This window comes from Silene latifolia, chromosome 10, assembly GCF_048544455.1.
Source record: "Silene latifolia isolate original U9 population chromosome 10, ASM4854445v1, whole genome shotgun sequence".
Taxonomy (NCBI): Eukaryota; Viridiplantae; Streptophyta; class Magnoliopsida; order Caryophyllales; family Caryophyllaceae; genus Silene; species Silene latifolia.
This window is the reverse complement of record NC_133535.1, coordinates 143,461,106-143,531,524: the sequence shown is the minus strand read 5'-3', so window position 1 is coordinate 143,531,524 and position 70,419 is coordinate 143,461,106. Positions and strand designations below refer to the sequence as shown.

Here is a 70,419-nt window from a genome sequence, read left to right as displayed (position 1 = left end):
GGGTCTGTCGGTGCTTATCTAGGCGAAAGCTACTGAGGAATTCCCATGTGAGACGAGGATAAGTTTCCTCGTGCAAATCATATAAGCCTTTCATTCCGACACCTTTAAACAATTCGAAAGTTTTCGTATCTAAACCCATATTCCTCATAGCCGGTCTACAAATGAATTTAGTCGGGGTTAAGGGGCGATTTTTGAACAAGATGAATTTACCTTTTTGCGTTTGGGTGACAAATTCCACATCCGGAAAATCGGGATCCGGGTTTGTGTCATTTGCCGCTGCCTCGACTAGACGTTGTTGTGCTTGTGCCATTTCCGCGCTTGTCCTCTTGTTTGCCATAGTTGTTAAAGGGTTGAAGGATTAAAAAGGAAGGAGGAGTAAAGTATTAATGGAGGAAGGAGGTATAAAGGTTGATGAATGGAGGATGAAGGGTGATTAATGGTGATTTGAAGTGATATGGTGGTAATGGAGAGGAGGAATGAGGAAGAAGAGTGAAGAAAAATTAGAAAAGAATGAGAAAAGAATGGGGTAGACGGGCTGTTTATGCGTGCAATTCAGTGTCCCTGCCGGTTGCCGGTCTGCCGGCAGGGAATACACCCAAAATCTTCAAAAAAATCGAATTGTCTCAGTTTAATTTCAACTCGCTGCCGGTGGAGGGCACCGGCTGCCGGTCCACCGGCAGAGAATACCCCTATTTCTTTTTTAGGCTTTCAGCAAATCCCCTACCGGTGGGCCGGTTGCCGGCCTGCCGGCAGGGAGATTTCCTCCTTTTCAATTCTTCACTTTTATACTAAATACGAGCTCCTCTACCGGTGGGCCGGCTGCCGGCCTGCCGGTAGGGATTCCTCCTCATATAGTTTCCTTCCTTTTTTTCTGCAAAACATATGTTCCTCTACCGGTGGGCCGGATGCCGGCCTGCCGGCAGAGGATACTCCTCCTTCAGAATTTCGCCTTTATCATTAAGTGTGGATCTCTCTGCCGGCCTGCCGGCAGGGACTTCTCCTCAGCATAATTCCTTCAATTTGTCACCAAAAAATTTCAACTCGCTACCGGTGGAGGGCACCGGCTGCCGGTCCACCGGCACAGAATCATACATTTTCATTTGTCATCTTGTATTCCTCAATTGACTCAACAATCAATTCCCGACTCCTCACTTGCCCATTTTGTCGAGTTGTCAACTTTCAAACCGACGGCTCATGTCGGGATTTTGGGCAAGGCTAAGGGTCCCGCATTGCAATCCAAATTTTGCCAAGGATGTTAAACCCAAACTATCTCAAGTCCTAACTATATGCATGCTATTTACAAGTGGTGGTTATTGAGGAACTCCACCCAACCAATGATTGTTCAATTTTGAGATTACTCATCCCCCAAGGATGGGGGGTCTTCTAAATCAACTTCATTGCGGGTCTCAATGGGTAGACCTTCATAGAAATACTTAACTCGATGACCATTCACTTTGAAAATTTCTCCCTTATCAATCTTCAACTCAAAGGAACCGTAAGGAAACACGGTGACTACCTCAAATGGTCCCGACCATCGAGACCTCAACTTTCCGGGAAATAGTTGAAAACGGGAATTAAAAAAGTAGCACCTTGTCACCACCCACAACGATTTCCTTTCTTGTAATTTTCGAGTCATGCCATTTTTTGGTCCTTTCCTTGTAAAGTCTTGCACTCTCATAAGCATCCATCCTCAACTCATCAAGTTCATTGAGTTGAAGAAACCTCTTGTTTCCCGCGACATCTAAGTCATAGTTGAGCTCTTTGAGGGCCCATCTTGCTTTGTGTTCCAACTCGAGAGGTAGGTGACAAGATTTACCATAGACCAACCGGTAAGGAGTAGTGCCGATTGGGGTCTTGTATGCGGTTCTTAGAGCCCATAACACATCATTGAGCTTAGCACTCGAATCCTTCCTAGACTTGTTCACAACCCGCTCCAATATAGCTTTGATTTGTTTATTGGAGACTTCCACTTGCCCGTTGGTTTGGGGGTGGTAAGCAAGAGCTACCTTATGCTGGACACCGTACTTCTTGAGGAGTGCATAGATGGTGCGGTTGATGAAATGTGACCCACCATCACTTATAACGTCCCGGGGTACTCCAAAACAGGGGAAAATATAGTCTTTGAAAAGTTTGGAGACGACTTTTGAGTCATTTGTAGGGGCGGCGATTGCTTCGATCCACTTGGACATATAGTCCACCGCAACTAATATATATTGGTTGCCGAATGAAGATGGGAATGGTCCCATGAAATCCACACCCCACATATCGAAAATCTCAACTTCCAAAATGTTGTTCAATGGCATTTCATCTCTCCTTCCAATATTACCTCTTCTTTGACAAGAATCACAAGAGTGTACCATGGCATATGCATCTTTGAATAAGGAGGGCCAATAGAAGCCACAATGAAGAACCCAAGCTTGGGTCCTAGATGTGGACAAGTGCCCCCCATAAGTGGTGGCATGGCAAGCTTGGAGAATTGCACGACCTTCTTCTTGAGAGACACATCTCCGGTAAATCCCATCATTGCACCTTCTATAGAGGTAAGGGTCCTCCCACACATATCTCTTTGATTCATATCTCAACTTCTTCCTAGCTTGGTTATCAAATTCTTCGGGGATAAAGCTAGAACTCAAGAAATTGGTTATATCCGCATACCAAGGGGTGGAATGGGTAATAGCAAGGATAGAATCATCGGGCAACCATTCATCAATGGGGACCCCATCGTCTTTATCCCCTCGGGACTCTTTAGTTAACCTCGATAGATGATCCGCAACAAGGTTTTCGGATCCCGGCTTGTCCTTGATCTCTAGATCGAATTCTTGAAGGAGTAGTACCCATCTCAAAAGTCGGGGTTTACCATCCTTCTTCACCATCAATTGTCTCAAGGCGGTGTGGTCGGAGTAAACCACCACCTTGGACCCAACAAGGTATTGTCGAAACTTTTCCACGGCATGAACAATTGCTAGCATTTCCTTCTCGGTTGTAGAATACCCGCATTGTGTTTGGTCAAGGGTCTTGCTTGTATAATATATCACATGATGCTTCCTATCCACCATTTGCCCAAGTACCGCACCAACCGCGAAGTCCGAAGCATCGCACATTATCTCAAAGGGAAGGCTCCAATCCGGAGCCCGGATTATTGGGGCCGTGACCAATGCTCTCTTCAACCTATGAAAAGCCTCAAGACAAGATTCATCAAACACAAAGGGGGCATCTTTGAGGAGTAATGAGGTCAATGGTTTTTCTATCTTTGAAAAATCTTTAATGAAACGCCTATAGAATCCGGCGTGGCCTAGAAAACTTCTCACTCCCTTTACATTGGAAGGAGGTGACAAGTTCTCTATAACGGCAACCTTAGCACCATCAACTTCAATACCCCTACTAGAGACAACGTGACCGAGTACAACCCCTTCCTCTACCATAAAATGGCATTTTTCCCAATTAAGGACGAGGTTGTGCTCCTCACATCTCTTCAACTCATTAGTCAAATTTTCATGACCATGATCAAACGAGTCCCCATGGACACTAAAGTCGTCCATGAAAAATTCCATGCTTTTCTCTAGAAAGTCCGAAAAGATTGCCATCATGCACCTTTGAAAGGTGTCGGGCGCATTGCAAAGCCCGAATGGCATCCTACGATAAGCATAGACTCCTATTGGACAAGTGAAGGTTGTCTTCTCTTGGTCATCCGGGTGGATGGGAATTTGGAAGAACCCGGAGTAACCATCTAGAAAGCAATAGTATGCATGGCCCGCGAGCCTCTCAAGCATTTGGTCTATAAAGGGAATCGGGAAATGGTCTTTAAGGGTGGCGGCATTAAGTTTCCTATAGTCAATACACATGCGCCACCCGGTCACCGGTCTAGTGGGTAGGGTGGTCCTATCCTCTTGTTCAACCATTTGTACCCCCCCTCCCCTTTCTTTGGTACCACGTGAACCGGACTAACCCACTTGTTATCGGTAATTTGATAGATAATCCCGGCCTCAAGTAATTTCAACACTTCATTTTTAACTACCTCGGCCATTTTAGGGTTTATCCTCCTAAGACCATCTACCTTGGGTTGACTCCCCTCTTCCAAAACAATTCTATGCATGCACAAACTCGGGCTTAAACCCTTGATGTCATCTATGCTATACCCAAGTGCCCCTCTATGAGTCTTCAAGGTTTGCAAAAGCTTCTTTTCTTGGGGCTCACTTAGGTTAGCATTTATGATCACCGGGTAAGCCTCCCCCTCATCAAGGAAAGCATACTTGAGCGAGGGAGGTAGGGGTTTGAGTTGTACCTTTGGAGGGAGAAAACCCTCCACTTTCTTCAATAGTTCCTCATCAACTTCATGATCTTCCTTCGTAGCCTCATCATGCAAGGAGATTTGAAAAACCTCTTCCATCTCCGCTTCTTCATGGGCTACTTCATGTACTACCTCATCAATCAACTCAATAGTGCTTAACCTTTCCATTCTTGGTCCTTTCATCAAATTCGGTAGGTTAAATTAGAGCTGTTCAAATGCGGGCTTGGGCCGGACATGGGCCGGGCTATGAAGGAAAAAGTTGCCCTTAAGACCTTAGTGGGCGGGTCGGGCCTTAATTATGGGCCAATTATTCTTGCCCTTGCCCGCCCTTTAGTCAAAAGTCGGGCGGCCCATGGGCTAATGGGCCGTAACACGAAACTTCAATTTAGATGTTTTATTAATTAAAATATATAAGGCTACCCAATATATAAATATTTTCGTTATATTTTAACCGTTATAGTTTACTTATTATTTTAGCGTTCCACTTCCATATAAAATTGATACAATTTTCTTTGAAAATGTCTTTTTTTTAAGAGTAAAAGTAAATGATTTAAATAATAAACGGGCCTAATGGGCCGGCCCACGGGATTTTCTTGTTGTCCATACCCGCCCATTTAACTTGGTGGGCTGGGCTTGGCCCGCCCTCTTAATTTTTCGGGTAAAAAATACTTGTCCAAGCCCACGTAATAAGCGGGCTGGACGGGCGGGCCTAATGGGCGGGATGACCCATGAACAGCTATAGGTTAAATTCGACATTGTTGCCCTCAATTTGGAAGGTTAGCCGCCCATTCTTAACATCAATAAGCACACCTCCGGTAGCCAAGAATGGCCTACCAAGAATGATGGGGGTATGGCTATCCTATGGAATATCGAGGACAACAAAATCGGTGGGAATTAAAAGCTTTCCAACTTTGACGGGTACGTCTTCAAGCACCCCCATAGGGCGCTTGACGGACCTATCCGCCAATTGGAGAGTCATGGTTGTGGGAGCAATGTTTTGAATGTCAATCCTCTTTGCAACTTTCAAAGGAATAACACTCACACTTGCTCCCAAGTCACAAAGAGCTCTTGATATAGGAACACCACCAACTACACATGGGATTGAAAAGCTTCCCGGGTCACCAAGTTTAGTAGGCATTTTATTAAGGATATGAGCACTACATGCCTCTTCCATAGCCACTATTTCTTGGTCACCCAAGACTCTTCTCTTGGTCAAAATGTCTTTTAAAAACCTTGAGTAAGTTGGCATGTTCATAATCACTTCCGTAAAGGGTAGGGTAACCTCAAGTTTCTCAAGCATATCACAAAACTTGGCATACTTAAGGTTTTCCCTACTCTTAATGGCTCTTGAGGGGTAAGGAATTTTAGGAACAAGTTGGGAATTGGAAGATACCTTTGGAGGAGCCGAATTCTTTGTTACCTTTTTAGAGTGTTGCAAAGGTACTTCTTCAATAGCTTCCTCCTCATAAGGGAGGTCTTCCACATATCCATCAACATCCTTATCCACTTGAATTCCACTTCTTGACGAATCTTCACAAGCTTTCTTCCCCTTCTTATCTTCACTAAATCTAGTTGACGGTACCATGGGTGAGCTTCCGTCTTCACCATTCATTCCCACCCCATTCGCCTTGGGCTCTTCATCAACTTCCAACTCAAGGTCTTTGTAGGGGTCCTCAAGCTCTACACCGCTCCTTAACACTACCGCATGAGCATGGTGGCTATTTGAGGCGTCCTTGGAACTTTGTCCTTGGGCCAATAGGCCACCGGGCGGCCTTTGAGGGTTAGCCATAGCATGAGAGGCCATCCTTGATTCCATTTCTCTCATATCTGTAAGGAAGGTAGCCCTCATGTTTGCTTGTTCTTGTTGGGTTGCCTTGGCAAAATTAGCCATTTCTTGACTATGTTGAAGTTGCATATTCTTTATCATCTTCAAAAGCTCATTTTGAGAGAGCTCACCTTCGGGTTCTTGATAAGGTTGGTTAGCTATGGGTAGAGGGAACCCATAGTCATACCGAGTGTTGGAACCTTGGTTGTTGTTTTGCCCCCCTTGGAAGTTAGCTCTAGGACCATTGTTGTTGAAGTTTGATCCTTGACCTTGTTCTTGAAACCCTTGAACATACCCTTGCCTAAACCCTTGATTTGCTTGGTTCACTTGATTCCCTTGGTAAAACCCTTGGTTGCTTTGATTTCCACCAAAATCTTGGTACCCTTGTGGTTGGTTACCATAGTTTTGGTTTTGATTGTTGTTTGGCCATTGGTTTTGATTTCCGGGATTAGTCCTTTGGTTGGGGAATGTTCCCCTTTGTTGAGAAAAACCGGGTGGATTATTTGGGGCTTGTGGTTGAAGGTGTTGTGGGTTTTGAACATTGGTACTTTTGTAGCTAAAATTGGGGTGGTTCCTCAAACCGGGATGGTAGAAGTTGGTGTTTGGGTTGTAGACATTTGGATTGTTGTAGGGTGGTCGTGGTGGTCTTGTATTGTTGTTATAGCTTTGGAAAGCATTAACATCTTGGACATTCTCTTCATAGCCACCGGTATAGTTGTTGGCACACAAGTCACAGGTATGACCGCTCACTCCACAAAGCTCACAACTTGAAGCTTGAACCACTTCCTCCATGGGTGGCCCATGTGAGGTCGCGGCTTGGTGCACTTGATTTCTTTGAAACTTTTCAAATTGTTTTGTGAGTAGGTCGAGCTTGGAATTTTTCTCGGAGTTGGAGGGGTTTTCCTTAGGGAACTTCCCATTCCTTCTTAGCATGTTTCCTCTAGAACCATAGTTTGCTTCCGAATCTACCATTTTCTTGATCAATGCCGTACCCTCTTCATCATTCAAGTGATCAAATCCTCCCCCTGCGGAGGCATTTACCATCTCCTTAGTTCTCGGTAGCAAAGTTTGAAAGAATGTTTGAGTGATGTACCATTCCGGTATTCCATGATAGGGACAACTTGCTATTAAGTCTTGATATCGGTCCCAAGCTTCACCTAAAGACTCCCCGTCCTCTTGTTGAAATGTATGAATCTCATTACGGAGCATTGCGCTCTTTGATGAAGGGTAATATTTAGCCATGAATGTTTTAGCCAAGGCATCCCATGTCGTGAAGGTATCCGGGGGTGAATGTTCAACCACCGGTCCGCCTTGCCCGTCAATGAAAACGGAAACAACATCATTCTCAAGGTGTCCTCGGACACCCCATTCTTTTTCATCCTTGAAACCTTCCTCTTAAACTTCCGGAGGTGAGCATGGGCATCCTCTTCAATATGCCCTCCGAACAAATCCTTCTCAATCAACCCGACTTGGGCGGGATGCATTTCAAAGTTGTTTGGGGCCAAGGTGCCAAAATTAATAGGGTTACATGAATCATTATGGTTAGGCCGGTTGTGATCTCGCAGAGCCATTTGTGGTGGAGGATTTGGTATATGAGGGGGTGGTGATTGAGGTGGGTTATTTGGAATAGGGAAGTTATGAAAAGGGTTTTCTATTAAAGTCTCAATTGTGATGTTTGGTTGAAGTGTGGTTGTGGTATTAATATTTTGTGGGGTGTGTGAGTTTGGTTGATCAATGTTTGCCCGCGGAGGGTTCCGAACTCTATCAAGGGTCCTTGTCCTCAAGGTCCTAAAAAGCCTCTCTGGGTCGGAATTGAAGAGTAGAGCTTGGTGGTTCCTTCTAGGCATGCACTCAATAAACCGTTAGTCTCCTAGTGTCTTTACACACTAGGGGAAGGCAAGAAATCACACACTCTACAATGAAACACACAACTACTAAAACAAACTAACAAGTGAGATAAGACTAAAGTTAAGACTCTTGATAAACTAAATATAACCTAACGCCATTCCCCGGCAACGGCGCCATTTGATGTGCAAGAATTAGTGATAGGGTCAAGTCTCTTACCATCAACAAAATATAACCCAATTTAGTGCGTAAATCGGGGTCGAACCACAAGGATAGAGGGGTTACTACTTAGTCTAAATAGGAGTCTAGTCTAGTAAAAAATGTAAGGAGGTGAGTTTGGTTTAAACTACTAGTTGTAACTAATGCAAGCAATTAAGAGGAAGTGTATACGATTGATTAAAGGTTAGGGTTTTCGGGTTCATCTAAATGGGTTTAAGGGGCAAACAAGTCGATTCAAGGAGTCAAAGGTGAGGCTTTATCCTAGGATGTAAATCAATCTCTTGAATATCCTAAAGGTGATTACCAACTCTCATTAAGCAACACACCATTCTAAGCATGCAACAAGACCACCACAAACTCTCATTTAATGGAGGAATTAAGCAACTAAGACAAAAAGTACAAGTTCTCACTCACACAAATCATCAAACACCTTGTATGCAATGCTAAGAAAGACAAATATTTCACCAAAGACTCACAATAATCAAACTATCATGCCCAATAATCTCATTTAGACTCCCCCTAAACCCTAGAAGGGTTACTACTCACTCATGTCAAAATTGTTCAAAGAAACAAATAGAGAAGAATCAATAACAAAAGGATATGACATGGTAAAGATGAAACAAGTATAAAAGGCAAAATAAAGTGTAAACAATTGATTAAGTAAGTAAATAAGGGAAGAGATGTACCAACAAGAGTAAAGATGATTGCTTTGATTGAATAAATGAAGGAAATCCTCCAAAATCTCTCAATACAATCCCCAAAAACCAAGTGTAAGCAATTGATTATCACTAATACTAACTAATTTTACTAAGTAATTAATAATAATTATAGAAAGATTAAAGCTTGATTAAGGAAAGATTACAATAATTAGGGAAAGTTTTCAGATCTAGGGTTATGTTTACAATTGATTAGGGAAGGGGTATATATAGTGTTTCATTGGATTAAGGAAGGAAATAAGAAAAAGCCCATTTGCGTGCTGCGTAACCCTGTGCCGGCCATCCGGCTGCCGGCTGCACCAACCGGCAGTGTCATCTTGGGATTTCAACGTGAATTAGACCTGTTGATATTCTCTGCCGGTGGGCCGGCTGCCGGCCTGCCGGCAAAGGATACCTTTACTTCGGTTTTTCTTCTTCATTTCTACACTTCTGTTGCTCCATGCTGGCTGCCGGTCTGCTGTGCCGGCAACGAGTTCTCCAATTTCTTGGCCAAAAATCTTCTTCAAAAATTCTAAGTGTTGGGCTTGTGTTCCCAGCCGGTGAGCCGGCTGCCTGTAATACTCCGTATTTATATGTCTTGGGGGTACTCTATCGAGTAGCCCTTACTCTGTCGAGTAAGGGCAAGTTGCGAAGATAAATAGTTTCTGACCTGTTGGGCACTCGATCGAGTAGCTGGGGCACTCGATCGAGTAGGGGGGTACTCGATCGAGTACCTTGGGTACTCGATCGAGTGTCCGGTTTATCGGGGGAGTTTTCTCGGGTTTTGTTAATTACGCGATTACGGTATATAAACATATTCGGCATTGTTCTAAATCACTTTTTACAAAACCTAAAACCTGTTTAAGAGAGAAAGCAACTAGTCTTCTTCCTAATCGCGTTCTTGACAATTCCCGGAGTTCAGACGGTCGGTTCGTATCGTAGTTCGTGTCGTTGGATTCCTTGCGTCGAGGGTAAGCTTTTAATATAATTTATATAATGTTTTGTTAATATTGGCGAAACCCTAATTTAGGAATTGGGGGTTTTATGAGTAGTATTTGAATGGTAGCATCTATGTGTTGTATGATAGGAGGAGAATTCGTAGAGGAGCCGTTTTGATACAGCTGTAGATACCGTCTGCGTGTTGTGCTTTCCAGGTAGGATTTCCTACTCAGTATTAGTCCCATAATGGGATATTGGTGATGTGCTGTAGTTAGTTGTTTGATATGATGATTGTAATTGTGATTGTGATTGTGGTTGTGTTTGTTGATGGCTCTCGAGATGCGTTCTCGGCTGAGTGGGGTCACTTGCGGGAGTGATCTCACGCCCTAGTTTCGCCCTTCGTGGAACCCGCCACGGAAGGGGATGTGCACATTAATGGACGGGGTTATCGCTCGGTATGATGAGCGGGGCTTAGGTGGGAACGGCTGCGGTCCCCCATGGCGTGGCGGGTCCAGTGGACGATCGGTGATTGAGACGGTTGGTTGGATGTGTGTGTGTGTGGCGGTTGTTTGTCTTTTTGTCTTATTGTTGTTATCTATATTGATTGTGTGATTAGTATCGACCCGGTGTTGTTTTGTAAAACTGCGGTGATCCATTCGGGGATGGTGAGCAGATATTGAACAGTATAGAGATGAGTCGGGATATTTGGGATGGCCACGACATGACGATAGAGTCTTCCGCTGTAGTTTAGCATTTATTACATTTCAGTTGAGAACAGATAGTTTGGAATAATGTATCGTACTTTCAGCTTGGTTTCAAGGATTGTATTCATTCATTAAACTATTATAATAAATGTTGTTTCCGTTTTGTCTATTTGATTATCATACCTCGGGCGACCGAGATGGTGATGTCTTCATACCTGAGTGGTCCTGGTAAGGCGCTCGGAGTATGGGGGTGTTAGAAATGGTATCAGAGCGACGATCCTGAAACCTGTAACCAATGAACTTAATGAACATAGGGAGTCAATTAAAATGAACCCGGGGTAAAGGTTGTAGGAGCTAATGCAAAGGCTTGGGAGACGTCCTAAAGTCGCGAACTCGCCCTACAATTTTGAACCGGTCACCATGGGATATGTGTCGGGATCGTTATGTGCATATTGTGTGCAGTGTGTATCTATGTAGTAGTATGTTGCATGAATTGATGGTGATAATGTGATTTCGTATGTTGTTGATTGAAAGCATGTTGCATGATAGTTGATTTACAATGTTGGTTGGAATTGTTAGAAAAGTGTATGAGAATGATGAGTAATGTGTTGGAAATAGATGAATTGATTGGAAAAGATGGAGTAGCAATTGCATAAGAATATGAATTTTGTGATTATGAATATGTTTAGGTGACGAATGTAATTGTAATGTTGTTGTATTAGTAACATGGGAATAGGATTTGTAATGTATGCGAATGTTTTGTGTTACGAAAAGTTATAAAATTTAAAGCATGAGGTTAGTACATGACTAATGAGTTAAATAATATATGTGCATGATGGATGTTGTTGCTTGATTTTTGAAGATGGTAACATGAGATTAGCAATACTGGTTTTATGAGTACTGAGTCGTTTTGTCTACCTTGTTGTTGTTTAAGTCGTTTGGGAAGTAAAAATCAATAGTTGTGTTTTTCGATGATAAAGAGGTTGTCTTTAAACTGTTATAACTTGAGATGCGTAAATGATTTTAATGCGATTCCAATTGGAGGTGATAGCTTGTTCTTTTACGATTCTAACGATAGGTCACACGCCCAAAATGACCAAGAAATGAGTGAGTTATGACTGTTTTACGAAACCTGGACAGTGCTGAGAATTGGGGTACTCGATCGAGTATCCTTGGTACTCGATCGAGTAAGGGGGAACTCGATCGAGTATGTTAGTTACTCGATCGAGTAGCCCTGGTGATTTTTTTTTTTTTTTTTTTTTTTTTTACGTGCTTCTGATCTTGACCTACTCGATCGAGTAAGTCCCTTACTCGATCGAGTGGCATGTACTCGATCTAGTGACCCCTGTTTTGGGTCATATGCTTATCTTTTGACTTCGTTGCATATTATGTTTAATTCAAAGGTAATATTTTGTTTCTTTATGCACCGTTTTATATGTATATTGATCCTGATGCGTAAGTTACCCAATTTTATGGTGTAGTGAGTGGCACCTGTGGTGAGTAGGAGTTCGGTGGGAGGACATGAGTTCTATGTGTTGTGATAGATAGTGGAAAAAGAAAAGGGAGATTGGTATGGCTTAATTGAGGCATAGAGCATGTTTTGTGAGACGGGATGAGTGATATGATTGTGTGTTGAGTAATGTAAAAGTAAGTGATTGTGAGCAAAGGATGATGTGAGTCTAAGGAACGTGAGAATAAAAAGATTGGAAGTAAAGATGTGGATAGTGGCAGCTTGAAATGTGTAAAGAATTATGGAGGGAGATGGTTAGGAGTCGTGTGGGTCAAGAATATATGTACTGAAAGTTCGTTTTAAAGGGGTTGAGAAGAGCGGTATATAGTGAACTTTATGGAGACATGTTCATGAAAGGTGGGTTTGTAGACAGTGAGTGAGTTTGAAAGATTTGGTTTATTCAGAGGTGGAACTACGTGTGATTTCTTTGGGCATTTAACGGTATGAAATAAATTTGGATTTCTAGAGAGGTACAAAGGAGATGCAATTGTTTGAACAGTGAACGTTGATTTTATGGATAAATTAGTGGCAAGGGTGATTGATTAATGGCATAATAAGAGAATATTTATGGTAAGAAAGAGTGAGATGATATCGATATGAAATAATGGGATTTGAGTTTTGGAGTAATGAAAAGATAATCGGAGCACTAAAGAGTTAGATAGAAGTAATAAGGAGTTGAGCTAGTAATGGTATTGTTGAGTATAAAGAGAAAAGAAGGATAAAAGTAAGTTGAGAAAAATGTTCACCGAAGTTATGTGATATAAAGGTAAGGAATCATCGAAATGTGTGATAGTATCACGAGGATGTTAGCTAATGGTTATATAGGAGTTTCAGGACAACATGATTGATAATGAGCTTCGAGGAACTAAGGGAGTAAGAAGTTGGTGGAGTATTGGAACGATACGAGATATTTGGTGGAGAGTTGGATGACAATACAAATAAGATAGTATTGGGAATAATGTTGAGGTAATTTTGTTGATGGGTTTGATATTCGTTGTTTGGGATGTTAACCAAAGATAGGAAAGAAATCGTGATGTTTAGAGATGAGTGAAGAGGTTTGATGTCCGGACAGTGGTAGTGTTATGGTTTATGACTAGTGGTTAAGGGTGACGGTATGTTAGAGAGATGGTAATTCTAAAGAGGCTGATTTTGCAGAGACCAGATTGATAAGTACAGTTATGAAAGAGTATAAGAAGTGGTTATATGAGGCGGTTGTTAATAGTTGAGCATTAATGGAGTGGCTACATTTGGCAGAGGGCGATGGTTGTGCGAATGGGGGAATATGTTATGAGGGGCATATGAGTTAAACTCGGGCGACAGGTAACCTTTATCGAGTGGTAACTTACGTGGTCAGGATTGATTAGTTGGTTGTGATTACGGGTCTATGATATGTGTAAATGTTTGTGTGAGGTTCTGACCTCACAAGAAGTGGTATGGTGTGATAATTATAAAGTTGTTTTATGAATGTTCTGTAATATATATGTGGACACGGTAATTTAATTGAATGATATCCAAAAAGGTAATAATTTGATTAATTTGACATGGCTAGTTATAATTTTATGTGTATTAATAACACATGTGTATTCCGTGAAATGGTAGAGATGATGTTCATGAGATGCTTATCTGTTTATTCATATAATATGTTGCGTTGTGATTGAGTAAAGTGGATTTGAGTAAGTTTTCTTGTCCGAAAGGTTAATTTCGAGTCAGTATTTATGGAATTGTATGTAGTTGTGATGTCTATCGATGTGGTTGTGGTGCCTCGGGTGGTGATCCGGACACGACATTTAGTGTTGTGATGCGGGTATTTTCGCACTACGGTGTGGCTGTTGGTGGCGGTGTTGTGATGCCGTCACCGGTTGTGGTGGAGTAGGCAGGATGATTATGATTCGAGTTTCGAAAGTACATAGCAGTTATACATAGATTGTTGTTTTGTTTGATGTTGTTCCCTGCGAGTTTCAGTTTGTGCAGATAGACAGTTGTCTTGTTTATTGATGTTTTCCTTACCTGGTTAAGTTGGGAATAAGGGTAGAGTATGATATACATAGAGTTGTATATGTTTTCGTTGTTGTCATAGTATAGTGACATTCTGTTAATGGGACACGGTTGTGAGAGGTTGTTACAATAATTATGATCTTGTTCTAGTTAAGGTTTCAGTAGACATGGTAATGGCAAGTAAGTCGTAGAACATGTGTGGTAATGATCTGAAAGCGGCAGGTAGTTCATAATCTTTTGTTGGGACAGTGAGTGTAGGGTGTTGAATAATAAGTGTCGTGTTAAGTTATGTATGAGTCTTGCGGTAATGAATGAAAGAACTTGAGGATCTAGTGTGAGTGTACGTAACAAGTGTAGATCGTGAGTTATGCTTTTGATGATGGGAGTTTCATATAGTTTATATAGAGAGGTATGTCATGTTGCGGTAATGTGGAGAGTTGAAGTTTTGGGTTAAGATAAAGATTTTGAGGTATAGGTTAGATGGTGTGACGAATGAGTTGAGGTATGAGGAATGTTTAAGTAAGAGAGCCTTGGATATATGCATGGCGAGTGTTTAGATTATAAGTGGTTATCTTTGACATGTGATGATGATGAGAATAACGAGAAGATATAACTAAGGATTTAGTATTAGTGAGTTACGAGGACGTAACATTTGTCTTAAGAGGAGTAGGATGCGATAAAAGAGAGTTTCATAGTGGTGCATGTTGTAATATAATTGGAAGTAGAGTGCTAGCGTAGCGTAAAGGAGGGATTTGTTTTGTGGATGATACTTATAAAAAAAGGCCACGGCCGTGCTTGTAGTAGTGTGATGCTTCGGAGTATGAGAATATTTTATATAATGTTGACAGTTGGAGGATGATGTTATGAGTCTGAGTAAACTTCGAGGACGAAGTTCCTTTTTAGGGTGGTAGAATGTAACATTCCGTTTGATGTCTATGAGTGTCTTGATATGGGATTTGGTAGTGGATGATATATTACGGAGCTAGCAGCGTTAGAGGATGGTAGTTGGTAGTGTATGGAGTTAGTGTTGAGAGAGATATAATGGAGTTGATACGATATCGTGAGCCGTGTTGTGGAGGTAGGAATAGTTAGTGGAGTTGGTGTTAGGAGTCCATGGTCGGTTGGAGTCTTGTTTTGAGTTCTCAGTTACGTTGTTGTGTCTTGATCGAGTTAGCATGTTTGTTTTTATGTATGGGTTGAACTTCGGGGACGAAGTTCTTTTTAAGGAGGGAAGACTGTAATACTCCGTATTTATATGTCTTGGGGGTACTCTATCGAGTAGCCCTTACTCTGTCGAGTAAGGGCAAGTTGCGAAGATAAATAGTTTCTGACCTGTTGGGCACTCGATCGAGTAGCTGGGGCACTCGATCGAGTACCTTGGGTACTCGATCGAGTGTCCGGTTTATCGGGGGAGTTTTCTCGGGTTTTGTTAATTACGCGATTAAGGTATATAAACATATTCGGCATTGTTCTAAATCACTTTTTACAAAACCTAAAACCTGTTTAAGAGAGAAAGCAACTAGTCTTCTTCCTAATCGCGTTCTTGACAATTCCCGGAGTTCAGACGGTCGGTTCGTATCGTAATTCGTGTCGTTGGATTCCTTGCGTCGAGGGTAAGCTTTTAATATAATTTATATAATGTTTTGTTAAGATTGGCGAAACCCTAATTTAGGAATTGGGGGTTTTATGAGTAGTATTTGAATGGTAGCATCTATGTGTTGTATGATAGGAGGAGAATTCGTAGAGGAGCCGTTTTGATACAGCTGTAGATACCGTATGCGTGTTGTGCTTTCCAGGTAGGATTTCCTACTCAGTATTAGTCCCATAATGGGATATTGGTGATGTGCTGTAGTTAGTTGTTTGATATGATGATTTTAATTGTGATTGTGATTGTGGTTGTGTTTGTTGATGGCTCTCGAGATGCGTTCTCGGCTGAGTGGGGTCACTTGCGGGAGTGATCTCACGCCCTAGTTTCGCCCTTCGTGGAACCCGCCACGGAAGGGGATGTGCACATTAATGGACAGGGTTATCGCTCGTATGATGAGCGGGGCTTAGGTGGGAACGGCTGCGGTCCCCCATCGCGGGCTGGTCCAGTGGACGATCGGTGATTGAGACGGTTGGTTGGATGTGTGTGTGTGTGGCGGTTCGATTTTGTCTGTTTGTCTTATTGTTGTTATCTATATTGATTGTGTGATTAAATCGACCCGGTGTTGTTTTGTAAAACCTGCGGTGATCCATTCGGGGATGGTGAGCAGATATTGAACAGGTATAGAGATGAGTACTGGGATGGCCACGACATGACGATAGAGTCTTCCGCTGTAGTTTAGCATTTATTACATTTCAGTTGAGAACAGATAGTTTGGAATAATGTATCGTACTTTCAGTTTGGTTTCAAGGATTGTATTCATTCATTAAACTATTATAATAAATGTTGTTTCCGTTTTGTCTATTTGATTATCATACCTCGGGCGACCGAGATGGTGATGTCTTCATACCTGAGTGGTCCTGGTAAGGCGCTCGGAGTATGGGGGTGTTACACTGCCGGCCTGCCGGCAGAGAACATCTCCTAGCTTCTTTTCCTCCTTTTCTCCTCACAGCAACATCCCCTACCAGTGGGCCGGTTGCCGGCCTGTCGGCAGAGGACTACATTCAGCTCATTTTCTCCCTTTTCTTCATGTAAAGGCATTGAGATGCCTTTCTTGCCCCAATTCCTCTATACTCGACTCGATTCCTGCAAGAGGATACACCAAATCACAGGTACGAGGATTGGGCACAAAATGCAAGGAAAGGCACATGAAACAGACTCGATATGAGTCGGAATGCGTAAAAGAAAAAGGGAAATTCGGTGCAAATAAATCATATATCAGTACCCTATATAACCTACTTCATGACATAATCGCAAAAGTGACAATTAACCCTATCTACTTTGATAAATTGTGAGATTAACCACCTTAGTAATTAGACATCATAAGGTTATTTTTGGTAAACTAGCCGAAAAGGTAACTAAAAACTAACGGAAAAAATAATTGAAACTTGAAAATGTAACTGACAAGGTAGCTGAAAATTAGGAAATAATAAGATAACTGATTATATAAAAAGAAGGGGTTGTTTATTAGGAAATAATAAGATAACTGAGTAATAGTTTTTTAGTTTTTTTTTTCAACTGTATTTTTTATTTTGGTATTTGTTGATTTTTTTTCATCATTTTACCTTTGAAAAAATAGCACTCTTTAATTTATCGACTTTGATCTTTATGTTAACATGTCAATGCCCGTATTTTTAGTACATGATCTATCATGAATTATTCATGAGGTAATCTTACTATGTGATTTGATATTTTATAAAGTCTCAATTAATAGAAACATTAAAAACATCACGCTAAAAAACAAAATATCCCGTGAAATTCACGGGCCACAAAACTAGTTTACTATTCAAATGAGTGATTACTATCATATAACTATAATCAATGTTACTACAATTCTTTTCTTTACTGACGAAATCTATATATCTATATAAAAGAGAGTTTTTTCGAGCGATTCTAGAGCGTCCACATCATTAAAAATTAATTTAGGAAAGTTTTATAAATAATATTTTCCACATAAAAAATAAAATGGAGAATCTTTTAATTATTATAATATCTATATTTCCTATTTTATATTCATGAGAAGTTTCTAATTTTTATATAAAAACTTTGACATTTCATTTGGCAAAAAAAATGTTGTTATAAAAGTTAGGGTTATTTCTTGAGAATAATCCAACCTAAGCGTACTCTTCTCGTATTAATCTATTCTAGTGTTTAACTGAGAAAAATCTCACCTTTTACATCATTTAACTTGTATCGATCCCTTGGAAGGGAAACCTGTAAAACAGGTTACCTCTCTTCTTTTAACTCTTTTCACAGGTTACTTTCCTTTTAACTCTTTTCATTTTAATGAGAAACACAAACATCATTCCATCTTCATCTTCACCCCTTTTAATCAATAAAAAAACCCTAAATTATTTTTCCTAAATTAATTTCATCACTTCTGAATTATTTTCCCCAAATTGATTTTCCCCCAATTACACAAATAGGGTTTCATGTTCTCTTCTCCTCACAAACACAAACAAAACACAACACAACATTCGGTGATGGAGCATGAGGTGGAAGGCGGCGACACTTGTGGCGTTTGTGTTATGGTGGTTTGCGTGGCTTTGACAGTCATCGGCGCTCATTGGTGGTGGACGGTGGTTGGACTGTTAGAGTACAGGAGGGTTGGTTGGAGTTTGGGAATAAAGTGGAGTAATAGTTAATGAAAAAAGTGGTTAAATTACGAGAGATATAGTTCAAAGATTGGATTTTCGTGTGTAATAATTAATGTAGGAGCTCAGATGATAATTGGATTTATTATAGAATTGTTTAATTTGATGAGAAAAATGAAGTGGAAGAGATGAAGAATGATTAGGAAGAAATGAAGAATTAGGAGAGAAATGAAGGATGAAGATAGAAAGTATAAAGAAGAACCAGAAAAAAAAAAAAAAAAAAAAGTGACCTGTTAGGAAACCGGCATTAAGAGGTCAATTATGGCATGGGTTTAATAGAAGTTAAATGATGTCAAAGATAAGATTTTTCTCAGTTAAACAATAGGATAGATTAATATGAGAAGAGAAGGCTTAGGTTGGATTATTCTCATGAAATAAGCCTAAAAATTATGAAGATAATATAATTAGATTCGTGGTAAAAATTGCTTTCATTAGAGTATAGATTTCATATGATTTGCACATACGAGTATTAAAGATGGTGTACTTCTTTTAATAGGTTATATGTCCCACATCGAAAAATAATGTTAGTGTGGTGATTATAATAAGTATAAATTATAAAATTGTCCCACGTCGAAAGATTAACATAAGGTGTGTGATCCTATGATTATAAATAGGAGTCATCATTGGAACCTATATACCAACCAAAAACCTTTTGAGTCTCTTAAGTATTATTTTGGAGAGCTCTTAAGAGTTTATATCATTATCTTCACAGTATGATATATACATATTTTTTCTATATTATGTATTATATTCAAGTGATGTTTATAATCTTTATATAAAAACGTATACATCTCATTTGCCAAAAAAGTATTATAAAAAAAATGTACGAATATTAATAAATAGTACTCCCCCCATTCAAGACCAAATACAACATTTTCATTTACACACTTGCCAAGACACAAATTACAACGTAAATATCTTTAAGTTTACATTATAAAAAATTTAAAAATTTGATATTCTCATTGTACTTTATAAGTGAATCAAATAAGATCCCACATGACCATATTTTGTCTTACATTTTGCAAGGAATCGTAAAGATTCTATTCATTCATGAATAGTGTAAAAAAGGAATGTTGTATTTGGTCTTGAATCGAGGGTGTATAGTATTTGCTCATTATTATTAACCCGGGTTAGATGTCGAATTATGTGCGAAACAGATGGTGTATTTTTAAGTATGTTATTTGTCCCACATTGAAAAATATGGTGAATATATTACGTATAAATAATAGAATTGTCCCACATCGAAAGTTTAGCATAAGGTGGGTGATCATATGATTATAAATCGAAGGCATCCTTAGAACCTAAATACCAACCCAAAACCTTCTGAGTCTCTTAAGCATTGTCTTGGAGAGCTCTTAAGAGTTTATATCATTATCTCCACGATATGATATATATGTTTTATATTATGTCAAAGTAATGTTTATAATTTTTGTATAAAAACTTATACTCCCTCCTATTCTACATAAACTTCCCTCTTTCCTTTTTCATCTATTCACAATACCTTCCATATTTCCTTATTTAGTAAAGTTTTATACTTATTTTAATCACCTTACCCCCCACAACAATACCCACCTCACCCCACAACAATACTTATTTTAATCAAATTACCCCACAACAATACTTATTTTAATCACCTCACCCACAATAATACCCCACAATATCTTCTCTCTCTCCAATTACCAAACTCCACTACAATATTTTACCTTATTTTAATCCCTCTCCTTAATTCTAGTGCCCCCCCCCCCCCATGAATAGGGAGGTTTATCTAGAATAGGAGGGAGTACATCTCATTTAGCAAAAAAGTAACATAATTTTTTTTTTATGAAAAATTATATAATTAGATTCGTGGTAAATAAATGCTAGCATTAGAATATAGTATCATATTATTTGCACATATTTGTTTGTCCCACATTGAAAAATAATGTAGATGTGGTAAATATACTACATATAAATAGTTGAATTGTCCCATATTAGAAGATTATCATGAGGTGAGGTATCACATGATTATAAATATGAGTCATATTTGAAACTTAGGGGTATCAACCCAAAATCTTTTAAATCGCTTAAAAATTATCTTAGAGAGATCTTATAGGAGTTTGTATTAATGACAAACCTTAGTTACAACAATACCATACAAATATTAATCACGTAAATATTTATAAAAGCGATTATATATTACTATATTAGTGATATTATAATCTTTATTTTAAGACAATCGATAGTATAATAATTTTATTTAAGATAAAATCATAATAAAAAAATAAAATGGGTGCTAAATATACATAAATTGGTTATTAATGTGTCATATAATGATAATCTCTGCACTAAAATAGAAAATTTAAGAATTATAATACAATCAAGTGCTGCATAAAAAGATCTTGAATCCACAAACAAATCAATAATGAGCTTTTTTACTTTGATAAATAGTAGAATTAAATCTTTTTAACTTTCAAATATAGGTAATATTATCCCTCATTACATTTGAGTAACTATAACACATCATAATTTTTAACCATTAATAAAATTCGCACCAGAAAAAGAAAATATTTTGCATTTGTTTATACATTTTATTGCTCCCTCAATTACATCTTAAAAGTCGTGTTAGGAAAAAAAATGTAATTTAAATCATATCATTTGTACATATTTTAATTGTGACAAAAAATGGAAAAGAACGTGCGAATATAAATAGATAGTATAGTATTTTCTCATTATTATTAAATCGGGTTGGATATCGAAATAGGTGCAAAAAAGTTGGTGTACTTTTTCGTGTGTTATTTGTCCCACATTGAAAAATAATGCAGGTGTGGTAAATATACTACATATAAATATTTGAATTGTCCCACATCACAAAATTATCATAAGGTGGGGTGATCTTAAAAATTAATTTAGGAAAGTATCATAAATAATATTTTTTGATGTAAGAAATAAAGTAGAGAATCTTTTAATTATTATAATATATATTTCCTATATTATATTCAAGTGATGTTTCTAATTTTTATATAAAAAAATTTACATTTCATTTGGCAAAAAAATATCGTTAAGAAAATTATGAAAATAACATAATTTGATTCGTGGTAAAAATGATATCATTAGCGTATAAATTTCATATAATTTGTATATATATAAAATTGTGTATTTCTTAGTATGTTATATGTCCCACATTGAAAAATAATGTAGGATTATATAAAAATAATATAATTGTCCCATATTGAAAGATTAACATAAGATGTAGTGGTCTTATGATTATAAATATGAGGCATCATTAGAACTTAGTTATCAACCTAACATCTTTTGCGTCTCTTAAATAAGATGTTTTGATTTTTGATCTATCTAAATAAATGATAAGACATAAGTTGTAAATATTAAGACTTTATAACCAATTTTTGTTTACTAAGTTAATTACCCCGTTGCAACGCACGGGCATCCAAACTAGTTACTTTTACTAATTAGGCAATCAATTTTAAGAGGGTTATATATTTATAAATATATTACATTTATGCATTAAATCAAATCGAAAGAATTATGCAATATTATATATTATTGATTCTAACTTGAATTATTTATGACCTACTTATTATGTTTTTGTATGTTAAATAATTAACATCTCTATACATCTAATAAACTATGAAGTTTAATAAAATTGCATAGATTTTTATTATATAATTTTATGATGATAATAATTAATATCATAAGTGTGCATGTTTATACTAATTAATTATTTTATTTTAAGAAAATTGACCATCTTCTAATCTTCTATAAATATTTAGGAAAATTATCAGGCATCTTCTTTCTTTTAGTTTCCTTGAAATTGACCATCTTAATTAATTACTAGTTTGAATGCCCGTGCGTTGCAACGGGGTAATTAACTTATTTATAATACAAAAAAAAACATAAGGGTTTAATGTTTACATTCTATGTCTAATGATTTGTTTACATATATTATTAAAATATCTCTTTCCAAAAAAAAAAATTAATATATACGTGGGTTAACTCTTATTTATAATCATATAATCACCCTCACCTTATACTAATCTTTTGATGTGGGACAATTCTACTATTTATTCACCCCCACCTTATACTAATCTTTCGATGTGGGACAATTCTACTATTTATAAGTAATATATTCACCAAATTTGGATTATTTTTCTGGTGTGGGACAATTATACTATTTGTAAGCAGTGGCGGAGCCAGGATTTGAACTTAGGGGGGTGAAAAATTTTAGGGGGGGCGAACGACTAATTTCATAAGGTACATTCGAAAAAAAATCGAAAATTTAATTAAAAACTTCGAAATTTTCATCCGCCAGGGGGGGCGACCGCCTCTGCTAGCCCCCCTAGCTCCACCACTGTTTGTAAGTAGTATATCATCAAACTTGCATTGTTTTTCAATGTGGGACAAATAACATACTCAGAATTACGCCATCTTTTTTGCACTTAGTTCGACAATCAACCAGATCCTGAATACCGAATACGGTTAATTGTTACTCACTATATCTAATAGTTATTTTTAAATTTAATAATATGATCAAGTACTCTCCATTAATATTTGTCGTTGTATTTCTTCATTTTTTTTTTATCATAATTGAGATACGGAAATTTCCTGTGGTACCCCTTAATTTTGTCAGATTTTCCATGTTATCCCTACTTTTAAGAATCTGTCTATAGTATCCTTGAGGTTCCATTTTTTTGCCCATGGTACCCCCTAATATAAAGGTTGTTAAATGGACGTTAAGTTTGATGGCGTGACAATAAAATAACAATTAAACAATAATACCCCCTTTATTGTTTTAGGGTGTTGATTTTCGCAGTACACCTTTTACTCATTGCAGTACACTATTTACAATTATACCCCTCTCATTTCCTCTCTTTTTCCTCTTATTTCTCTCTAACGTTTTCCTCCTAATTATATAACTTTCTTTAATTTCTCATCCATAACCGCCGCCATTAACCATGACCGTCGTCAACCACCCTTAATCACCGTCAACAAACACGCTATAAACGTACTGCGTAAATAGTGTTATAAAAGAAGAAGAAAAATACAACTACGTTGTAAATAAATTTCAAAAATAGATGTACTACGGAGCCGCATTCAAGCTTTGAAAGACAGGAAACGGGCGTACTACCTCGATGATCCACCCCCATTCATACTGCAAATTTGCAATTGTACTGCGCGTTTAGGTTTGCCACCCTGTTTGATTTGTGTTGATATCAAAAATATAAAAAACGAGACATATAAAAAGGTGGATTGGGATTTAGGACTCAAATCTTTGCCGAATTGCCGTCATCCCTTCATTTCTAAGTAGAACAAATCCAAAACTAATTTCTATAATAAACCCTAAATCAAACAAAAAAAACTCGTCAAAATTGTAAGAAAGAGATGAATTTTATCAATTATAATGCAATTAGCGAATTAAACATATGTTTTGAGATACAAATTATCATCCTTAATTGAAGATATTTGTTTATTTTGAGATGAGGTAGGGTTATCAATAGAGAGAAAAATATGTTTGATGATTTTCAATCAGGGGTATATAATGGAAAGTAGAATATAAAAAGTACTGTAATGAGTAAACACAAATAGCATGGCATGCTCAATTACTCATCTAGTTACTCATAGGAGTAACGGCGTTATGAAAAAAGTAAACACAAGGGTATTATATGTACAAACTTAAAATTAAGGGTATTATGTGTAATCTAACAAAATTCGAGGGTAACATGAAAAATTTCCGTTATAATATTAACCATTTTATCGATGCTTCACCCACCTAAAAAAATGTTACAACTTTAAAAATTTAACAAAGTCTCTTATATATAATAAGTATACTTTGAAAGATTCAATATATTTGGGTTGATACCTAAGTTCCAAGGATAAATCCTATTTATAATCATGGGATCACCCCACCTTATGATAATCTTATGATGTGGAACAATTCAACTATTTATACGTAGTATATATTTATCACACCTTCATTATTTTTCAATGTGAGATGAATAACATATTTAAAAGTACACCATATTTTTTGAACCTAATTCGACATCCACCCCGATTTAATAATAAGCTAATACTATATTATCTATTAATATTCATACGTTTGTTTTTTATTTTTTTTATCATAATTAAAATATGTGCAAATGATATGAACCTATACTCTAATGATAGAATTTTTTTAACACAATTTTAATTATATTATTTAAACGTAGTATATTTACCACACCTACATTATTTTTTTTAACACAATTCTAATTATATTATTTAAACGTAGTATATTTACCACACCTGCATTATTTTTTTTAATACAATTCTAATTATATTATTTAAATGTAGTATATTTACCACACCTACATTATTTTTCAATGTGGGACATATAAAATGTATAGGTAGAAAATATAATGATATAAACTTTTAAGAGCTCTCCAAGACAGTACTTAAGAGACTCAAAAGATTTTGGGTTGATGCGTAAGTTCCAAGTATGTCTCATATTTATAATTATAGAATCACCCACCTTATACTAATCTTTCAATGTGGGACAATTCTACTATTTATATGTAGTATGTTCACCACACCTACTTATTTTCCAATGTGGGACAAAACATACTAAAAAGTACACAATTTTACATATTAAGAAGTACGTCATTTTTAATATGTGCAAATAATATGAAATTTATACTCTAATGATAGCATTTTTTACCACAAAGCTAGTTATATTATTTTCATAATTTTTTTAACGATATTTTTTTTGACAAATGAAATGTAAAAGTTTGATATAAAAATTGGAAATATCACTTGAATATAATTTAGGAAATATACATATTATAATAATTAAAAGATTTTCCACTTTATTTTTTACATCAAAAATTGTACTTTCCTAAATTTATTTTTGATGATGTGGACGCTCTCAGATCGCTCGAAAAAACTCTTTTTTATATATATACTAGATTTAACACCCGTGCGATGCACGGGCCTGTTGGTAGAGTCTTATGTTATATTTTTAATTATATTATAAAGTATAAACGCTACTTCCTCCGATTCTTAACTGTTCTCAACTGAACTTATAAGAGCTGAGCTGAGGCTTAAAGGGAATGACTTAAGTCCATAAAAACATGATCTAACTGAACTGAACTTATAAAAACTGAATATTTGTATTTAAGCCTCATGTACTGAGAATAATACCTTTTGCACAAATTTCAGATTAAGAATGTCTCACACCATAAAACTCTTGTGTGAGACCATCATTGTATTGCACCACATGTCAGTGGTGAATAATACCTTTTGCACGAATTTTAGCTTGAGACAATTTCACATCATAAGATGGTCTTTTCCAGAAAGAAAACATTTATTTATTGCTGTGAACAAAAGAAAGAATTTTTATTCATTTTCTATATTTCTCATTGTTAAGACTATCAACATTATTTGGGGATAAGATCTCTTTTACAAACATTATAATACATCGTAAATGAGAACATCAATCTTTAACTCTCGCATTATCAATTCGTATGAAAAATATAAGCATTTTTTAGTATAGAAGTGTATAAATCAGGGTAGAGATCATATGTAACAACATAAGCTGATACATATAGCTTTATGTAATAGTAATTGACAATTCGATTAAATCAACCAATAATTAGACATAAAATTTAAAGAGATCAATGATAAATGAACTACAACCATTACAAACAAAAATTGATTCACATTATAAACAACCTGTGCAAGTAAATAATTGTGAGGTTTAACAACTCATGAAATCAATCAATATAGTGGAGAAAGGTCTATCCCATAGAAGTCTACTCTTAGACCATGTTTATAGGTAGGTTTTACATGAGCAAGGTCTTGAATAAGGACAAAAAAAACTAAAAAACAAAAAGGAAAACAAAAATAAAATGTAGACCTTGTTTCACAAAGTCGTTCCATGCGTTCCAATATGGCAATAAGTCTTGCTTGCGACGGGTCGGATCTTGCGACGGGTATTATGTGAGTGGAAATGGGTAGAGGGGACAAGGTGGGTACCCACCCCATGTGCTTTGTCTCTCACCCTTATGGGTTTTGTGTGAGAGAATATGGTACCCGTCTCTTGTTTGTGACGGATACCTCCGTCACAAATAAGAATTTGTGCCAATATGGAACACTTAGCCCACATTCAAGACCTCCTCTTCCATGCCACATGTCAGCTAGTGAATGGATAGAAGGTTTATTGGAAAAAAGAAGTTATTGTTATTCTTTTCAAAATGGTTTTAATTTTAATTTTACATATTAAAAAAAAATTATAATTATATAAAAATTTATAATTTTTCATGCTCTATAAAATGAGATCACATTTGACATATTTTGGAACACATTATAATTTATTTGTATTGTTTATAAAACATTATTTTTAAATGAAAAAATATCATAAAACTTAAAAAATTCAAAAATATTATATGTTACATTAATATATGTATACACACAAATTTTGGGACAAATATTTATTTATTTTTGTTATTCTTGTTGTATATAGTAAAAAGATAAGGAGATGGTTTAAGTAAGTTAAGGTAGGACTTGATAAAAGAGTAAAAACGAGAACTAGGGCTTCTATGTTGGTTTAGAAAAAATATTAATATTTAATGTAAGACCTAGGTTTGCAAGACCTACGGATAAACATGGTCTTAACATCAAAGAGGTACATTTTAGCATTAGAATTGAATTTGCTCTCACATCAAACTTATCTATACGGCTTGGGATTAGATTGAGAAATCCATTACATTTTGTACATCCGACCCTCCCCCCTATCCCGCAATTTGCGGGAGCCATTAAGGCACTGGGTAATATTGTTGTTGTTGTTGTTGAAGTAATTTAATTAGTCTCACTATTGACGGATATATCTGTCTAGAGTGAAAGACGGGTCAAATATACTTAAAGTGGTGACATTTTTGGGCCCCATCATGCAACTTGTTGCTTGTCTTATTCTTAAAGTGAGTGAATATTTGGCTCGTCTATAACTATAGACGGATACCTCCCGTTTATAATGAGAATTTGTGAAAGTAATAATTATCATGCATATATGGCCTTATATGGGCTCTTAGTAAACTTCTTTCTTCGTCCAAAATAGAGTTCACTCTTAAGTATTACTTCCTCCATTCAATTCCACTCTACCACTTTACTTTTTCACGTTTGCCAACACGCGTTTCACGCACTAAATATCGTTAGCTACGTATTTGCAAAAATTATAGAAGTTAGATATTTTTAATGTACTCGTAACTACTTTTTCACGTTTTATCGCGTGTTTTAATGGAGGAAGTACATGTTCCAATTATTACCTTTTTTGTCTCGATCATTTGTTCACCTTTTGAATTATTATGAAAGGTATTTAAGAGAAAAATAAATAAATAATTAGGACAAAAGAAGTACAAAGAGCAAACGACAATCATGTTGTTGGGTTGAGCCGTACAACTCTAATCTCACACCTTAAACTCTGGACGTCAATATTCAATAGTAGATATTAGTAATATCTAATATATTTTGATCGCTTTAAAATTACGATACACTCTTAGTATATGAAGTAATAGACTATTACATACTAAATTGTAATAATGGAAAAGCGTTTTTACATACAAATAGATAATGTCTCCTAATCCTACTTCACTAAATATTCTATAGTTCATGAATCACATAGTCGTCAAATTCATATAAAGGTGTGTCGAGTTTCCTACGCAATGAAGATAGTACGGAGTAATATTTTAGTAACATCTAATAATATTGGGTATAATAAAATCAGTAAAGATTATGGGTCTTATTTTTGTGTTCCATTCAGTGTCCCGCTCCATTTATCTCCAGCTATAAACTACAAAATAAAATCATCATACGTACTATCAAAGTATACTACCAAACTCCCGAACTTAATTAAGTTTGAGCTTACCTTATACTCGTAGATATCATAATTGATCTGTTTTCTTGTTGTAAACTCTTCAAAAAATGATACTCCACAATATGCGACCCATTAAAAAAAAAAGAATAATGTACGTACTTTGATCCATGAGATTAATTATATTCATAAAAAAAAACTATATAATAGACCAACACATAAAAATTGAAGTTAATCTCCTTGGCAACTTTGAGGGGGAAATTTATCTCAATATTTGTCCATAACTCTAAAGACTTGTAAAAGTAATGGCTTATTGATCACATACCTTCTCCCGTAGAATTAATTAAAGATCTGTTCTAAGCACGAATTACAAAACCTTGTTACACACTCAATTTAATATTATACCTGAAATTTCAACAAAATTACACTATTAGTATATTTGACAAATCATATATAATTGCAAGAGAAACACGCACTATGAATCTATGATATATCGATTAGTGTAATAAGCAAATACGGTATTAATACAATAAATAATATACACATCAATATCACAAAACAAAAACATTCAGCATATAGGAAAAACAAATCTGAAAATCTAAAAGAGAAATAAGATGTCGTTTGGTTTGTAAATTATGGAGTATAAGGGCTAGGTATTTATATTGGATACAAACCTTATATACTTTGTATACGTTTAGGTATTTAAGTGCTAATATAAGACCTCTAACAACCAATGAGTGATTCCTAATATCATTCATTAACTTGTCCCACAAGCAACTTCTAATTTTTAGCATGGTGGACAACTTGAAAACATTATCTTTAATTAAATTTAAGTATTAATTTATTTAGTAGTTCGTAAATATTGAGACTCTATTTGTGTTTTACGAAAGTTGGAGACTCTGTAATCGCTCGAAAAAAGCTTCCTTTATTAATATAGATAGATAGATAGATATAGATATAGATTTTATTTTAAGAAAATTAACAATCTTAACTAATTATTTTATTATAAGGAAATTGACCATGTTTAGGAAAATTACCATGCTTCTATATAATTTAATTTTAACCCAAACTACTCCCTCATATTCGGGGTTTTCTTCCCTTTTGATGTGGACACAAGATTTTAGGAGATAATTAAAGAGTGAATAAAGGAAGATGATGGGGTTTGTGGATTGGAGAGAGGAATGAATAATTAGGAATTAAATAAGAAATTGTGAGTTAGGTGGAGTTTGGTAATAGAAGAGAGAGATGAATAAAATAAGAGTAAAAGTTGGGTGGGGTTTGGTAATAGGAGAGATGGATGAATAAAATAAGAGTAAAAGTTTCCAAAATAAGAAAGGGGAAGAAAACCTGAATAATCCGTTTAAGGAAATAGGGAAGAAAATAGTGAATAGGAGGGAGTATGTAATATTTGAATTGAGATCCCTTAATCGGGTCCATTACACGGTGCCATTGATTTAAAACTATATAGTATAATTAATTTGTATAACTTTCTTTAATTACATTGAAGTCTCATGGTTTCTGAATTTAATATATAGTATTGATTGATTGATTGATAGTACTGATATGTTTTCATAAAAGTTAGCTATCATTATTTTTAATAATAAAAATAGGTTCACACAAAAATAGGTTAATCTAAATGTCGTTTGAATAGTAAACTTTTTTTTATAATAATTTTACTCACATTATTATAATCAGTAAATTATTAGTAGGTAGGAAATTTTGGTTGAGTTGAAAATAGAAGAATTGATTTTCAATTTTTGTCAAAGTTACTATACCCTAAATTAAGGGTAATGTTAACCCACTACCATTTTTGTTAATGCCACTCCATTACAAGTCAATTATACGGTTATCTTACTATCCATTCTCTCGCAATTTGAATGGCATTAACAAAAATGGTAGTGGCCTTATCATCGACCTAAATTAACTAATCAACCCTCAAAGAGGGATTTAGGGGATATCTAATCTAATTATCTGGGGAGTAATCTCCACAGTTAGGGGAAGTGAAAATGAATTGGCTAAGAAAATGGTATGGTAAGAGAAAGGAAGTAGAAGAAGAAGTAGTTGGAGAGCATGAAGTTGATACTGTACAAATGAGAGAAGGAATAACGTTGACTGTCCCTAACTTCCCCCTTAAACCATCCCTCTCTATTTACCGCCAAAACCAACAACATCGCTGCTCTTCTATGCCTCCTCGTTCTTTCCGCATCGCCGTCGTCGGAGACGTCGTACGTCTCTCTTTTCCCTTTTTTTTTTTCCGCTAATTCTTATATGAGACGGTCTCATGATTAACTAACTTATCGCTTTTTAATTGAAGCATGACGATTGGGATTTAGAGCATGACACGAAGGCTCTCCATTTTCTTAAGGTACTCTTTTATTCTACTACCTCCGTCTTAATCAATTGTTTTTAACTTTTTATTTTGTTTGACTTATTTTAATCAAAGTTAAACAAATGATTGGGACAAGGTGAGTTATACATTATGATTTTTGTAAGGATATCCTTGTGTTTCTTCCGATTCTAAGATATCCACACAATGTACGCCCATAAATTCAACGGAACCTGTCAGATTACTCAGATATATTCAATGTTTTGATATTAACACATTGGTGGAGCTTTGTGTCGAGTTGAAATCAACTTTTGTTTTATATATTTTGTCCATTTTTTAGGGAAAATTATAGGGTAAATTGATAAAAAAACCCCTTTATGTACAAAAACTTCAAAATTACACACCTTTATGTTTTTTTCTAAAAATTACACCCTTAATTTACCATTTCCTTCAAACTTGATACCAATGCAATTATCCGGCAAAAAAAAAAAAAATGTGAAATGTCTGTTTTACCCATGACTTATCTACTCCTTTACATTTACTTATTGCCCATCTATGTTCTGGATTGGACAAAATGAGATGTTTTTGATGATTTCATTTTACCCCTAATTTTTTAATGACCTTGAACCCTAATTTTCGTCTAATTCGTTAATTGGTCTGCTTTTCCGTGCAACTTGTTGATGTGTTCATTGTTAGTATACTTAGATTACCGGCAAGAAATTGGAGAAAAAAACTTACAATAATGGAGAAGGATAAGGGAGAGAATGATGAAATAGTGAAAATAGATATGAAGGAGTTAATATATAATAAGGAATAGATAAGTGATTTAGATGAAGGGTATTGTAGGAAACTTAAGTTAATATTAAAGAGAATCTAACAATATTCCATCGGAAAATCCCTTGTTTCAAACCGGAGTGAGAATTGGTATCAATTTTAAATGAAATGATAAATTAAGGGTGTAATTTTTAGAAAAAAACTTAAAGGGGTGTAATTTTGAAATTTTTGTATATAAAGGGGTGTTTTTATGAATTTACCCAAAATTATACTAAAATGTACTCCGTATACTTTTTAGGTAAAGATTGGTTTAATATTTTCGCGGGACCTTGGAAAGAATATGTTCTGGATCCGCTACTGTGGAGACATAATTTAATCGTCAAAAATCACGAATATGATACTTTTGAGTAATTTTGGTACTAAGAATTGAGTTTAGGGTGTATTAGATGTTCTTACAAAACCAAAGGTTTGTGTTAGAATTAGGATAAATACGAGGATATACTGTAGATATTTTATTTCCTTTTAAGCTCTATTCTTCTGGAATTTAACCTCGACTCGTTCATGCAGCCAGATGTGGTTCTTTTTACTGGTATGTTTCCTTTCTCTCTGTATATCAATTGATTCGCAATATGAACTCATGCCTGACAGCTTCAATGGCTTCAACATGGTTAGGTGACTTCGGCAATGAGAATGTTGAGCTTGTTAGAAGCATTGCCAAACTTAAAATGCCTAAAGCAGCCATCCTTGGGAATCATGACACCTGGTTTACTCATCGCTTCTCTGATAAGTAATGCCCTTCTCGTCACTATTATACATCCCCTCCTCCCTAAATTGTCAGCTTTAGATATGCATTTGATTAGAGCTGTTGCAAATGAGTTAAATATGTCGATGCAATTACGTAGCATTGTGTTACATAAGCCGATACCGTGATGTAACATTGTGTTACATAAGCCGGTGGCTTGCAATTGTGTAACAGTGTGTTGTATAAGCCGATGCAGTTGTGTAGCGTTGTGTTACATAAGCGAGTGCAATTATGTAGCATTGTGTATTTGTGTTTCCTTAGTTGTAGGAAATATAGTTACCTTTCCTATCTTCCTTACTGCCTTGTTTTTCTATGTTTTGCATTTGTTTTTGGACTAGATTTTTCTATTGTCAAACGAATGAAAAATACGTTGTTTTTGGTGGTCATTTTCAATTAACAAAGTTTGTACTTCGTTCTGATTGCTTGGCAGGATGAAGGATGGAGTTCAGCTTCAACTTGAATGGTATATTTCTTTTACTCTGTTGAGAGTTTCTGTCATGAAAATATCTTTCGGTTTTGTGTCATGTTGAAACCACTTAACTATTATTGTAAACGGATGATGTATCACGCTTCACGTATAGTTCGTGAATTTTAACCACTACATGGCGATTGGTGCCACATGTTTCTATTTAAGTATGGAACTGGTGAATAAATTGATTATTAGAAGCTTAGAACTATGCAAGTACTAAGCGGACTGCTTCTTATAACTAGTTATTGTCTTATTGAAACCATTAAAACCCTAAGCAGAAAGCACTTCACCCTCTCCCTTCAACACTCTATCTTTCTTTCACCACCCACCACTTTTTATTTCGCTCCTTTGTTTTCACCTCTACTACTTTTTGGAAACTGGAAGTGGAAGCCACTTCTCATTTTAAGGAGAAAAACTATTAGTCATTATTTATGGCAAACAAAGGCATATCTACTCCTTGGTATCCTAAGATAAACCAGAGGGCGGTGTTCAGCCTTTTATAAATCCTACTGTTTCCATTTTCTGATCAGTCTATGTCTTAATTCTCAATCCAGTATAGAATTGGAAAAATGCTGATTATTTTGGTACTGCATATCCTTGTGTATAAGTTGTTTAATATATTAGATATCTGGAATTGCCTAAGTTGTATTACATCTTTTATCCTGTGTTAATTCTCAATTTTCAGTCTAGGTGAAGAACATGTTGGATACAAGCACTTGGATTTCCCTGAGTTGAAGCTTAGTGTTGTTGGTGGTCGGCCATTTTCTTGTGGGGGTAGTCAGGTATACAAGAAAAAGCTTCTGACTGCAAGGTATAAGTAGCAAATTAAAGCAAGTTTTCCTTAGAAATTCCCAATCCTGGCAGCATGTTGTGCATGTTAGTGTTTACTTCATATTGGTCTTCTGAACTCATTGCCTCATTAAAACGTAGTTACTTTACACATACAGCTTCACAATCCAGGCGATGAGCATTAGTTGTTATCAAGTTGCTGTGTCAAACTGTGTGTGCTTTTTCAACTATGTTTCTCTCACACTTACTAAGACTGCTTGATGCAATGAGCTGCCTATTGTCCTCTCCTGTAAAACCGCAGATCTTATTGTTGGTTCTGTGCTCCTTTGGCTTTCCTCGCCTCTGTAAGTCTCACACCTTTTAATAATAAGAACTACTACCTCTAATCCATTGAATTGTATACATTTGCTTTTAGCGCAATGTTTTAGGGAAAAAACAAAAAATGTGGGGGGTCTTGGGTACAAAGCTACTAAATTACCTCTCAATACTAGAATGTGGGGAGAGAGAATGGTTGGATGGGGAGAGAGGATGGTTGGATGAGGAGAGGAGATGGTGGGATATAATTTTAATATTTGCAATTATAGCTTAGTGAAACAGGAACTATATACTATGAGTTGGAAATGCAGAAAATGGAATTGTGTACAATTCAATGGATTGGAGGTAGGACAATTTACCGTAAGATTACGGAAAAGACTGCTAGAATAGGCATATTTTACGTAAATTAGGAGTATGATTATTAAAGTGGTAGTAATGTCATAAACTTCCATTCTATAATCTACCATTTTCGATATATATTTGGGAAGTAACATGGGGAGTAACATTTTTATTGAGATCAATTGGCCGACTAGTGAAATATTATAAGATGCTCTAAATCTACGTAAAATGACCTTCTACTCTTGTTTGGCTAGATTGGAATCAGAACGCATCGTATCTTTGTTCTCTCTTTCTCTCGTGCATGGGCATGCTTCTTTCTTTCTAGGTAGTAAAAATTGTCTAACTTGAGGAATGAGCCTATCCCCGATACATACTTATATGCTAGTGGCAGATTTTATCATTTGAGGAAATTTTTAATATGTTATGGGCATGCTAGATTGCTAGCTTTGTGTTTGCAACCATGATCTCAGTCCTGAATATGTTAGCATACAAGGACATGGTGGCCCGCTAATTGCAACCTATTTATCTGTCATATCAGCAGTAGAGGCTAGTATTGGTGGTACTGGTATATAGCCTAGGACCGTCTATATTGGTACCAGTCATAGTTGTAAAATATCAGCCATCGCCAGTATCAGCCAAATATGGGCTTTTTTAAAAGGTTATTTACATATCAGAATATATCGGAAGCAGCATTGTAAGTAGATTAACATTTATGCATATAATGATTTTCCCCATGTCCACTGATTATTTGGACCGTGATGCTACATTTTGAATTGATATCACAGGATTTGATTTGCATTCATCTGATCCTCCCCCTCACCTCTCCAAATTAGCTATTTGGGAACCTCCCGACAGTTCAATGGGGTAATATTTTTACAATTGTTGCTCATGACACCGACTATATTGCCGTGTACTTTCAGATATGGAGTTAGTAGTATGGAAGAAAGTGCAAATAGAATCCACGCTGCTGCTACTAGGGCTCCAGAGGACCACTCAATTATACTTCTTGCTCATAACGGGCCAACGGGTATTCTCCTCTATTCATTTATGTCAGAGGACTGTTTGAATTGTATGCTCGTCCTTGGTGTGTTTATGTAACTTTCAATCTTCCCTTGTGCAGGTCTTGGGTCTAATGCGAATGACCTATGTGGTAAAGATTGGGTATATGGCGGTGGAGATCATGGGGATCCAGGTATTGTGCTCATCGTTACCCTGTCGATATCTTTGTTAGCAACTTATGTGATTGACTGAAATGAACAAGTTCTTTCACATGTTATGAAATGCTAGTAATTCTTTGATACAGTTTCCGGTTGAGATTTGGATGTAGTTTTAATATGGCTTGGATATCCAACTCTTCCACTTTACTGAGTTTAGGCTTCATTCTTTCCCATGTTAGTTTGATTGATCTACTTGTTACTAAATTAATGTGGAAATGTTTGTATGCGACAAGGATGTACTTTGTTCTTAGCATGAAGTAGTTTTAATTTTTAAAATTGGTTTTTAATGATCAAAATTGCCTGCTAAACATCTGAACTTAATTTTTGGGTGTAGTTACTTGATAAAAAGTCCCTCTGGATTGCATGAAAGACTGTTTAGTCCGAACCCCCATACCCCTTACCCTGCATGAAGCGGAAGCCTATTTAGTGCCTCATGGTTATGATAAATAAGAATGAGTGTTTTTATGTTGCAGATTTGGCCCGAGCGATATCCCTAGTGAAGGAGACATCCAGTTATCCAATTCCTTTGGTAGTTTTTGGTCATATGCATAAAGATCTGGCATGTGGAGGTTTTAGGAAAATGCTAACAGTTGGGGCTGATAACACCATGTACCTGAACGGGGCCATCGTTCCCAGGGCGAAATATCCAGAATCTGGGGGTTCAGTTAGAGGCTTCACTATAGTGGAGTTTTCAGGTGGTACAATACTCAAGGTTAGCGAAATGTGGGTCTTGGTTATTGATGATAATACCTCTTTGAAAGAGGAACATGTTATGTTTAACCAGAATCCAGCACCATCAAGTCGATATTGAAGTTTTTTTTTTTAAATTTATTTATTATTTTTTTTTTTTGGGAAAAATCCTGTTGTACATTCGATAATGTATCTGATATTCGATATCCAATGACCTAGTGTCTGTCTGAAGACGTACTAGTGTAGTATGTAAACTGTGATCGAGCAAGACCTGTAAAAGACGCTCCACGTGTAAAGTAGATATGATTAATGTGATCGTCTCTAATTTTGATCGGATGAGAGTATATTGCATTACCAAGAATGTATCTGTTCGAAATGAAGTACTCCGTAGTCCGTACATTCTTTGTACATAAATACAATTTTTTAGTTTTGCAAATTACTATTTTTCGAATGTCGTTATATTACGGGTAAATAGATATTATGTCGCGTTTTAGATAAATAGATTTTATGTTTCAAAAAGGAATTGAATGCACATAAATAAAAATATCTTATGATGATGGAAACAAATTAGTATTTGCTGTAATTGAAATCACATTCCATAAAGGTGGATAATATTTTTCAAATACCTTAAATTTTTTAAAATTTTCGCGATATACGCCATCGAAAATAAAGAGGGAAGTGAAAGAGCAGTGAAGGGAAAGAGAGGCATTGACAGATTGTCCAAACGGATTTAGTTCCAAAAATGTGTGGCATCTTTCCTAATCTGCTGCAATGTATAGCATTCTGTCTCCTAAGATAAATTACCTTTACTGTCGAATTCCATACATTAACTCTATCCTTTTTTTCTTTCATTCCTGTGGGAACATCTGATTTTCGTCTTCATTTGTTGTCTGGCGGTTTTGGATCGTGTTATTGCCATTCAACGACTCGCTGTACATTTCTATAATATGGGCATCTGCTTTTGTATATATACACCTGTGTAATCTAATGCCCTGATATGTCACAGACTTCACTTAAACTCTCACAATCTTCTTAGAGCGTTTCTGTCTAAGTGATTCCCAAACAAACAACTGTAACTCGTTTGCGCTTGGATAAGCATTTATTTGAAAATATGAAGCAAGAAGAGCCAGCGACGCCAGCGACGCCGCTACGATTCCCTGCTGGGTTGCGAGTTCTTGTCGTCGATGATGATAACACTTGTCTCAAGTTGCTGAACAATCTTCTTACCAAATGCCACTACCATGGTTCGTCTCTGCCTTTCCCTCTCTCTGAGTCTCTCAATGTTTTTTTTTTTTTATGAGTTACGATTCACCAGTCTCATGCTTTGTGCCTTGTATCAATGTGTCTGTGTCTTTATTACAGTCACCTTGACCAACAAAGGGAGAGAAGCGTTGAGACTTCTCAAGGATAGTCGGAACAGCTTTGATATCGTGATCAGTGATGTCGAAATGCCTGATATCGATGGTATTAAGCTTCTTCAACTTGTTGGCCTGGAGATGAATATTCCTGTTATCAGTGAGTTCCTATTCACATCTATACAGCATTATTATTATTATTATTATTATTATTATTATTATTATTATTATTATTATTATTATTCCTTGTTTCGGGTGCATCGTTTCTCTAAATAAAAAATGCATCAGGAATTCAGAATGTTTCTGTCAGTATTACTTTCTATCTTGTCATTCTTCTCAATAAGCCTCGTCCCCCGCCCCCAAAAAACAGAATGCATACAAGATTTTTATTTAATCTATGATCCCTTCCAACGAAGGATGTCGGATCTTTCTCCAATTACGTCTTAACCGGTTCAAGTCCATAAATCGGAACAACTTGTCATGGAACTTTACTATTATCTGGTATTAATGAAATTAGATATTCTGATTTTCTTAAAGATACGGTATTAGCGGAATGTATATTCCATTTAAGGTGGGGGGATTAATGCAATATCCTCTTCATAAGATTATCTGATACACATTAACTGGCACCATTAATAAAATGAAGTAATTATGAGATTTACGTGTTATGGACCTCTATCGTTGAAGTCTGAACAGGTGGTTTTACCATCTCGGTTGAGTTATGATGCATCTAAGTCCTAAACACCGCGAATTTCAAAACTGTTTGTATTTATCTTATGAGTCTTGAACATCAGGAAAGAAATAGATTAAAACTTAAAACTTGTTTTCAAACTGGCAGTGCTGTCATGTTATAGCGAAACCAAGCGGGTGATGCAAGGGATCAAAAATGGTGCTGTTGACTATCTGGTGAAACCTGTGAGAATTCAGGAACTCCAAAATATATGGCAGCATGTTGTCAGAAGGAACAAATCGATAACGCTGAGAAAACCTGCACCTTCAGCTGCAGCTGCAGCTGTTGAACAAATTGAAAGAGCGCCGCCCATTCAAAATAACAGTAATGCAGGTCCGAGTGAGAGATTCAAAGTTAAGAGCCCTGAAGATAGTTCTAGTGGAGGCGATGATAACAATGAGAATGATGATGAAGAACATGAAGATAGTGGCCGCGAGAATGACGACCCTACACATCAGAAAAAGCCTCGACTTTTTTGGTCTGTTGAACTTCATCAGAAGTTTGTCGAGGCTGTTGACGCACTAGGCATTGAGAGTCAGTACTGTTTGCTTTTCTAACATTTGATTATATCTCACTCTTCTGATGAAGAATGTGTTTTAATTTTCTCGTACTTTGTAATTCAGAGGCTTTTCCGAAGAAGATTCTTGATTTGATGAATGTGGAAGGACTCACCAGAGAAAAGGTGGCAAGCCATTTGCAGGTAATGCTTCTTCCATTATTCACTCGCTAATTCCCTTCCTCCACTGAATCGGGTTCTTTTACTGAAAACAAGCAAACCGATTTTTCTTTTTGCAGAAATATCGGCTTTACCTTAAAAAGGTTAAATCTGGACCTGGTGAACCGTCAAGCAAGATGAATGGATATGAGGATGGACACATTGGTGCACTCGGTGGAGGCTATGGAGTTTTCCGCTCACTAGCAGGAACAACTGGAAGATTTACTGGATTCAATCCAGCTTTATCGCACTCACCAATGTATGGGCGACTAAATACTGCAGCTGGTTTGAGCATTCGAGGTCTTGCTTCATCTCCGATGCTCCAAACAACCCAACTTCAAAACTCCAGCACCTCTTTCGCCCCTTTAGGGCAGTTCCAACCTTCAACCTCAAATGCTGCTATGTTTCAGAGTTTTCCTTCACCACAGCAAAACCCGAGTGCCTTTATGTATCCACCACATAACTCCGTTATGTCAAATCAAACCACTAATGATTTTGCCAACAAATCATTATTCACCACCCCATCTTCAAACATGGGAGGGTTTAACGGTATAAATGGCAGTGGTAATAGCTCGAATCTGATAGATACGTATCAATGCTCACCCAACTGGGGTACTTCTCTTCTGTCTCCAGTCACTCCACAACCTTTCCAGCAAAATCCGTTTACATCTAATGTATCTGGTGATGCACTCTCTCCCATCTCTCCAACTGTTGCTCAAAACATGACAAGTAACCCCCTTGACTACCTTTGTGTCGATAATGCAAACGGAAACTTAGAGAGACAGGACTGTCTGAATGGCAATGGTGCTAACACCTTTAGTTTCTCGCAATTATGGCAAGATCACAACTTTGATTCCTGTATGTCTGGTGGTGCTTCAAGTTCTCTAATCCCAGCTGTTGCTCCGGCAGACCCGACTATCATAAACGCCGAGCCAAGTATGAGGGTGGATGATTCAAGTATGAGGATTGATGATTCGAGTATGAGGGTTGATGATTACCTGCTAGATGAACCTAAGCTTCCAAATGGACCGAGCTCAGAAACCTTGGAAGATATAGTCGGAAAATATCTGAAACAGGTGATGCTAATTGTTTGACTCCGCATTTTCTTACCATTCAGATTTACAACAGTTAATTACAATTCCAATACCCATATATTCATGCTGTTTATTTATTTGTTACAGGATAATAATGAAACGGGACAGATGGGAGACGACTTTGACCTGGATTCATTCACCATATAGATAGGCAGACGTATTTACTGCTCAGTAGTTTACAGTTCGTTTAGTTCATTCATTTATACAGTCCACATGAGTCCTAGGATGTCCGAAACTCAACACTGATGTAATGCTTAGAAACAGGTTAGGTCTGCTGTTGGTGCTGCTGCTGCTGCTTGAGACAGTCCATTCGGAACCAATGCTGCTTCCTGTGGATTGCACACATGCCAAGAGGCACCATCACAGCAGTTACTAAGTATATGGTTCACACACAATATACCTTGTATTTTACTTGTTTGTCGAAACTAGTTTTTATGTTTGAATAAAATACTCGTCACTATTTTGTGCTTTCTCTTTACCTTAAAATAGAATAGATATACAGCAATGATCATTAGACTGAATGACAATATTTATCAAGCTGATTGACTGTATTGATAGCTCCGATGACACTCCACCCAACCACCAACACCCTGGCGCACTGTATCTCCGGCGAAAACTAGAGTGAAATGTTGATTTACAAATCCATACTATTCTATTATTATTGATACTTTACCAATTCAACATGTTTATCTTCATCCATAATCTACCAATTCAACATGGATCAACAGATAAAATTCTATTATTGAATCACAAATCCTTGTATAAGATGGTCGTTAGAATTGAGATTGACACAATGTCAGTAAATCAAATGAAATCTCACAAATAATTCAAAATTAGATTAATATTGTCAAATTTTAACTTAATATAATTGTTATAAAATGTCAGATTTTCGAAATAATACACCATGAATGATGATGAATCATGGCAATATTTGTTGCCTCTATTGTTTTGAACAAATTGCTGAGATTCTCATACTTTCTTATCTGAATGAATAAATGGATGATTTACTATCTATGAGCGGACAAAACTGACCCAATCTGAATGATCCAATTCGGGGTAGGCTGAGTGTCACGGTCCGATACTTTAGCCGAACCGTGGCGCGCACCCTTGCCCGAATCAAGGCAAGATGCAAGCGACAAGGCTCTTCGTACTAGTGAAGGATCGCTCACTAGCACGATACTCGGGTCTCGGCAACACTCGACGGGATTGCAACGAGAGCGTCAGGCACTAGTGTTTGTCAAGCACTAGGCACTCGTAATCGGTCTCGGGGTGTGAGTCGGGATCATAGTGTCGATCCCACAAACACGACTTGTTAGTAAAGTGAAGGCTAAGAGTCGTTCACAACAAAGCAACAACAAGCAATACGAAGGCACAAGGTAGGAAGCAGATTTTCATTCACTAGTACTCCCTAAAGAGGGAAATTTGATTATTACATCCTGGTAGCAGGAAACATTGAATTTACAAGTTTAGTTCAGAATAGCGATATACCTATTTATGGAAACCTATTCTAAAACTACCAAGAAAATATTTACTACAAATGTACAAGGGAAATGAAATTACATAAGCATAACTAAATCTAAGGGTTCAAGTGTGCGGATCGTCACACTCTCCCCCACCTAATCTGTTGCCGCCCTCGGCAACACAAAAATCTCGAACGGTGCTTCCGTGAGACATCCTCGGTGAGCTGTGGCCGTCCATGCTGCATTGAAGTTTGGCTTTCTCTTGAGTCCGGCTTGTAGATACTTCTCGGTCCACACCATGATCGGATTCATCGTCCCTTCAAGAATAGAGTGCATTTCCTTGACGGTGAGACTCCCGAACATCATGTCCTCCAAGTTTATCACTAGCCTGTGGTCATTCTGGGAAGTCCAAGTCCTCGTTGCTCGAGTAGAAACTTCACGGGATCGTTCAGTCTTTGGCTCCAGCCGCACCTTCACCTTGTCCATCACCACTTGAGCACTCGCATTCAAGGGTAAGTGAGTTCTCCAGGACGCCGAATCAGCATTTCGGCGCGGCCCCCTGATGGTACGAGGCCTTCTCTCTTGGGTCGACTGACCCGCAAACCAGGACGTCGATTCAACATATCGACGCGGCCCCCTGATGGTACGAGGCCTATTTCTTTGGGCATTTCGGCCCTCATTGTCTACTCCTCGGTGAGGAGGTAGACTCTCCTTTCGTCTCCCAGGCCACTTAGCATCGTAGTTAGCCTGGGTCTTGTTCGCCCTCGGCTCCACCGAACCTTTAGGCATTCTCCAAGGTCGCACCCCTTGTTTCGGCGTCGGTATCACCCTCATAGCCGAAATTCGATGCTGCCCCTTGTCTTCGTCGCTGTCTACCGTGTTCACTACGATAGACCCCATTAGTAGCATCGATCCGTCACTCGGTTTCAATACTACCAATGCTTTCTGAAAGAACTGCATCCCGAGTACTAACTTGAAGTCATCCAGCGGAACGGTGGTGAAGTCGAGCTCCCCTGCCCACTCACCCACTTGGACCGCGACCTTCTTAGCCACTCCTTGGACGCGTCTCAATTTCCCATTGACCGGCTTTAGGCAGCTGTTAGCATCTCGCAGAACTAGCCCCAACCGATCAGCTTCCTCTTTAGTAACAAAGTTGTGGGAGGCGCCCGAGTCGATCAAGGCTCGTGCTTGCTTCCCATTCACCATCAAGTCCACGTACATGAGCCTGTTGGATTTCTTGGCGGAGGAGTCTTCGTACTTCCCCATCGCGCTGATCCTTTGAAGTGAGCCCATCCGTGGTTGGTCTTCACCATCACTCGAGTCTTCGTTACACTCTTGGTGATAGTCGGCCAACGCCCCATCAAGACGTTCTTGAGCCCCTTTCGGCATCTTCTTGAACATGGCATTGAACTCCGCTTTGTTCGGACAATCGGCCATCTTGTGAGGACCCTTGCACACAAAACACGCGAACGGTCTCTTCGTTGTGGAAGCAGTGGAGTTTCCCGCCTTCGAAGACGAGCTTGAGGGCGAGTTTGTAGTGCTCGCCGATTGGGCTTGACTTCCTTGCGAGCGGAACCGACTGTTCCCAACTGAAATGGCGCGGTTTTGTGGCCTTTGTCCATTGTACCCATTCTATGATGCACCATTATTTCCCGTTGGTGCCACAACTCTTGGTGCCTCTCGCTCCCCGTGAAAGTCGAGCAGGCGCTCCGCGGCAGATATGGCCGAAGACAGAGTTTTGGGATTCTGCCTCATGACCTCCTGTTGTGCCCACCTCTTCAACCCATCAATGAATTCGAATGTCCTATCGGTCTCGGACATTTCGGAAATCTCGAGCATGCACGCTGAGAATTCCCTCACATATTCCCGGATTGATTTGGTGTGCTTGATTTCCTTCAACTTCTTCCGAGCAACAAACTCCGTGTTCTCGGGGTAGAAGTGATCCTTCAAGATCCTCTTGAAGTCGGCCCACGCTGTCACCGTAATCGTGCCCGCATCAATTTCCTTGTACCTAGCCCTCCACCACATCTTGGCATCGTCGACTAGATACATGCTTGCCGTGACAACTTCCGCGTCTTCGTCGAGCCCACTTACTCGGAAGTATTGCTCCATATCGAAGATAAAGTTATCGACCGCTTTCGAATCCCTCGCCCCATCGTAGGCAGGAGGTGGAGGTGCCTTCACCTTATGGCTCCCCACAGATTTCACGAGCGTTGGCCACCGCTTTCACGAGCGTGGCGCAAGTGTTCTCTAACATCTCGACCTTTCGATGCAGATAATTGATCTCTTCCTCCCGATCATCGGGGATCGCACCACTGATCGCTTGGATGCGGGTGTTCAACCCGTCCACCTTCGTCTCGAGTTCGCAAACCGTCTTTTGCAACTCCTCGAGGCTCGCAGCCATCCGCATAACGATGCCCTCGAGTTTGGGAAGCTTGACGTCGATTGCGTCCTCTAAGGCATCCACTCGGTCCTCGATTGTTTCGCCCATTTTCTCGATCTCGATGAACAAATGCGACTTGCAGACGCCCGTCCGAAGACCGGGCTCTGATACCAAATGTCACGGTCCGATACTTTAGCCGAACCGTGGCGCGCACCCTTGCCCGAATCAAGGCAAGATGCAAGCGACAAGGCTCTTCGTACTAGTGAAGGATCGCTCACTAGCACGATACTCGGGTCTCGGCAACACTCGACAGGATTGCAACGAGAGCGTCAGGCACTAGTGTTTGTCAAGCACTAGGCACTCGTAATCGGTCTCGGGGTGTGAGTCGGGATCCTAGTGTCGATCCCACAAACACGGCTTGTTAGTAAAGTGAAGGCTAAGAGTCGTTCACAACAAAGCAACAACAAGCAATACGAAGGCACAAGGTAGGAAGCAGATTTTCATTCACCGGTACTCCCTAAAGAGGGAAATTTGATTATTACATCCTGGTAGCAGGAAACATTGAATTTACAAGTTTAGTTCAGAATAGCGATATACCTATTTATGGAAACCTATTCTAAAACTACTAAGAAAATATTTACTACAAATGTACAAGGGAAATGAAATTACATAAGCATAACTAAATCTAAGGGTTCAAGTGTGCGGATCGTCACACCGAGCCACACTAGATGACTCAAATTTGACCTAAAACCCAAATTGACTCAGACTAAATCTGACCCAAATATTAATTACTACTTGCATTGATTTAAATTGATATACATGCATCTATCTATTTAATTCAGTTTAATTCAATTTATACTCCGTATATTATATGGAGTAATTAAGCTCAATCTAATTTAATCATAATCCTGAAAATTCAATTCATTTCACCACAAAGTTACAATACAAAAACCGGGACTTAAATGGTCGTAACAAAATAAAATCCCACAACTCACCATTTTAGACTGTATGACTTGTAGAGCTGGGCACCCGAACCAACTAAAAATTGAACTAACAAAACCCGAATATTTAATAACTTGAAATCGACTCAAGTCGACTTGACACTCGATAAATCCGATGATCAGTAAGCCACTAACCCGAACTCCATCTTATACGAACCCAACCAGATAATGACCCGAAAATTATTAAGCTGAATAATGATCTAAAGTTTAAATGAAGGTGAGTTAGTGTTTAGCTGGATAAGTTTGGCTTAATAACAAAATAACTAAATCAAATAATAGTTAAAAACTAAAATTATTGGTAAAATTATCGAAGTAGTGCGATAAAGTTATTAGACCCGGTAATTTCCCGACCGACATATCAACTGATCTGAAAAGACCTGACAACGACCCGATCCGAACTTGACCAAAAGGCCAAAGGGTATGAAACTACGAATGTATGATGCTTATGAGAGACTTGTTGAATAAGGAAGAAGAATGGCGTGGCTTCGTTACTTTAGACCGTGGTATCACGAGTTTACTATGGTCGACATCTGTTAGAGGAATATATGCAATGTGCCCAAATATATGGTGAAAAACAAGGCCACATCACCATAAAAAAATCCCCAAATATCTATAAAAACCCTAATAATTCATTCATTCATAAACCCATAATCTCACAATCACAATCACAATCACAATCACAATTCACAATTATTATTATCTCCTTCTCTAAATTTCAGCAATGTCAAATTCAGAAATGAAAACCGTAACCGGAGTAGACCTCAAGAGGTACATGGGTCGATGGTACGAAATCGCCTCAATCCCGTCTCGATTCCAACCCCGAGACGGGACCAATACCCGCGCTACCTACACTCTGGAAGCGGACGGTGCAACCGTCCGCGTCCTAAACGAGACATGGAGCGGGGGTAAGCGAGGTTTCATCGAAGGCACTGCGTACAAAGCCGACCCGACATCCGATGAGGCTAAACTTAAGGTCAAGTTCTGGGTCCCACCGTTTTTGCCGGTGTTTCCCGTTACCGGGGATTACTGGGTTCTTGAACTGGGTGAAAATTACGAGTATGCCCTTGTTGGACAGCCGTCGAGGCGGTATTTGTGGGTGTTGTGCAGGAAGCCGGTGATGGAGGAGGAATTGTACAAGATGTTGTTGGAGAAGGCGGTTGAACAAGGGTATGATGTTAGTAAATTGGTTAAAACTCCGCAGGATGAGGTTCCGCCAGAAGGTGATGATGGGCCGAAAGATACTAAGGGGTTTTGGTGGATTAAATCTGTCTTTGGCAAGTAGAATTGATTCCGTCTTGTTCTATTTTCGTGACTCATCTTGTGTGTAATTAACCGTATTCCAGACTTGCTGTTTGCTGTATTGCTTTTGGTTTGAACTTCGTCATATTATTGTAATCGGATATGGTTAATTAGTATAAAATTGTGCCTTTAGTATTATACTATATGTATTTTCTGGAATGTCTTGTTATATTATACTGCAGTGGCTATAAAATGCACATAGTATTGACTATTAAACGTCTCTTTTAATAGTTAAAACAATTCAAATCAAAGCATGCTCCATTGATCCTGACTAATGTGCATTACTAATCAAGCATATGGCTTGCTTTTTCCGTTTCACGCTTACAATTGCCTTCAATCAGAACGATATTTACTAATTGTCATTTTAATCACCATAGATTTTGTTCCGTTATTGATCGTCTCATATATTGATTCGGTTTATTAGTGACAACCGCAACTCATACTAGTCAGAAAATATCAAATACAAACCAGAAAGTTGGTGTAATGGAATGACTGAAATAAGCATCACACCAGTTCTGTTAAATTCAGTTTGGATATAGATTCGAGCCTCGTAAAATCGTAAGGAGGGCGTCTTTTACTCTTTTATCAGTACTTTGAAGGATGGAGTTAAAACTCGTTAGTCTAATTAGAGTCTTAAGTACAAATGGGTCAAATAGTTCTCTTGGATAGATAGAATAAGCTTTTTTCCTAGTAATTAAACATTCCACTGTTGTCTCACTCATGTTCTATCGTATTTAATCTGTTTTAAATTTAAAACAGATATGCCTTATTATCCAGGACACACGTTAGAAAAAAAAGGTATACAGTTTTTCACAGGACAAAAATGTCTATGCAACTTATATAGATAATACAAATGAAATAAATGGATGAACATATGAAGTTAAGAGACGGAATGTAAGGGAAAAAAGAGAGGCGAGAAATGAGGATTGATGGGTGTCACTAGATTTTTTATTTTTATTTTTTGTGTTTTTGTTAAATTTAGTAAATATGGATTGTAACATATTCTAAATTAGTAAATAGTTATATTGTGTTATAGGTGACTAGAATTAGTAAATTGTGACAAGCTGTGAAATTGTTATATTAACTAACGCATACAACATTAATGTGTGGGAGTTATTGTAAACTAACCACCTAAATCTCTCTCAATTTCAAGAGATATAGGATTTCTTTAATATTGTTTATTTTTCTTGGCATTCTACGTAGCTCCCCATTTATAATTCTCTTGAAGAATTTGTTCTTGTACCTCTTAAGGGTGTTTCTTCCCTTTCTGCACCTTTTTTCTAGTAAGTTTTCGTTCGTTATGTGAATATTCGGGTTTTGACGACCATTTTCGGTTTTATTAATGCTTTGCATTTGTTTTTCTGGTTTGCTTCAAATGAGTCACACGGGCATTACAATAATAGATTTTGAAAAATTTGCATGTTTCAGGGTACAACTATTGTTCCTGGTAGGCATTGGCATAAAGGTAAAGAAATGTTACGCAACATTGTTTTGATGTTTGTTTCCTCTGTAGCATGCTGTAAAATTAATTTACTGTGCTAAGAATGCAATGGATGGCAGGGAGTGAGTTCAGAAAATGATCAAATATTTGGCGTTAGCCTTGCTCTGGCTTGGCTTTATTACAGCACAAAAACCTCCGGGGAGTCCGTGGTTGACAATAACGGGTAAATTGTATTTCTTTTCCAGTCAGAAACTGACAACCAAAAGGTGAAGAGCGTTTAATTAGTAGCATTATAATGATGCAGGTCAACGGCCAGTGGCGATAGCAAGAGGAGGTTACTCAGGATTGTTTCCGGACTCCAGTCGTTTGGCTTATGAGTTTTTGCCAGCATTTAGCTTGCCTGATACCATCTACTATTGTGATCTTCAATTGACCAAAGATAGTGTAGGCTTCTGTCAAACCGAGTTGAAGCTTGATAATTCTACCAATATAGCCGTCATCTTTCCACAAGGCCACAAAACTTACAACGTTAATGGCAAGGATGTCCATGGATGGTTTGCACTTGATTATTTGGCGGATGAGCTCTTACCTAATGTCACCTGTAAGTCCTGCAGGCCAAACTTCTTGTATTTAAGCGCCGCTTCTTTTATTTAAACCACTTGGCAAATCACTTCTTTCCTTGTTGTGTCCGCAGTGGCACAGAATGTGCTGTCTAGACCGTTTGCCTTTGATGAGCAAGCAATACTGCTGGTTGAAGATGTTTCAGGATTGACTAAGCCGCCTCCCCGAGTGTGGCTCAATGTTCAGGTTTGTTTCTGAATTCTGATTTATTCCTATTATGATAGATGAACCATCTCAACCAAAACCTTAAGGTGATGGTTGACGTCCAGCTATTATATTTATATCCTATTACGCCCCCTCACTGGAGTGGTCATTGGGCTCGAAGAGTGGTTAGTGCACAGGCCCCCACATACCATGTGCTGAATTTCCACTTCGTGAGTTATTGGAGGCTGCCAGGATGCGAACCCGTGACCTTTGGTCACTTTAGCTCCGATACCATCATAGATGAACCATCTCAACCAAAACCTTAAGGTTATGGTTAAGGCCCAACTATTATAATTATTCCTATTACTTCTGAACCAGTTTCCTCACCCTTTCTGTTGACTCTAATTTCGGAATGCAGTATGATTTATTCTACCACCAGCACAAAATTAGCCCGGCGTTGTACCTTGAAGACTTGAGATTTGCAGGAATGAATTACATTTCCTCTCCTGAGATCGGCTTCTTGAAAAGCATTGTTGCAAAAGCAGGCAAAGCACGAGTCAAACTCATTTTCAGGTTTCTAGAGCTTGAAGCCATTGAGCCGACCACCATGCAAACGTACGCAACAATTTTGACAAATCTGGCAGCCATTAAACAGTTTGCATCAGGCATTCTTGTCCCCAAGACATACATATGGCCAGTTAACAGGGAGTTGTATCTATTGCCGCCCACTACTCTTGTAACTGATGCTCATAAACTCGGTCTTGAAGTTTATGCTTCTGGGTTTGCCAATGACTGTCCTGGCAGTTACAACTATAGCTATGATCCCTCCGCAGAAATCTTGCAGTTTATTGACAATGGCCTCTTTTCTGTCGATGGTGTGCTCACAGACTTCCCGTCTACAGCATCTGAAGCCATTGGTCAGCCGTCTTTCTATTACTTTTTTTTAAAAGAAATATTTACATAGTTGCTTTCTGACTACAGTTTTTTTTTTCTACAGCATGCTTGGCACACCACAAAAATGCTAGCAAGCCAAGAGGAAAACGAACTTTGATCATCAGCCATGACGGTGCTAGTGGAGATTATCCTGGATGCACTGACCTCGCGTATGAGAAAGCAGTCATGGATGGAGCCGACATAATTGATTGTTCAGTACAGATGTCCAAGGATGGAATTCCATTCTGCATGGGATCTGCTGATGTTTCAGGAGATAGCAACGCCGTTACTGCCTTCCTGTCAAAATCCTCCAATATTCCCGAAATTCAAGAAAAGAATGGAGTCTTTTCATTTGATCTCACCTGGGCCGAGATCCAAACCTTGAAACGTAAGCTTATTACAACCCCTATGTCTGTAAATCAGCAATAATGTTGAATTCTGCAAAGTCACTTACCTATCAAATCACACCGTTACAGCTCAACTCAACACTCCACTAACACAACTCGCGGCTCTGCCAAGGAACCCGGCCAACAAGAACAAGGGTAGATTCTTGACCCTTGCAGAGTTTCTAGACTTCGCCAAGGCTAAGGCAGTCACTGGAATTAAACTCAACATACAGGTAGCTATTCTTCATGATCTCGGTTATTCTACTGCGCAGGATTTAGCAACTAAGCCCGCAAGGGTGGAGTCTAGTGGTTAAAACTTGGGTGAAATTCCCAGAAGACCCAGGTTCAAGCCTCCCCAAGAGCAAAATCTTGTGGAGCATTCTTGGCCTCAGTCCATGCCTAATAGACTTCGAGCCTGTCACCCTCGCGAGGCTTACCTGGTATACGTAGGTTTAGCAACTAAGACAATATGTATTTCACATGAATTTTGAGGCATTCAACGTGTTTATGTTTTCGCAGAATGCAGCCTACCTTGCTTCCAAGAAAGGGTTGGACATAATAGGGGCTGTAACCACGGCCTTAAGTAACGCCACATTTGATCAGCAATCAACGCAACAAGTCATGATCCAGTCCGATGACACCTCAGTGCTGGCAAAGTTCAAGGAAATCCCATCATACCAAAGAGTGTATACAATTGAGGAAGAGATAAGTGATGCTCCAAAAATATCAGTTGATGAAGTCAAGAAATTTGCAGACGCTGTGGACGTTAGGAGACTCTCCCTCTTCAAAGACACAGGCTCCTTCCTCACAAACTTCACCAAAGTTGTCGAAGAAATGCATGCAGGGAATATATCAGTACATGTTTCCACACTGTATAATGAGTATACCACTCTAGTATTTGATGCCATGGCAGATCCTCTCATAGAGCTAGCGACACTTATCGAGGCTCTTAAAGTTGACGCAGTTGTTACAGAATACCCGGCAACAGCCAATGCCTACATGAGTAAGCCTATGCCTCTGAAAGTCACCTTACATACATACATATGATTATTATTATCGATATTTAAGGATGAGGGGCCTCAGTCGTAAACCATAACAGATTCTTACAGAGTTTTGGTTTCAAATAATGCAGGGAGTCCTTGTGCAGATCCAAGTAATGAAAAAATCGAGTACCCTATAGCTCCGGTGGAACCAGGAGGCTTGCTTGACTTAGCTGCACATGAAACCCTACCACCAACAGCAGCACCAGCACCAGCTCTGGATGCAGCTAACATCGTGGATCCACCTCTACCTCCAGTCACAAAGCCTGCAAGCGCCCCCGCTGGAACCAAAAATGCAACTAGTCCAAGAAGTAGTGTCAGTATTTGTCTCTTGGTACTGGCGGCACTCATTCTCACCTCGGTTTTATCTGCACATTAACATTGCTGACCTTGTAAAAAAACACTGATTCCCATGTAGACGATAATCTAAGAGATTACAGCTTCATCCGCTTCAAGAATAGATGGTCATTGCTAACTAACTGTCTCATTTCCCGAAAGTAGAGTCAATTGTGCAAAGACACTCACTGCATTATGTTGCATATTGTATTCTGTCTAGTTGTATTCCTCAATACTGACTTAAAACTAAATGTCCGGGAGACGCCAATCGGAATGCTTGAGAACATTGTTGTTGGTATTCTGTATGTTGAACATCATCACCTTATAATATCAGAGTACTAGTATATATACTCCTCAAAAGGGACCTGATATAGTATAGACAAAAATTACAACTTTTCAACATTTTAAAATATTTTTTCAATGTTACCACCTTTTATGGCATTTTGATCAAAGTTTGCTATCAAAACACATTCTTTGGTGAGAGAGATTCATAGTAAAGAAATAACAAAATTTAACCGCCGTATGAAAGCAATACTCTAACCGCTGAGTCAAGTAGGCTATTTTGCATTACTAAAGAAAACTCAAAAGTTACATAGATGGATTATAAATCCAATATTGTTTATAAGCAATATAAGATCAAAGAGCTATGATCTTTGATCGCGAATGTTCATCTTGACAAGAAATCGTCTACATGTTAAAATTGGTTAATTGGTTATGTAGCACAAGTAAAAGGGCTATAGCTCAGTTAGGTAGAGCAGCTCGTTTACACGCGTGCCAATGTTTTTCAGATCATGCAATCAAAGAAATTCCATTATTTTTTTTGATAAATAGATGTCTTACTCTATGATTTTGATGAAATGAAGGTATCAAACATTCATTCACAGTTTATTGTTTGAACATATTGTGATGGACGAAAGCAATATATACCCTTCAACCTCGACGACAATTATACACAATGAAAAGAAACTAGGAAAAGTAAACAAATTAAGGTGAGTTAGCTTTGTCCTTAGTCCTCAATTTGTGAAGGCGGTGAAGAAGAAGAAGACGAAGAGCTAGAGGTGCCGTAGGTATAAGCGACATAAGCTCCAATTGCAACCAAAGCCACAACTGCAACACCCAAATTCACAGTCACCTTCTTCTGTACTTGGAACCTAGCTAATGAATTTCCGATCCCAAACCCGTTATCCTTTGTCATTACACCATTTCTACTTCTTGAAGCCTCAAGTTTTTGTTCCGTCAATGCATTTGGTTCCGTGGCTTGAGTAGTAGAGGATGTCTTCGGAGGTTGCTCCTGCTGATTGTCAGGTGGACTTGGAGCCTTGACAGGCATAATAACATGGAGATGGCCGGCAACAAACTTAGCCCGAATATGATTAATATCGCAACCTCGTGGTATCTTAGCTTCCTTAAGGAACCGTGTTTTTCGTTTACCGTCTTCTCCTTCAGGCTTCTCTCCGCTTACTTTGAGGACTCCTTGATTATTTACTTGCACCCTCAGTTGCTCTTTCCTGAACTCTGTTCATAAGCAACACAAATGAGTTAGTCTTGTGTAAGACGGTTTTACATTAATATTGTTTCTGCTCAGACATGAGAATGAACACGACTTAAAAGTTAAAACATACCAGGGAGATGAATGACTAAGGTGTCGGTCCCTTCCACTGTCCTCATCTCGCTGTAAGGTTCGAAGACGACATCAGAAGGGAGTGTAATGGTTGAGGACCTGCTTTTGAATGTCATTGTGCTATGTAATTTGTTAGATGTTTCGTAATCGGGTTATTAATGAAAGCTTCATATTTATAGGTAATGTATGATGGGCACAATTCAGCATCTACAGGTTTTTGCAGCAATTAGATTGCCTCTGAAAATGATTATTCTTGTTTGGTTTCTTTAGTTTTAAGTTGCTTCCATTTTGGATAGGCACACTGCTTACATATTCTTAAAAGAAACACAAATTCTTGTTTAAGACCGTCTCAAATTAAAACGGCACAAATAAAAGGAGTAATGTGAGATGTGTTAAGGAAAAAGAGGTATTTTAGAATACCTCATTAAGTGATCAATGTATTCGTTCATCAAAACCTCTCTCTTTCTCTTTCTCTCCCTCTACCAACCTTTGAACCCATGACCTGAGAATGACGAGAATATGTACTCAATGCCACCAGGGTCAAGGAAGGTTAGTGCTTCTTTTTCACATGGGTTTTATTTTTATCCATGTCATCTGCTTTAATATCAAGCTTTAGAGAAACACAAATTTTAGAATAATAATGGGTGTTTTCCCTGAATAATGCTACTACTAAAAATAATTCTCTATATATGGTTGTTCTAAAAATATTTCCCGACATATAGTCCAAATAGGCTTGGATAATCCATACCAAGCTAAAAAGGCAATAATAGTAGAACAAAGCAAAAACTTCATATGAATATCTTTTCAAAAAAATAAAAACCTTCATAAGAATTAAAAAACTCCAACTTAAATACATTTGACAAAAAAAAATAAAAAAATAGCAAAGCTAACAAATCGAAAGTTTATGTAAATAGATGGGTTGAAAGCTAACAAATTGAAATTATGTAAATGCATTAAAAACTTCCAAGTTGGTATCTTGCAATAGTGCAATGTCAAAAGGGATGTGTATTATAAGCATTATCAATTTACCATCACTTTTGAAAATGAAAAATTGAACTCGGAAGTACGATCTTTGCACATACTGATCGATTAATATGCTTGTAAATAAACCAACAGTATGGTTCACCATAATACCTGAAGTATTGTAAATTGTAGTTGTGTAGAGGTCAATTTTGTTGTTTAGTTTAGTTTATTTTGGATTAAGGGTGATTATGTTTATTTTGATTTATTGTAATTTTTTTTGGTGTGTGTTGTACCAAGTTTTTGGTGTGGATTACCCAACCCTAAATGAGACTATATGATGGCAAATATTTTTGAAATAGCCATACATAGGGAAATATTTTCTATGCTAACATTATTCATGGAAAACACTCAATAATAATTACTCCCTCCGTCCCGGTCAATTGTTGTCCTTTAGTTTTGGCCAAAGACCAAGGCAAGAGAAAATGATCAATTACTAAATGACAAGTGGAACAAATTGAGTGTGAATGATCAATTTGTTCATCAAGTTCATTTTTAAAATAGAAAGGACAACAACTCACTGAGACACCCGAATATGGAAAAGGACAAGAAATGACCGGGACAGAGGGAGTATATCTTTTATGACGGATCATTTTTTATTAAAAAAAAACACTCATTTATTGTTATTAATAAAAACAATAATATTTATATACGTGGATCGTCTTACAGGGTGATATCGTCTCACACAATAATTACTGTTGTGGAAATGGTGTTGCTTGGTAGAGCTCAGGTTCTCTTATATCCCAAAATTGGCAGATTTTCGATATAAAGTTAAATACACTAGTGCACAGTGTTACTCCGATACTCACTTAGTTGTCATATTTCGTATCCAATACGTATTTTGTTGGATACGATACTTTGATCCTATTTTAGACCAAAATATTGAAAATTTCCCACAAAATAGTCGTATCCGATACTTATTTTGTCGGATACGAGTAGACAATTCTGAGTAACATAGGTAGTACATTTTATGTAACACCTCGGGTTAATTAGTCATTATTTAATATAGTTAATTGTATTACAATGTAAATTAAATAAATTTTCTAATTGTTTAATTGTATTATCTCCTTATCTCCCTACTATTCACCTTCAATAATTCTCCATAATACTAAAAAAAACTAATAATTCTCCTTCATACTGCTCCCTTATAAATAGTTCCCGCCTCCACATTGGCCGAAAAAAAAAATACCAAAAATATATTTCGCTAGCAAATTTTGATCAAAAGACCTAGTACTTTTGAAAAAATCTATAGAAAAGGTAGTAAATTTTAATTTACCCTATATATCAATCAATACTATATATTAATTCCAGAAACCAATGGACTTCAATGTAATTAAAGAAAGTTATACAAATTAATTATACTATATAGTTTTAAATCAATAGCACCGTGTGATGGACCCGATTAAGGGATCTCAATGCAAATATTATATAGTTTGGGTTAAAATTAAATTATATAGAAGCTTGGTAATTTTCCTAAATATGGTCAATTTCCTTAAAATAAAATAATTAATTAAGATGGTCAATTTCCTTAAAATAAAATAATTAATTAAAATGGTTAATTTCAAGGAGACTAAAAGATGCATGGTAATTTTCCTAAATATTTATAGAACACTAGAAGATGGTCAATTTCCTTAAAATAAAATAATTAATTAGTATAAACATGCACACTTATGGTATTAATTATTATTATCATAAAATTCATGCAATTTTATTAAACTTTATAGTTTATTAGATTAGATGTATAGAGATGTTAATTATTTAACATACAAAAATATAATAAGTAGGTTATAAAAAATTCAAGTTTAAGTAATTTTATTTAATAAAAAAAAATTAATGGTAAGTAGAGGTAGCCCGGGCGAAGCCGGGCACCAATACTAGTATATATATATATAATGACATGTATTTGGAGTGTCTGACTGCTTCCAACTCAAGTGTATTATCTTTCTGAGAAAAAAAAAATAGAAGAATCATCCATACCTTAGTCTATAGATGGTTATAACCATTTTAGATCACAGACAAAATACAACGGCGATCTTAAGGGAGACTAATTGAAACGCAACCCCTGTTAACTGAATCTAAAATAATGTCAGCGCACACTTCATGGCCTCAAAACACCAAATTAATCAAAACTTGTTCTATAACACAGAAAACTAACACTAGCCATGTACACCTTCACTAGAGTCCACAAAGGATGACTATAAGATTCGAACAAATGTGTTGCCTACCAAACACCTATCAAATTTCCGAAACTCACTTTCTCTTCATCTTTCTCCAGGAAGTCAGTTCAGGTGGTAATACATCTTCCTGACCAGACAGTACGGCACCTGCAGTTAACTTTCCAAGCCAGCCATGGTAGAGTAGTCCTCTAGAACCAAGACCTCCTATTAACCAAAACTTCGAAGGAGAAGATCCTCCAACTAGATCATCAATGCAACCCAAAAGAGGAAATGATCCCTGGGGAGTGAGCGGTGGCATTGCCCTCACACCTGCTCGTGCACCTGTTAAACTCCATTTTGTTATTTCGGGATAAACTGTAGACGCCTTAGGAACAAGTTCCCTCAGTGTTGCTGAGGCTTCCTCTACAGAGACAGAAGAAGAGTAATTTCTTGATCCCCATTCCCATGTTGAGCCTAGACACAAACTCCGGGGGCTCTGAATCGCAACCCAAGCATCTGATAGGATGGACGGACTATGTCCCGGGTATTCTTCACTGTATTAGGATAAAGTTCAAATTTATTACTACAATAGAGTAATATGGAACAGATGCTCATACAACAGACCAAGTACCAATCAATATTCGAGATTCAACTACCATTATCGATACACAGAACTATAATGCTCTGAGGATTATGCACATCCAGCATAAAATGACTTTATTAGCATGATTATATCTTACACCGAAAATACAATGGTTCTGGTAATAGACATTTTCGGGACCCTTTTCGAATTAGTTTTTATTTGACAAAACCAAAATCAGTATCCAGAATCTACATTCAATTATCATATGACAACAGCCACCTCGACCAACTAATCTACCCACTGGTAAAAAAAAAAAACTAGTTATACAAACTTTCATGGATGGGCGTTAACACATCGTTTCAAACCAAAACATGACAATATATTCCCTTCATCCCGATCATTTTGTTCCCAATTCTATTATAGTCAATTCTAAATTATTGTCCCCTTTCTTAATCTAGAAAGAATGAAAAGTGTACATTCCATATTGCCCCTAGTCAAGTATGCAGAAACATACCATCCCAATAATATTTTTCTTATTTCCACTTAGTCAAATGCTAATTACATAATGTTATTTCATCACTTTTTTTTATTAAATTCAACCGTCCGTCAAAGAGGACTATATAAATGGGATGGAGGTAGTATAACCTAGCCTGACACTTGGACATGCACAACTGTCGGACGCCAAAGACAGGTAACACAGGTCTCTTCATATACAGCCTCTGTATAAGTGTAGATTTTTTGAGAACAAAGAGATCAGCTTCCATATATTATGAGGATCGATTCTTATTTATCACGTATTAGTTCTAATCATGTCTATAGAACATATCCACTATTGTCCCGCAATGCTTAAAGGAGGAGTAAGTTAATACCACGAAACATCATGCAGCTGTAAGAGCGCAACAATGCCCCTGCATGTCCTGATAGGAAGCATTCCAGACAGCTCAGGAAGCGTGTCAACTTTAGCACCAAGGCAAACTATCACAGCATCATATTCACCTATATGAACACACGGCAATAAATTAGTGCAACAGAGAGAGCACTCCAAAAATCTCTACCACAGGTGGTAGTATACCACCTTTGAGGTCGTGAAGCGAAGCCACTGACTCTTTTTGCAAACTTATACTTTTTCTCTGATACCCTGTTGAGTCCATCCTAGTGACCAAATTTTCGCAAGCTAGGTAGAGTGCCTGATCAACACGACAAAAAACTTGATGCACAAGGGATGACATTATATTCACCAAACAAAAAATAAAGCTAGACACATGATTCTGATACCTGAAGATAAACTTGGGGATTTACATTCACAGCATCAGGCATAAAAAAGGCTGTGTCCAAAGGTGTAGACAAATTTGGTACAAGCTCTCTTGCGGCAACTCCGTCAATTGTTCTTATTCGACAGCTTGACAGACAATTCAAAGCATTCTGTTGTCGGAAGCAATATCGTCATTAAAATATAAATGCAACATCCTGACAATTTACCATTCAAGTTTGGATCAGCTATATTACTTCTTTCATCACATCTAAGTTCTTCTCATTGACAGCTGGTCTCAGAATACCCCTGAATAAAAACAAATACCTTCTGAAATTTGAACACAAGCTTACGGAACTTGTCACGAAATAAAAACCTCTTATGCATCGGAAAGCCCCAAGCCCTACCTAATCCTCATCTCAGCCTTTAAGTTTAAGAGAAAGAGAAGGTAAAGAAAATTCCCAAGGGCAGGCAACGGGAAGGACTAACTTTTTGTGTCCACCTAATCCATTTGTTTGCAACTTCCCCTAACAGTTCTTATGATGGTTCATGTTAGCCAATCCAAAATTATAAAGGCGACTAGGGACTAGGGCAATTGTTATCGTTGTACGTTGTAGTGTTGTACTAGTAACAGCAAAAGAACAATAGAAAGAGGGAAGGGCAGAGATAGAGGGGGAGAGATTGAATGACTAACGTTCTTCTAACAACGAACGAATCAGTATCGAGTCCAAAGTGGGGAGATTTAGCAGCATCTTCAGCAACCTTGAGAAGATTAAGACACTCTATCCAACATTCTTCAGCTCTCCAAAGAAGCTTCACTGTCATATACTCAGATGTTGCATTTCTAATAAGAACGCATCCCCGGTAAGAATATATGCATAAGAATTAACAAAATTCTCGGCCAGACCTACCCTTAGGGGAATAAGGATGAATAAGTCCCCCAGAGACTCCCGAGGCACCGCCACCAATTCCCAATTCATCAAATACATCAACATGCAATTTCAGATCCTTGGGACTGTTCTGCCAGTTACAGACAATTATCTTTCATATACTAATTCGACAAGAAAAATCCAATTGCGAATAATTCATGAATTCATCCAACTATTCATATTAAAACGGAAATATTGCCCACTATAATCCCAACTGTAGATTATTTTAAGATGTACACTGCCGTCCCAAACATGTTTGATTAAAATACTTTTCACAAAGAATATAAACTGCCAATAATCCTAATTTCAGATTATCTTAAAGATTACACCCACAGTCCCTATCATTTGTTTACATTTGATAAAAATATTTCTAACAAAGAATAAAATACGAGTAGTAAACAAATGACTGACTGGGACGGAGGGATTAGATAGACAACGCGAAAATGTAAAACAAAGGAAAAGGGAAGGGAAAGCGAGAGTACAAAGAGCAAATGCCAAGCGACGGACAAACCAGCAAAGCCGGCACCAACAACAGCACACCTGCAATTTTAAGTAAATGTAAATATAAATTGGAGCAGTGGCCATGGTACAACGTACGACCACTTTACAATAACTTATGCACCTCATTCATTTAGCGACAAGTCGATAACAATAATTGAGGTGCATAAGGTTGTTATAATAGGCGTGTTATATATAACGGTCTTATTTGAGAATTTGTAACAAACAGTTTTAATTGAATTGAAAAAGAAAAAGAGACCTGAGGGATGACGTATTATTAAAATGGGGAGATAATGATAATGAAGAAGTTGAACAGCAGCGGACATATGATGATGTTGTTGTTGAAGAAGTTATAGTAGGAGTATTCATGCCCAAGATTTTGCTGCAACTCCATCCTCCAACCATTTCTCTAACGAGTCATTCACCTAGATTTCGGTCGGTTTAATCAGTTCCATTTAAATCGGATTGAATCTAGTTTTGATTTCTATCGGGTTTATTTAGATTAGCCATTTTAATCGATTTTATGTTATTTAGAGCTGATTACAGTTTGGGTCGAATCAATATCAGTTCAATTGAGTTTCAGGAATTTTTTTTGAACTAAGGCAAAATAGTAGCTTAAATGTAAGCCCTATGTCCTGGTCAATGAGTGTCATTTGTTTTTTGGATACTATTCATAAAAGAAGAGAATCCTTACAAGTAATTTTCAAAGCATAACACAAAATATAGTCACGAGTAGTCTTGTTTGATTGGTTTTAATGAGTACGTTAACAGTATCAAATTTTTATATATTTTTCACACTTACGTAAGTAAAGATATTTACGAAATGAAATGGAGTATCGACCAATGTGCAAAAGGCAAATGACAACAATCGACTAAGATAAATGGAGTACCTCTTACTTTTCAGTTCAGATGTAATAATCATAATATCATATACTCTGTAATAAATAAATAATCAATAAAAAAATTCATAAAATATGATAATGAGTGTTTTTATGAAAAATAAATAATTTTAATTTAGTTCTTTAAGATTTGTGTTTTATTATTTTTCGTATGGGACAAGAGAATTCAAGTTTATACACCCGATTGTAATTTAGTTCTTTAAGATTCGTGTTTTACTATTTTCCGTACGGGAACAAGAGAATTCAAGTTTATACGTCCAATTGTCTCAAGTTTTATAGAGCTTAACCATCACGATATCACATGCCCTTATTTGGCTTGCTCATAAATTAGACAAATTAACCAAATCAGTTTAGTGTGGTAGTTATTCACCTTATCCGTCAACCATTAAGTAGCCTGTTGTAGCCTTATACTCCGTATTTTCTATCAGGTAGCAGCCTGTAAGTTGCCATTTGAACCTTAAAAAAGCTCTTCTGACTACTAATATAAAGCAAACCATTATACTCATAGTTAATATTCAAAGCATTAATAACACAGGAGTCGGACTACATTTTCATGATTCAGAAACAAACTATTGAGAATCAAGTCGCCAGCGCCATTTGGGGGACAGGACGACATACAACTACTACTCATACAAATACTAGTAGAGTGCAGTGGATGCAGTAGTTGCCTGCAGAAAAGAGAGATCAGGCTTTACGAACAATAACACGCCTTTCTCTTTTGTACTCGACTTCATCTCTGAGGTGCATTACCACAAGCGCTCTTCTTACAATTGATTCATTCATCCCCATTCTGGTCAGATCATCTATTAGCCGTCTTTCTGATATGTGGCTCCCTATTCCTATCCTTCTCTTGATATGCGCTTCCGCTTGCTGCTCATTGCCAAGCAAAATTAAACAAACCTTAGAGTTATGATCACGCAACTAAAACAGTAAAACCCTGATCAAATCAATAGTGACAAGTAACTGTGTCAAACCTTTATCTCATTTGCCATTTCAGGAGTTGGATTCATTAGCTGATTAATTCCAGAGCGCGCAGCATCCATTGTCGCAACAGTGAAGAGCCGTATAGCCTCTTGTACGTGATTTTCTGTTGCTATATGTGACCTGAATACCATCATCAGCCCAAAATTATTACCACTAGCTAGAACGCCAATTGTACAACAACGTAAGCTCATTAAACCAATGGCAGCTACCATGCCACTCTACACAAAGATCTCTCTTTTCATATCAAAGTCATCTAAATCAGTCAGAAAGAGTGACGGATTATCCCGCATCCATGGGGATCACAAATGATATATCAAGTATATTGAATGAGCCAAGTTGTAAAAACAAGGACAGTCTTATTGTAAAAATGTAAAGACACATTTACAAAATCTAAACTCCCAATAAGGCATGTAATAGTCAATCAAAGCAAGCACTTACAATCCCATCTTGGCAAGGGATTCACTCAGCCTAATTATAGCCTCTAGCTGCCTCACTGTAATTGGGACAGCAGCTGCTTCGCCAGTTTCATTTGCTTGCTGTCTCATATTCTACAGGAATTAAAGTAATAAACCATGAATACAGGAATGATCATATCTCTGTAATAAAGTAAGAAAAATGTTTCTCAATGTTCTACTACCTGTCGAATATTAACATATTCTGTCTGCAATTTCTTGGCAGCTGAATCCGACAACCGAGGGTGGCATTCAGTTCTACAGTAATGTATAAATCTGTATACAAAACAGCACATGCATCAATGCCTCTGATAAAAGTATGACAGACATTAGGGAATATCAAGAGAGTTCCACAAAGAATACCTCTTTAACCAATTTTCCTCCTTTTTAGTTTTAGGGTCCCCAGTAACTGCGTTTGCTGATGCATGCACCTTAATTACATGGCTTGCAATTATCTGAATAAAATAAAAATGAACATTATAAGCTTTCCCGATGAAGATTTAAGTCAAACCTTGTCTCATATAAAAAAAAAGTCTCATACATAAAAGGAAAAATGCTAGCTCCATAGTGCAATTTACCTTGTCTTGACTGTACATCCTAACGTCCTTCACGATGAAGATTAAGTCAAACCTTGAAAGGATAGTTGTCTGCAAGTCAATGTTATCCTGTGCTGTCTGAGGCAAAAGAACACTATAAGCTTTCCATTAATGTAAAGTACTGTGTAACAAGCACATAATCAATCAAATAACTCTCGAGTAACAGGAATGTACAGAAAGTACAAACCTTCAGATCATCATAACGCCCTGATGGAGGGTTAGCAGCAGCAAGCACAGACGTTCTCGAATTAAGAACAGTTGTTATTCCTGCTTTAGCAATAGAGATTGTTTGTTGTTCCATAGCTTCATGAATAGCAACCCTGGACCACCCAACTGATAGCTTAGCATTTAAAGGCAACGATATAGTAAATCATCATCAAATCTATATTAAATTCTCTCTTTGACTAACCTGTCTTCAGTTCTCATCTTGTCAAACTCATCAATGCAGACAACACCACCATCTGCCAGTACCATTGCACCTCCTTCGAGATAAAACTCACGCTGCAACATAAGAATAATTAGTCCATATCTGGAGTCGTATTTCAGAAGATGTTGAATCAAATACTTCAGCACAGCATATTCAAAGATACATGTTTTGACTTGTGAAACTTACTGTGCTACCATCTCTAATCACTGACGCTGTAAGACCAGCAGCTGAAGAACCTTTACCCGAAGTGTACACAGCAACAGGAGCAGTTTTCTCAACGAACTTCAAAAACTTCATTCAGGAAATGGAAACATATCAGTTCTGCTGAATATTATAGCTCACCCATACGGATAATACAAGGAAATAATAGGGTTTTACCTGCGATTTAGCAGTAGAAGGGTCGCCTAAAAGCAGGACGTTAATGTCACCTCTTAATCTGACACCATCAGGTAAAGTCTGCAACCACAGGAAAGCGGATATGCCATCAAGGGAATTAGTGTTGTGGAATGAAATACATTGCAATTTGCAGCAATAACAGACACGGTCATGGCAAACAAAATTTAACCAGGCTGAAATATCAAAGTTAAATGGCAGGCTACCTTTCGTGATCCGCCAAACAATAGGCAAGCAACAGCCCTTTTCACATCATCATGACCAAATATAGAGGGAGCAATCTTGGAGCATATGCGTTCATATACATCATTTTGACTAGCAAATTTTTTAAATTCCTCAATCTGTGGTAGAAACACATAATGAAATGTCAAAGGATCTCCCAAGTCAAAACTCACAATCAATAAGCAATCAGAACCGACATTCAAGAGTAGAATACAAAAGGTAAGTCAGTTGCAGCACAACAAACCTCGTCTGCAGTGAAAGCAGCTTGACCCCGGGAGCTGTTGTCATTGGCTTCTTCGATTCCCACAACTCTTATATAAGGTTGTCTAACAGCAACAGCTCCTCTATGGCTGCATATGGAGCAAACAATTGAATATGACAAATAAAGAAGAGCAACCAAACAAACACAATTACGTTATGGAGATGAATACATACGAAGTAGACGAATTGGAAGCTTGAAAGATACTGTAAATGCCCATAATAGTGAGTCTGGTACCAGGAACAATAGTTTGAACAAGATGCCTATCGATAGAAAGAAGCATGTTTCTTGGTAATTCTCCGGTGGGAACATCCTAACATTACAAATTCAGCTCCACGCATTAAAATGAGCAACATGAAAACATTATACTCCTAAATTACCATATAATAAGACAGCGACTAAAAGCAGGCGAAAAGAGTAGGGAAAACCTCGGGATTCTCTTGAAGCTTGAGAGTTTGCTGATCAACATACTTGCTCTTATCAGGAACAACAAGCCAAGGATCCATAGGGCAAGATTCTTCACCAGGCTATATAAACAAGTAAATAAACAATGTTAGTCCCTTCAACCCCATCATCCGTTTACCTTTGACTAAACAAAACCCGAAGAAAAAGAACCACCTGTGCAACATGATCACAAGATCTAGGAATAATGGCACCGCCAAGACCAGGCCGACAAGCAACAAGCTTAACATTACGACAATTCTTACAAAGAAGAGTAACATAAGTAGCCTTCGCCTTGGTACGAGAAGCTGCTATAGTAATCCCAGATATCTTCACCAGTTTCGATATATACTGAGCTCCTAGTGATCGCATAGACAGTGAATCCTCCCTCGAAGTCAGTAAAATCTGAACATCCTGAGCCACAGGCTCCTCCATTTCACCCGTCTCCCCCGCCACCTTTGACTTAAAGCTAGTCAACACCTCAGCAGCCGCCGTCTCAAACTAAAATAAAACACTCCTAATTAGAAAAACAACAATAACAAACAGTAGCGGAACTAAGGGGCGCTGGCAGGAGCGGTCACAATTTAAATTTTCTATTTTTTTTTACGAGTTTACCTTATTTCATTAATAATTAACCCCCAATAACAAACAATGGCGGAGCTAAGGGACGCTAGCAGGTGCGGTCACAATTAAAATTTTCTATGTTTTTTACAAGTTTACCTTATTTCATTAATAAGTAACCCCCAATAACAAACAATGGCGGAGCTAAGGGACGCTAGCAGGTGCGGTCACAATTTAAATTTTCTATTTTTTTTTACAAGTTTACCTTATTTCATTAATAAGTAACCCCCAATAACAAACAATGGCGGAGCTAAGGGACGCTAGCAGGTGCGGTCACAATTTAAATTTTCTATTTTTTTTACAAGTTTACCTTATTTCATTAATAAAGTAACCCCCAATAACAAACAATGGCGGAGCAAGGGACGCTAGCAGGTGCGGTCACAATTAGAATTTTCTATGTTTTTTACAAGTTTACCTTATTTCATTAATAAGTAACCCCCAATAACAAACAATGGCGGAGCTAAGGGACGCTAGCAGGTGCGGTCACAATTTAAATTTTCTATTTTTTTTTACAAGTTTACCTTATTTCATTAATAGGTAACCCCCAATAACAAACAGTGGCGGAACTAAGGGCGCTAGCAAGGGCGGTCACAATTAAAAATTTTCATTTTTTTTACGAGTTTACCTTATTACTCCTCCCTCCCGATCATTTGTTTACCTTTTTAATCTTTAATCAAAGATAAACAAATGATTGGGATGACGGGTGTACATTAATAGTTACCCCCTCCCACCCGACCCCACCCAAATTGAACTTTCAATTTTTTTTTTCGAGTTTACCTTATACCATTACCAGTTCGTCACACCAATTAAAAATGAAAAACAAACGGATTTACCTAATTCCACTAATACTCCGTCACAATAATTAAAAATTAAAAATTTAAAATAAAAAGGGTAGGAACGAGAAGCGTACAAGAGGAAGGAAGTCGGCGGGGGAAGAGCGGAGAAGTTCAGGTAAGTCGGGATCGAATGCATCAAGGTGCTCCAGATCCACCACAAGCGAAGTCGGGTTATGTACAAGACTTTCACGGTAGGGATAAACATTCTTTTCGGTCTCAAAACCGCGGATGAATTCTTTGAACTTGAGTAAGACGGAATGCTTTCCGACGCCGTCGTTTCGGCCACCGGCACCCGGGGGAAACTGGGCTTGGTCGCTGTAATATACGCCGCCTTCGTCCCAACCAGACATTTCGGATTTTGGATGGTTTTGGTTACGGTGAGTTTGTTGACGGCGCAAGGAAGGGAGTTGTTGTAGGAAGTAGGGGTGGAAATGAAGGGATGAATGAAGGAAATATTAGGGGTGAGACTGGTAATTAAGAGATTTGGGGGGTTTTTTGGCGCCAAAAATAGGCGCCAAAAAGAACTGTGTTTACTTGGGTGATGTGGGCTTACTGTCGGCCCATCAGATGAGAAACCACGTTTTTGGCCCAATTTTCAGTGCTAACTAGGCCTAGCATCATTGCACAATCCCGACTCAACAACTCTTTTACAGACAGGACCGTATTTGACATAGGTTAGTTAAAAAGGATAATAGCCCAAAGTCCTAATTTAGTGTGATGGTATGAAGACTCTGCACACTTCCTTTTATAGGAGTAAAGATTCTCTCCATTTCTTTCTCTTAATTTCTTCTTCATTTCCTCTTATATTACAAATTTACAATATAATATTACACTTCTCTTTCTTTTGCATTTTTCCTTTATTTATCGATTGAAAACATGAACCATTAAATCGCCGTGAGATGAAATTTTGACCGTTGATAGGAAATAGACCATCCATTTCTTTTAGGAAATGGAGAGAATCCTCACTGCTTTTATAGGATCGTATTTGATATAGGTTAGTTAAAAAAGGGGAATAGCCCAAAGTCCTAATTTAGTGTAATGGTATGCAGACACTGCACACTTCAACACACATAGATTTTATATTTACGATACTTTTTTTTAGACTGATAATTATGAGATTTGGGGGGTTTTTTTAAGAACCGTGTTTACGTGGATAATGTGGGCTTATTGTCGGCCCATCGGACGAGAAACCACATTTTTTGCCCAAGTTTAAGTAGTAAACTAGGCCTAGCATCATTGCACAATCCCGACTCAACAACTCTTTTATAGGACCGTGTTTGACATAGGTTAGTTAAAAAAGAGAATAGCCCAAAGTCCTAATTTAGTGTGATGGTATGCAGCTCTGCACACTTCAATACACAGATTTTTAAAGTTTCATACAAAAAATCTCTCTCAACAAAATTCTCCTCTTTCTCTCTACAAAAAACTCCCCAAAAAATTAAAAACTGACACCACCATCTTCCCCTTCCTCTCACTGATCCCTGAGTACACTTGCTCGGGTCGCCGGCGATTGGCCCGTCATGTGGTCCATCTCCGGTGACCCCTTTTTCTCAAATCCCACTCTAACCATTCTTACCCAATTTTGTGTTTTAATCGATCTTAATCTAGAATTTTCTGATTTTTCTTCTTGATTCAATGATCCATTATCTTGTTTTATGTTTAATTGTGGTGTGAGCCTGCCTTCCTTTCAATCTTCAATGTTCCCGTCCTCGTGAATCTCCATCCACTGTGCAGGCACCTTGAGACGATCGTCTTTCTGGATCACCTTTTCCGTGCATGCAATTAGGGTGGTGATCCCTTTCCCCCATCACCCTAGGCTTCGCAGTTGGACTGTTGAAGTCCGTTGTTGTTGTTTTGGGTTTGCTCGGCTGTCAGGGAGGTGATCCCCCCATTTCCCCACCTCCCTTGGTTTTGTGGTCGGACCGTGTTGTTGTCCGTTGTTGTTTTATGGGTCTGATTGTCCGATTTGGCGTTCCCCTCTCCCTCGCCCCTTCCCCCGCCTTTCGGATCGTTGTCTATTTGTTCTATCGGGTTTTGGAGTTGGCCTGTCTCCCGTTTTGGTGCTTGCATGTGCGTTGTTTGGTTGTTTTCGGTGTCGCAGATCGTCTGGGGATGTCCTTTTGGCGGCTCCTGTTTATGTCTTTCTTGTTGTCTGGTCCTTCGTTTGATCAAGGGTTTTCGAACGAATTTTCTCTAATCGGTCTTTTATCGTCACTTTACTGGGTATGTGTTTTTTTGGGAGCTGGAAATTTATGAGCAAGTGTATGATGGGTTGTTTCGGTGTAGATGGTTGGATTAGAGGTGGTGGTCTCTTTCCCTTGCTTTATGTTGTTTCAATTCCTTTTTCTAGCTAGTTTGTTTTTCCTAAAAATCTCCTCTTATAGGAGTATATGTTGTATTTGTCGAATAAATAATTTTGTTGGGATAGCGAAGCAGTGCTCTTGGGCTTGTGTTGGTTACGGCCAACTTTGGTTCCAAGTGGGTTTGGGTGAGAGGATGTCTTGTTCTTCTTCCGTCAATGTCGGTAGCTGGATGAATTTGACGCTGGGCTTGATGTGAAACTTCCCTCTTCCTAACTTCTCAGCTTACTCTTTATATTTGGTTTTTGGTCCGATGACTGTAGTGATCGTTCTACGTGGTGTAGGAGAGTCATCTCCACCGGAAGTAGGCCTTCGTGGTTTACTTTCCACTTTAAATTTCTACGCTCTTGTGGCGTAAGTGCACCTCGTTCTTGCCTCACGACATCTCAACTGATTCAATCTCCTGAGAGAAATGTTTGTTAAGCTGCTGATTTGGGTGAAAATGCTCGTGACCAGACCATTGTTCACTATCATCAAGTTTCAGATAGCCTATGAAAATCGCTCCCTAGTTGTTGTTTTTTTTATTAAGGAATTATTACTTTGTGTTGTTTCTAATTCGGTTTTACATTGTAGTATTTGAGTATGGCTCTGAGAGCCATATTACTGTAATGTAAGACTTGCAATCTGTCAAAAAAAAAAAACACACACACAGATTTTATATTTACGATACTTTGTTTTTAGATAAGTATTCAAATATGTCAAATCTCGGATTATGGTTCTTAATTTAGCTTCGGTTTAATGAGTAGGAGGAAAAATATAGTTATTTTGCGCATTGAATGAATGTTCCCCGCTACAAATCAATACATATATATAAAGCAGAAACTTTTCGAGCGATATTAGAGAGTCCAAATTTTTTAGAATTCCAAACAAGAGTAGATTTCGAAATAAATTTAATTAAATTATCCTAATAAAATTAGATTTCAATTCCAAACAAGAGTAGATTTCGAAATAAATTTAATTAAATTATCCTAATAAAATTAGATTTCTTAATATTTTAATAAAGTTATCCTAATATAAGTAGATTAAATTTATTTAATAAGATTAATCTAATATAAGTAGGTGATACTCAAAATACACAATGTAACTAATTATATGGTGTATTAATTATCGGTATTGCTTTTTCACATACGGACTTTACTCTTTCACATACACTTTTTCATTAACTTTTCATATGTTACCCTTTTCCGAAATCTTGACAAATTAGGGTTCATATATTACTTTTTCGGTTTTTTCCCTAAAATTGATCTCAATTGTTCTAAAAACTTTAATAATGAATTATAATTCTTCAAGTTATTAAAACAGTGAAATAGTTTTTATGTTTAGCAATACTCGTATTAATAACTGTTTATCAATTACTTTGTTATAAAATTAGGGTTTGTCAATTAGTAACTTGGTTTTCAATTGTTATCGATTAGGTAGTATTATCAATCATTAACTTTCCATATGACTTGGCTTAGCCATCGAAAAAGCCATATGCTGTTAGAAATTGTATCAGAACATTAAAGCATACTTGGTGCAGAGAAAAGAAGGATGTGTAATTCGATTATCCTCCTCCGAAACCCATAACTGATTGCCAATCGCCTTAACAACATTAGTTGACCAAATGAACATAACACTGGTGGATTCAACGGAAGTGTATCATTTATCAATTCTGTTATTCGGGTTGCGGAAACTACAAACTATAAAACAAAATGCATACGCTGAACGAAGTGAGATGAGGGAAGAGGGAAGAAAAAAATGAATTGGGGGAGGAGTTGAAAAAATGACAAGGGTAAAAGTGTAAATGACGTATGTAAAAGAGTAAATGACGTATGTGAAAGAGCAATACCCTTAATTATAATACAAACATTATTCATATACTATATCGAGTTAATTAGATTTTACTCCCATTTGAAATTCACACTTTTAAAATTACTCCCTTTTGAATTTTTTTGCTAAAATTACTCCCAAGTTGCATTTTGTCCTAAAATTAGTTCAAAACTTCAATTTAAGGTGTCCTATTTCGTCTATTTTTGAACTTATTCCGTTTGTGCCTTAGCCAATTTATACTTTGAAAGGTATAACTATGTAGACAAATGGAGGAAGAGTTCAAAAACAAAGAAAATAAATCACTTAAATTGAAGTTTTGAAGCAATTTTAGGGGAAAAAATAGGGATAATTAATAAGAATACTCTAAACTATTGAGATGCTTCTCAAAATACTCCAAACTCTAATTTAACTATCAATATACCCAACTTTTACCCCTCTTCTCTTTTAATAGAATTCTTCATTTGTTAACCGGTAGCAACAGGTAAATCCCATCTTTCTCCTTATAATATAATTTATCTTCATCTTCCTTCTCTTACCTTTCAACATGAACCTGTAATTTATCTGGCAATCACCTCCATTCATCTTTCTCTCTCACTTGTTGTATCAAGAGAACTAATCTTTTTCATTCATACTTGTAATTCTTCATTTTCACTCCATCACACATAATCACAAACACCCTAAATAAATCACACTTTTTTTTTTTCAATTGAGTCAATTCAATTAAATTCTGCACAATACTTGATGAGATGTCAAAATCTGGTGCATTCACGGAATCTCCTTCAACATTCCAAAATATCATTTCAATTGAACCAGGGTCACCTTTTCTGCTTTAATCTGAAAGACATCACCTATATATACGCACATATCTTATGCTTGTCTTTGGGCAAAGTAGATGTCTTTCTTACCTCAAACTCAAAGGTCTTGAGAAAGCAATCAGTTCCACGGTAATTTTCGCATTCACTTAGTATCATTCTCTAATTGAACTGATGTAAATTCAGCTTAAAGATGGCAAATTTATCCGTCTTTTTGGATATTGTGATTATCCAGGAGCTGCATTTAAATAAATCAGTACTCTTTATGAATGGAATATTTCAGATGTAGAATAATTAAAGTTATTTGAGACTTTCTACTTTGTTCAGTTTTAGAATTAATTACTTGATTTTAGAGACGGTTTGGATATTTTAGATGGTTTGTTCAGTTTCAGGATTAATTACTTTGTCCAGATGTTTTTATGCGTTTCAGAGAAGATAA

At 37.4% G+C, this 70,419-nt stretch overlaps 7 protein-coding genes and 1 non-coding gene across 11 annotated transcripts; 5 read left to right on the top strand and 3 right to left on the bottom strand.

Moving 5' to 3' along the window:
- The first annotated feature begins 7,215 nt into the window (after positions 1-7,215).
- LOC141609678 (small nucleolar RNA R71) lies at positions 7,216-7,322 on the top strand. The gene has a single exon (XR_012527598.1). It is a non-coding gene; the product is annotated as a small nucleolar RNA R71 (small nucleolar RNA).
- Positions 7,323-30,050: 22,728 nt separating this feature from the next.
- Positions 30,051-36,211, top strand: LOC141606124 (uncharacterized). Of its 2 annotated transcripts, none has more exons than XM_074425141.1 (9): positions 30,051-30,379; positions 30,469-30,519; positions 31,822-31,843; positions 31,927-32,041; positions 32,487-32,519; positions 33,211-33,336; positions 34,889-34,995; positions 35,089-35,160; positions 35,659-36,211. In XM_074425141.1, the coding sequence occupies exons 1-9, from the start codon at positions 30,161-30,163 to the stop codon at positions 35,994-35,996; spliced, it is 1,083 nt and encodes a 360-aa protein (XP_074281242.1). In that variant the 5' UTR covers positions 30,051-30,160; the 3' UTR covers positions 35,997-36,211. The 2 variants fall into 2 exon arrangements, with proteins under 2 accessions (XP_074281242.1, XP_074281243.1); XM_074425142.1 differs by having other exon boundaries at positions 30,058-30,379; positions 33,216-33,336.
- Positions 36,212-36,575: 364 nt separating this feature from the next.
- LOC141606123 (two-component response regulator ORR24-like) lies at positions 36,576-40,217 on the top strand. The gene is made up of 6 exons (XM_074425140.1): positions 36,576-37,119; positions 37,238-37,390; positions 38,069-38,494; positions 38,584-38,660; positions 38,756-39,751; positions 39,857-40,217. Exons 1-6 carry the CDS (start codon positions 36,987-36,989, stop codon positions 39,914-39,916), a joined length of 1,845 nt encoding a protein of 614 aa, XP_074281241.1. The 5' UTR covers positions 36,576-36,986; the 3' UTR covers positions 39,917-40,217.
- Positions 40,218-45,160: 4,943 nt separating this feature from the next.
- Positions 45,161-46,050, top strand: LOC141606121 (temperature-induced lipocalin-1). Its single transcript, XM_074425139.1, has one exon. It carries the CDS (start codon positions 45,335-45,337, stop codon positions 45,893-45,895), a length of 561 nt encoding a protein of 186 aa, XP_074281240.1. The 5' UTR covers positions 45,161-45,334; the 3' UTR covers positions 45,896-46,050.
- Positions 46,051-47,018: 968 nt separating this feature from the next.
- On the top strand, positions 47,019-51,097 carry LOC141606120 (glycerophosphodiester phosphodiesterase GDPDL7-like). Of its 2 annotated transcripts, XM_074425137.1 has the most exons (10): positions 47,019-47,195; positions 47,341-47,377; positions 47,473-47,576; positions 47,658-47,954; positions 48,048-48,160; positions 48,537-49,035; positions 49,116-49,439; positions 49,528-49,670; positions 49,957-50,440; positions 50,570-51,097. In XM_074425137.1, exons 3-10 carry the CDS (start codon positions 47,489-47,491, stop codon positions 50,854-50,856), a joined length of 2,235 nt encoding a protein of 744 aa, XP_074281238.1. In that variant the 5' UTR covers positions 47,019-47,195; positions 47,341-47,377; positions 47,473-47,488; the 3' UTR covers positions 50,857-51,097. The 2 variants fall into 2 exon arrangements, with proteins under 2 accessions (XP_074281238.1, XP_074281239.1); XM_074425138.1 differs by lacking the exon at positions 47,341-47,377 and having other exon boundaries at positions 47,028-47,214.
- Positions 51,098-51,632: 535 nt separating this feature from the next.
- On the bottom strand, positions 51,633-52,629 carry LOC141609268 (uncharacterized). The gene is made up of 2 exons (XM_074428386.1): positions 52,436-52,629; positions 51,633-52,328 (listed from the first exon to the last, which is right to left on the bottom strand). Exons 1-2 carry the CDS (start codon positions 52,548-52,550, stop codon positions 51,820-51,822), a joined length of 624 nt encoding a protein of 207 aa, XP_074284487.1. The 5' UTR covers positions 52,551-52,629; the 3' UTR covers positions 51,633-51,819.
- A 2,848-nt stretch (positions 52,630-55,477) lies between these two features.
- On the bottom strand, positions 55,478-59,350 carry LOC141606119 (uncharacterized). Of its 2 annotated transcripts, none has more exons than XM_074425135.1 (9): positions 59,129-59,350; positions 58,854-58,911; positions 58,354-58,462; positions 58,137-58,260; positions 57,700-57,751; positions 57,469-57,615; positions 57,269-57,380; positions 57,063-57,189; positions 55,478-56,164 (listed from the first exon to the last, which is right to left on the bottom strand). In XM_074425135.1, the coding sequence occupies exons 1-9, from the start codon at positions 59,272-59,274 to the stop codon at positions 55,705-55,707; spliced, it is 1,335 nt and encodes a 444-aa protein (XP_074281236.1). In that variant the 5' UTR covers positions 59,275-59,350; the 3' UTR covers positions 55,478-55,704. The 2 variants fall into 2 exon arrangements, with proteins under 2 accessions (XP_074281236.1, XP_074281237.1); XM_074425136.1 differs by having other exon boundaries at positions 58,354-58,457; positions 59,129-59,288.
- A 902-nt stretch (positions 59,351-60,252) lies between these two features.
- LOC141606125 (DNA replication licensing factor MCM5) lies at positions 60,253-65,448 on the bottom strand. The gene is made up of 16 exons (XM_074425143.1): positions 65,074-65,448; positions 63,720-64,043; positions 63,530-63,628; positions 63,278-63,414; positions 63,087-63,192; positions 62,827-62,961; positions 62,606-62,683; positions 62,414-62,518; positions 62,210-62,301; positions 61,988-62,120; positions 61,783-61,878; positions 61,568-61,659; positions 61,390-61,480; positions 61,191-61,300; positions 60,743-60,872; positions 60,253-60,638 (listed from the first exon to the last, which is right to left on the bottom strand). The coding sequence occupies exons 1-16, from the start codon at positions 65,347-65,349 to the stop codon at positions 60,453-60,455; spliced, it is 2,190 nt and encodes a 729-aa protein (XP_074281244.1). The 5' UTR covers positions 65,350-65,448; the 3' UTR covers positions 60,253-60,452.
- Positions 65,449-70,419: the final 4,971 nt, after the last annotated feature.

Bases quoted from the DNA above. Each gene is read 5' to 3' on its own strand.
- LOC141606124 (XM_074425141.1), top strand. From the start codon at position 30,161: ATGAATTGGCTAAGAAAATGGTATGGTAAGAGAAAGGAAGTAGAAGAA. The intron at 32,520-33,210 runs GTATATTTCTTT...CTCAATTTTCAG, and splicing joins GTTCAGCTTCAACTTGAATG to TCTAGGTGAAGAACATGTTG. The intron at 34,996-35,088 runs GTATTCTCCTCT...TCCCTTGTGCAG, and splicing joins TGCTCATAACGGGCCAACGG to GTCTTGGGTCTAATGCGAAT.
- LOC141606123 (XM_074425140.1), top strand. From the start codon at position 36,987: ATGAAGCAAGAAGAGCCAGCGACGCCAGCGACGCCGCTACGATTCCCT. The intron at 37,391-38,068 runs GTGAGTTCCTAT...TCAAACTGGCAG, and splicing joins GATGAATATTCCTGTTATCA to TGCTGTCATGTTATAGCGAA. The intron at 38,495-38,583 runs GTCAGTACTGTT...TTTGTAATTCAG, and splicing joins TGACGCACTAGGCATTGAGA to AGGCTTTTCCGAAGAAGATT.
- LOC141606121 (XM_074425139.1), top strand. From the start codon at position 45,335: ATGTCAAATTCAGAAATGAAAACCGTAACCGGAGTAGACCTCAAGAGG.
- LOC141606120 (XM_074425137.1), top strand. From the start codon at position 47,489: ATGATCAAATATTTGGCGTTAGCCTTGCTCTGGCTTGGCTTTATTACA. The intron at 48,161-48,536 runs GTTTGTTTCTGA...TTCGGAATGCAG, and splicing joins GAGTGTGGCTCAATGTTCAG to TATGATTTATTCTACCACCA. The intron at 49,671-49,956 runs GTAGCTATTCTT...ATGTTTTCGCAG, and splicing joins GAATTAAACTCAACATACAG to AATGCAGCCTACCTTGCTTC.
- LOC141609268 (XM_074428386.1), bottom strand. From the start codon at position 52,550: ATGACATTCAAAAGCAGGTCCTCAACCATTACACTCCCTTCTGATGTC. The intron at 52,329-52,435 runs GTATGTTTTAAC...GCTTATGAACAG, and splicing joins CTTAGTCATTCATCTCCCTG to AGTTCAGGAAAGAGCAACTG.
- LOC141606119 (XM_074425135.1), bottom strand. From the start codon at position 59,274: ATGGTTGGAGGATGGAGTTGCAGCAAAATCTTGGGCATGAATACTCCT. The intron at 58,912-59,128 runs GTCTCTTTTTCT...TTAAAATTGCAG, and splicing joins AATAATACGTCATCCCTCAG to GTGTGCTGTTGTTGGTGCCG. The intron at 58,463-58,853 runs GTACTCTCGCTT...TGTAACTGGCAG, and splicing joins TCGCTTGGCATTTGCTCTTT to AACAGTCCCAAGGATCTGAA.
- LOC141606125 (XM_074425143.1), bottom strand. From the start codon at position 65,349: ATGTCTGGTTGGGACGAAGGCGGCGTATATTACAGCGACCAAGCCCAG. The intron at 62,962-63,086 runs GTTTGTTGTGCT...TTTCTACCACAG, and splicing joins CTGCTTTCACTGCAGACGAG to ATTGAGGAATTTAAAAAATT. The intron at 62,121-62,209 runs GTTAGTCAAAGA...TGGGTGGTCCAG, and splicing joins AAGATGAGAACTGAAGACAG to GGTTGCTATTCATGAAGCTA.